The sequence below is a fragment of the Rattus norvegicus genome, chromosome 13 (assembly GCF_036323735.1).
Source record: "Rattus norvegicus strain BN/NHsdMcwi chromosome 13, GRCr8, whole genome shotgun sequence".
In the NCBI taxonomy this organism is placed as follows: domain Eukaryota; kingdom Metazoa; phylum Chordata; class Mammalia; order Rodentia; family Muridae; genus Rattus; species Rattus norvegicus.
The window spans coordinates 91,938,965-92,011,053 of record NC_086031.1 but is presented as its reverse complement, the minus strand read 5'-3'; the positions used below and the strand labels follow the sequence as shown (position 1 = coordinate 92,011,053).

Sequence of the window (72,089 nt, the reverse complement as noted above, 5' to 3'; positions counted from 1 at the left end):
TCACATTTGGGGAGAGGGGTTGCCTAGCAAACAGCAATAAGTATGAATAGAAAGACTTGGGAGAGTAGGGATTCCAGGGGAAGGGCGTGGAAATCTTCAGGGACCAGGAGACGGGAAACAGCGAGTGTACAGAGATGTAAAGAACTCTCACGGGTGAGAATGCAGAGTGTGGAGGTAAAATAGAAGAGGAGCAGAGAGAGAACTGACGGTAAAGGAGTAGGTAAGCCAAGACACAGTGGCGATCCACTGGACATCTCTCAGTGGGAGATCACAGAGCTTAGAACTGCAGTCAGGAAAACAAAAGCATCAGAGTGCTAAGGAAGGCAGGGGTATTCGAGGCTTAACCATGAGGAGGCTGAGCCACTGAGGGCAACCGGGAGGAAAGGTGGCCGTCTTCAATCACTGTTGGGAACACTGGTTCTGTGGTCTCAGGGAGGAGTTTCCAAGACTGTGTTTGGGGCACAGTGGGTGGGAGGTGGAGGTGTGCGCTGAGTGAGGTAGAGGGGAGGATTTGGCGTGCTGTGCTTAAGATGCTGGGAGCAATTGAAAGTTGGCAGAGTCTCCCCGTGACTTCATCCGAATTGCATCTCGGATATTAACTCACCAACTGCTCCCACTTTGTTTCTTTGTTACCTACCAGTATTTCCTGAAAAGAGTGTGTACAGGCCTGATTCCTCAGGCCAGGGCTGTCCAAGTGGAGTTTAGTCTATCACCCACAAGTTACTTGTTAGGGAAAGTGCTCTCAACAAAGGTTGCTGAGGGGTGGAGCCTTAGACCCTGGGCTGCCTTATGCTAGTTGTAAAATCTAGGTCTGATCTTTTTTCTTTCTTTTGCCCTGTCCTTCCTTCAGTCTCACTTCCATAAAAACATACAAACCTTCATACATGCATACATACATACATACATACATACATACATACATACATACATACACACACACACACACACACCCCACACACACACTATTATTCTAAGCCAGCTGTGAAGGATTGATACACATGTGAGCAACCCTGTGTCTTTAAAAGAGTTCACAGATCCATTGAGGACTCAGTAATTGGCTGTGTTTTTGATTCCTGAGCACCCACTATGCTTGAACAGTGAGTTAAGCACTGTTGAGATAACACGCTCTTAACTGCTGAGCTGTCCCTCCAGCCCCGGATTAGCCTTTCTTCCCTTTTGTAACCAAGAATCTGACAGAAACAATTGAAACAAGAAAAGATTTAATTTGAACCCATGGTTTCAGAGGCTTCAGCCATCGCAGGCCATCCTTGCTTGGTCCTATTCTCTTGGGTGAAAACTCAGGGTTGCGGAAGTGTGTGATTGAGATTCTTCACCAGGAAGCAGAGAGAGGGAGACAGGAAGGGAATAGGACCCTTGCTTCAAGGAGCAAGACCAGTGAGCCACTTCCTCTGTCTAAGCACCACCTCCTAAACCTTCCAGAGTATCCCCAAAGAGCGCCAATGATAACAAACCAGACAGTGGAATTTGAATATTTGTTGTACTGCTTATTAATAATAGGAACTTTGATTAAATTAGTAAAGGTCCTGATACCTTCTTACCTGTAAAACTGTAATAAAAATCTTGCTCCATAGGGCCTTATAAAAATTAAATGATAAATATAGCATACCTTAAACAGTGCTAGGAACTCACTTATGTTCCTAGTCTATGTTAAGTAGCTAACCTGTCTCAGCTTTTATTTATTTTATTTTGTCTGTCTGTCTGTCTATCTATCTCTCTCTATCTATCTATCTATCTATCTATCTATCTATCTATCTATCTATCTATCTATCTAATTTTTGAGACAGGCTCTCTCTGTGTAGCCCTGGCTGTCCTGAACTAACTCACTCTGTAGACCAGGCTTCCCTCAAACTCAGAGACCAGCTTGCCTCCGCCTCTCAGTGCCGGGATTAAAGGTGTAGGCCACCACTGCCCAGCGTCTTGGCAGTGCAGTCAAACGTGCTGTGCCATTTAATCCTTGTAGTAGTTCCACAAAACCCGCAGTATTTTCTCCACTCATGTACGAGGACAAGACCCAGAGGAGAGAACCAATCTCCCCCAAGTGTTTGACAAGGCCATATATGAGTCTTGTTTCAGGGCAGACTGAGTTAGGGACGTATGCTCTGATTCTTGAATTGACCTATAACCCCAAAACTGGAGATAAATTGAAACTGGCCAATCAGTTTTTTAAAAAAAAAAACCAGTAAGGATGAGATCTGCTAGCAGCATCCTCTGATTTAAGCTTATCCCACAGATAGCCAGTTAGCATTATTTGATTGTGATAATAAATTAGATTGGCCAGGTATTTTCCTCTTTGATTTTGTGAACTATCCTGGGAGACGAGGCTTATTGAAAAATTAGCTTCTAATTTCCCATGACTGAAACTAGTTTGCTATAATTAATAAGTGAATTGATGGGGTTTTAGACAATGCGAGCTTATCGTCAGAAGGCTCTGTGAAAATGTTAACAAGAAGTGAGTCTTACAGAGAGACTCACTTCTTGAGTGAGGCGGGGGCCAGCTTGAAGGCTGCGGATAGCAGCTCTGGGCTGCACAGAAATGGATGGCCTCATGGGGCCTACTGCTTCCCACCCACCAAGCCTCTCTGAAGATTCCTACTCCAGGCTGGCTCTCCTTAGGCACTTTCTTATTCCTTCTCAAAGAGTCTTTCCCCTTCTCTTACTTTCCTCTTTCCTTTTTTAGACAGGTCTCACTACCACATAGTTCTGGCTGGCCTGGAACTTGAACTCACAAAGGTCCTCCTGCCTCTGCCTCCTGAACGCTGAGATTAAAGGTGTGCACCATCTTGGTAAATAAATCTTAATAAATAAAATAAATTAAATAAAATAAATTAAGATTTATTTACTTTTACTTGATGTATATGAGTGTTTGGCCTGCAGTATCTGTAGAAGCTGGAAGAGGGTCTTGGATCCCTTGGAACTGGAGTTAGAGATGACTGTGGACTGCCATGTAGGTGCTGGGAACCAAACTTGGGTCATCTGAAAGCACAGCCAGTGATCTTAACCACTGAGCCTTCATGCCGGCCTCCCAAAGATCGTTTAAATCTCTAGCTTCTGTGTCTCTAGTGAGATGTCAGAATGAATTTGGGGTCAGATTCCGTCTCAGTGGTCTCAGATCAAATGATTAACTGAGACTCAAAGTCAAAGCCAGTGAATATAGAAAGAGTTGCTTCAGGCACCAAGACAAAGAAACAAAAGTAAGGCAGCAGATGTAAAGGGAAAATGCATGTGAAGGAAAAAGGATAACAGGGCTCAAAAGATTGCATGCTGGGTAAGATCACTTACTGTTTTTGCAGAGAATTAACTACCTGTGTCTCTGGATCCAGGAGCTCTAACACCTTCATCTGCTCTCCAAAGGCCCTGCACACATGTGGTCCACAAAACTCACACACACACACACACACACACACACACAAATACACACACTATACATACACAATCATGTACACGTACATACACCATTCATACACACGCACATACATACACCACACACACTCACACACACATACACTATACACAGACACACACACATACACACACATATACACACACTCACACACACATACACACACATACACACACACAAATACACACAAATACACACACTACACATACACACTCATGTACACACACACACCATTCATACACACACACATACACACTCACATACACACACACACCATTCATACACACACATATACATACACCACACACACTCACACACACATACACTACACACACACACATACACAAATACACACACTGCACATACATATGTATACGCACACACACCATCTATACACACACACACATACATACACCACACACACTCACACACACACACTACACACACCCCACACATACACAAATACACACACTACACATACATACTCATGTACATGCACACATACCATTCATACACACACACATACATACATCACACACACTCACACACACACACAGATGTGATTAGGGGCGGGGACAGTGTCTCAGTGGGTAAAATGCCTGTTGGGTAAACATGAGGAACTGAGTTTAAATTCTCAGTACACTCATCAAAAGCCAAGAGTGGCTGTAGAGGCCTGGCACACTAGAGCTGGAGGATCAGAGACAGACAGATCCTTGGAGCTAATTGTCCAGCAAGCCTCACTCCATCAGAGAGCTCTAGATTCAGCGAGAACCTTACCTCAAAAATGAGGTAGAGAGCAATGAGAAAGACACCCAGGTCCAGGAGGGAGACCACTGAGCATGAGCCAGCATATTTCTCATGGCACATGCAGGAGCTTCCAAGGCCTGTTTCTATGGGAGCCCCCTGGATCTGAACAGGGGCAGAACAATTGATCTGTGTGTCCTCTCTACACTCAACTACAGCCTTTGTTGTAGCTTGTCATTTTGTGCTCCCCATAGAGTTGACAGAGGGCCAACACTCAGCAAAAAACTGTCAAATGAGTGAACTAGTAAGGAGTATTACTGGAGGTTCACCTGCTGGTATCGCTCTAACCTCATCCTGTAGTAACCACCTGTCAAGCGTCAAGACACTTACTATGGGCCCAGCATTGTGTCAAGCATAATGCACAAGTATGTCTATTAGTTAACTGATCCTTGCAGAAGTTTTATAAGGGAGATTCTTTTAGTTCACTTTTACCAAAGAGTAAATTAAGACTTAGAGACATTTTCTATTCTAAAGACTTAGTCACTACCAAGTATTAGAAATGGCAGTCTGTCTGTGTTCCCCTCAGTCCATGAATTTGACCACTCAACTAATTGTGCTGTTCTAGAACATGATTTTCTTTGAGTCAGAATTGGACTCCAAAACCTGCGTCAAGAGACTTCTTGTTCTCTAGGATCCTCTATCAAGCTGAGGTCATTGCACTTTTGGCAAGGAGCAGAGAGAGACTGAGGCAGGGTCTCACATATCCCAGGCTACTAGCCTTGAACTTGTGTAGCTGAGGATAACCTTGGCTTCTTTGTCTTCCCATCTTTACCTCCCACATCTTAGGTGCTAGGATTACAGATGTGTATCATCACGCCCAGCCTCGTTGCCCTTGCTGTGTACTCTGTGGGCATGACTCTACCAGCATACTCAATACATTGTCAAATAATTAATTATCTGGTTAGTTGGGCATCCTGACAACAGGGACTCTTGTTCACTTATGTTCCCCCATTGTGACCAGTGCAACGCCTGGAATACTGTAAGCGCTAAATAAATGTTTGTGGAGTTGATTAATTATCAAACTCTGAATAAACAACGGTTATTTAGAAGTCATGTTGGCTAGAGTCAATTTTGACTCTGATCCAGGGACTTCTTCATGCGAGACCTGAATGGTCCAGGTGATAAGATAACACAATGGTCTCTGCACTTCTCCGTAGCTCATGTGGGGCTGGATTTATGGCCCTCTGGAGTGCAAAGCTGGCCCTCAACTTTGCTGCTCGGTCAACCGGTGACGTTAAGTATTGGACTGTTGACTGCCACACAAGCTGACCGTGGAAGCCAAATGCTCTGCCTGGTGCTGGGATGGGGAATTTATTATGAGGTGTTAACAGGACCTCTGGGTCCCCGAGGAGGGTGAGCAGAAGAGGCTAGCACAGGGACTATGGCTCTACTTTAAAAGTTTTACTGGCAAAATAAAGGTCGCCACTCTAAAAAACACAAAAGATTTTAGTGAAACACAAACTATAACATTTTAGAGTTGTAAGTGGCAGCCCAGGCTTGGGAGTTCAACAAATTCATTTCAGTTCTGACCTCCATCCTCTCTTTCTACGTCTATCACAGAGGGGGAGTTACCCTCCATTTTCTTGATAATTTCTACTGATAAATTCTACTTGATAATTTCGCTTTTCGTTATTATAACAAATATCTAAAATGAATCCATTTTGAAAGACAAAAGGTTTATTTTGGCTCATGGGTTTGGGGGGGTTCGGTCTGTAGTTTAGGCATTAGCTCCCCTGCTTTGGGGCTTGTCTTGAATTATCACACCTCATGGCTAGGACACAAAAGACAGACAAACACAGACAGAAACAAACAAACAAACAAACAAACAAGCAATTGTTCCACAATCCCCTTCAGGACTCACTCTCAATGACCTAGTAGGCCCGGTTTCTTAGAGGTCCCACCCTGTCCCAGTAGTATCATAGTGCGGTCCTAGCCTTTATGGCATGGGTGTTTGAGGGGCTTTTCTGAAACATACAACACACAGCAAGCATTAGACACTGCATGTGAAGTTGTTGAGGCAGGCTAACCATGTACTAAAGGCTCAGGCAAAGATGCTTACACTCAAGCAATTAAAGACATAGTTGGGACTGGAGAGATAATGACTCGGCTGTTAAAAGCAAGTCCAGGTTTTCTTCCTAGAACTCACACTGCCAGTTTACAACTCCTGTAGTGACTCCAGGGAGTCTGAGGTCTTATTCTGGCCTCTGCAAGCGCCTGTACTCATGTGCACCCCCCCACACACATATACATAATTAAAAGTAATAAAATAAATCCTTTTTAAAATACGGGGGCTAGAGAAATGGCTCGGCAGTTGAAAGCAGGCACTATTCTTGCAGAGGATCTGGTTTCAGCTCTCTGCGCTCACAACCTCCTGTAAGTCCAGCTACAGAGGGATCCAATGCCCCTGGACCAGGCGCCGTGCTTCTCCCTTCTCCATAGAAAGGTGGACAAGCATACATAGGTTCTGTGCTCTCGCTGAACTAGGAGAGTGAGCCACAAGCCTTTCTCCCTGCATCCTCATCCCTGAGTTCTCAGCCGATGCCTTCCCACTTGAGGAGGAGCTCAGCCACCACTCTGACTCTGAGCAGTGGATACAGACTTGAAGCGCGCTGCATGCTGTCCCGTCTGAATGCTCACAAAGCCACGTGAGGAAGCCAAGCTAGTCCCGTGGCCTGATTGCCACGGTCTCATTGGCCAGTAGCCATCAACTTCAAAAAATATGAGCAGGAACAATTTTAATTAAGACCACTGCCAAGCATGGTGGCACATGTCTTTAATGCCAGCTCTCTGGAGGCGGAGGTAGACGGATCTCTGGGAGTTTAAGGACAGCCTGGTCTACATAGTAAGTTCCAGGACAACCAAGGATACATAGAGAGACCCTGTCTCAAAACAAAAAAGTGTGTGTGTGTGTGTGTGTGTGTGTGTGTGTGTGTGTCTGTGTCTGTGTGTGTGTTTGAGAGAGAGAAGGAGGAGGAGGAGGAGGAAGAGGAGGAGGAAGAGGAGGAGGAGGAGGAGGAGGAGGAGGAGGAGGAGAAGAAGAAGAAGAAGAAGAAGAAGAAGAAGAAGAAGAAGAAGAAGAAGAAGAAGAAGAAGAAGATCACTACCAGTTGACCACAGATACATTGGAGATTCTACAGAAACTGGCTGAGTAGGCCTAGATCTGAAAAATGAATCAAACTTATAGCGTGTAAGCTCAAAAAAATGTGTTTGCTCCAAACAATTAAGTACCGGGGGCAGTTTCTTATGCAGTTGAAGCTAATATACGCTTTCAGCCTAGACTAGGACCAATAAGCTTTTTCTGTAAAAGGCCAGATAATAACTAACTATTTTAGCTCTATAAGCCATAAGGCCTTTCTTGAAACCATTCAACTCTGCTGCTGTCACCAAAGGGCCATAGACAATATGGAGAAAACCAGTCATGGCTGAGTTTGACTAGAAAGTTGTTTGCGGATCCTCTTCTAACACCACAGTTAGTAATCACACAGGAGCATGCACCAGCATATGACCAGCCAAATCTCACGTTCTATTAGAAGGAATCATCAGGAAGCCCACTACAGACTGGGCTTGATGAGATGAGGTATTTAAATCCACCCTTCCCCAAACAGACCCCAAGATGAGGACATGGATACAAGCAAACGCTTGGCAGGTGACCTTGACTTGCGAGCGTGGTAAGAGCGAGGGCATGTGAAGAAGGAAGGAAATCAATATGGCATTGAGTGAGCAGGGAAGCAGAGGCAAGTGAGGTCTGGGCCACTGGAACCTCCAGGAGATGGCTAAGACCAGAGGAGGGACAAGGAAGCCGGGTCATATGTCCCCCAGCTCCAGTGTCATGACAGAGCTCTCCCCGCTGCATCAGCTTTACAGCATTTGGGCCTGACCCCAACCTACTACAGCTTCCAGAGAACATTCCGGAACAAGGGCAGCAGCTTACAGAAGAGGCTGGCCTAGGAGGGAGGGGGCAGACAGGGAGGGATGGCGGCATCATCTCATACAGAAGCCTTCCCTATGGGGAAGGTATGAGTGGGAATAAAATGAGCTTTTACAGGTGAGAGAACCTACCACTGAAGGGAAGGCGGAGGTCACTAGAGAGGAAGCAGAGAGCACTAGAGTCTAGCGCTAGATGAGGCTGTTTGCCTGTGAATTGTCCCCAACAGCTTCAAGGGCTAAAGCCTTGGTCCCATTAAGTGGCACCATATCATGAGGTGCTGGGAAATTGGCGGGGGGGGGGTAGTTGGAGAAGATAGGTTACTCAGGGCATGCCCTTGGCTCCTCTCCCCCCCCCTCTTTCCCTCTCCTCCCTCTCCTCTCTCTGCCCTCTGCCCCTCCCTCTCTCTCCCTCTCCTCCTTCTTCCTCTCCCTCCCCCTCCTCTCTCTCTCTCTCTTTCTCCCTCACTCCTCCTTCCCCCTCTCCCCTCCCTCTCTTACGTTCCTGAGCACCATGAAATGAGCAGGTCTGCTCTGTGATGCAGTCCCTCACCGTAGTATAGAAACTGAGCTCTCTGATGCTGAAACTCAAAATAAATCCACAATCTTATGAAAATCCACATCCAATGCCAGCTGGTCCTGGGAGAGTATATCCAAGGCTGCTTTAACAAGTTGTTGCAAACTTGGGGGCTTACACAATGGATGTGTATTATTCTCCTGTAGTCCCGGGGGAAGGAGTCTGAAATGAACGTGTGACCAGGGCTGTGCTTTCCCTAAACACTCTGGACAGGACATTCCTTTGCCTCTGTCTAGTTTCTGGTGCCTCTGGCCACTGCTGGCATTCCTTGTCCTGTGGGTGCCTCACTGGCTTCTTCCTCCATCACCACGGTCCCCAAATAGCCCTCTTCTTACAGGCATTGGACTAAGACTGCTTCCCTCACCTGCTGTGACCCCATGTTCACTGGGTTGTATCTGCAAAACTTCCACTTCCAAACAAGTTGGTATCGTTAGGTAGCAGGAGTTAGGACTCAAATCTGTTGTTGTAGGAATGCAGCCCAGACCACAGAAGGAAGGAGGAGGCACAAATGAAAAGGCAAGCAACCGTGTTGTCATATGTACCCCAAGGACGCATCCACTGACACATTTTGAGAAGGTAAGTGTGATTGTCATAAGAGGAAGGTGGAAATAGGCCTGTGGTATTTAGGAGAGGGGACAACATGGCTCATTAAGAGATGAAACAGTAGATAGATAGATAGATAGATAGATAGATAGATAGATAGATAGATAGATAGATGGATGGATGGATGGATGGATGGATGGATGGATGGATGGATAGATAGATAGATAGATAGATAGATAGATAGATAGATAGATAGATAGATAGATAGATGCATGGATGGATAGGTGGATGGATGGATAGATAGATAGATAGATAGATAGATAGATAGATAGATAGATAGATAGATAGATGATAGAAGATTAGGGGTGACTGTGGTAGGGATGAAGATGAGCAAGAGATAGACCTGAGGATCCAAACCCATCCCTCAGAAATCCAACCGCAGCCTAAAGCTACTTCCTTTGTCTTGTGACAGTCACGATACTTTGGAAGCTACATAAAAACAGGGATATTTTTTCTTCAAAGGGACATCAGCAGGAAACGGGTCACTCCTTTCAAGAGTTATGGGGTAACGAGACATACACATGGCCTTGTGGTCCTAGAAGATGTATACATATAGGCTTGCTGTCCTAGAAGGACTAGCCGGTGGTAGTTAGTAGCGTAGGACTACCTGTGCCTCCCTTAAGCTGGCCATACACCTGAAGAACTCAAGAGAAACTGAAGCTAGAACCATGTCTCCATCATACACGAGCATCCACTGCTCAGCAAATGTTGTCCTAAGCATCACAGTATAGCAGGGATTGTTCTCAAGACTGCAGAGTGAAATAAGTCAGTTAGAACTTAAGTATTTTAATTGGGCACGGCTACACATTATTTTGTTCCCAAAGATCTCAGTGCAATCATTTGTACCCAAACCTTCCCCAGTGGCTAATGTGCTAAGGGATTGTTCCCTCTCTAGGTTCTACTGAGATGTGGAGTTTTAAGAGGTGTGGAGTCTGGTTAGAGGTGATGTCTGAAAGGATCTCTTTCCTCCTCCTGCAGTGACCGGAACAGGAACGGGCTTGCTTCTCCAAAGGTAATGAGCCTAGTTGATAATGAACAGAAGCCTCCAGGACCGAGAGCTCAAGAAAACCACCTCCCTTTTTAAGGAACCTCTGGTTTATTGTTATCAGCAGAAAGTTGACCAGTATACCCAGGATCTGAAGACGAGGCTGATACCATGGGGTACGGGTCATTCTGATCACACTGGTGGCTGGGGCCAAGAAGCACATAGGCTTGAGGAGTAATGAGATGACAGGTAAGCTGAGTTGGGGCAGGGATACAGGGTCTATAAGAACACAGGGGTGGGGAATGGAACGGAGTGGATTCTAGAAGGGAAAGAAGAGGAATGAATTCAGAACAGTGATAATAGTAACAATAACCACAGTCTCAATGTGGGATTTATGGCTTACAACGAGTTTTTACATAATTCCTTTGCATTTAGTCCTTATAATAGCCCTTGGAGAAGCGAGCAGAAAGCCCCTTCCCCAGGAGATTATGGCTGTGAAATGACTGCTGTCAAAAAGAATACAGTGAGAACCCCATTGTTGTTACATCGTCGTCATCAGACATATCTTTCTGATTGCACCAGACAGCTCTTTTTCTAGTTTAGGTTCCTGCTGACTCATCAGGCCAGGCAGGAATTCTCTGGTCACTTGTCTTAAGGTTTTCCGCCATGCCAGCTGGTCTCTGATTCCCCAGCCAGATGTGCATCCTTCCTGCCTTTCTGTCGATTGGCACCAGTGAAGGGCTAACAATGAACAGCCTCCCCTGGAAAACTCGGGTAGAGTCCCAAGCCATCTCCCAAGGATGAACTTCCTTCTTTACAAAATGACTCATCCACCTGCCCCGTCATTCAGCAAACCAGGGAATGCCCAGTGTGTACAAGACTCCAGGATAGCAACCTCCAGACCCCACGTGATCAGGGTACACCTCTGCGCTTGAAGGAACAAAGTCACACATGAGACAGAGGTCGGGGCACATGCAGAAAGATGGACACGCACTGGGGGGTCCTTTTAGCTTTCTGACCTTGCAACAAGAACCCCGGGGTAGGCAGCTTCTATGAAGGGAAGGGGTTTTATTGTTGTTGTTTGTTTATTTGTTTGTTTGTCTCACAGTCTTGGAATCTCCAGTCTATGGTCCCATTGCCTTGGGGCCTGTGGTAGGGGACGGCACACAAAAAAGGGAGAGCTTGGTAGAGCAAATAACTGAAACAATTTGAGAGCTAGAAAAGGAGCTAGGGTCCCACGATCCCCTTCAAGGTTGCATCCACAATGACCTAACTTCTTCCTACTAAGTCTCACTCCTAAGGATTCCATGGAACCCAGTACAGGCATAGACTGCTAAAGCAAACCTTTCTGCACTTGAGCCTTCTCTGTCTCTTCTTGTTGCCTGATAAACTCTACTGAGGAAGGAAGGGCAGTTCAAGGGAATACATTCTAGTGTGGTGGACAAAGAATGGTGGCATGGGCAAGAAGCTGCCTGGCCACCTTTCCTCAGCAGTCAGGAAGCAGAGAGAACAGGAAATGGGGCTGGATTATTAAATCAGAGGCAGGAGGAAGTCATGAGTTCTAGGCCAACCAGGGCTATGTAGCAATATCCTGTCTCAAAAAGAATAAACAAAATAAATGGAGGGGAATGAGAGAGAGGAGGGGGAGGGGGAAGGAAAAACAGAGAGGAGGAAAAACAAAGGTTGCACAAGGTATAGATGAGGTGATGTAGAGCCTGTGCACAGTTAGCGACCACCAATGCTATTTTGACTTACACAAGAACTGCAGGCTCCTTTGGAGAGTATTTGGAGAGCCCAGAATCTAAGAATTGCAAAGAAAAATCACCTGCCCCTCCTAACGATGACCAAGTGTTGGTGTACGTGTCTGGTGACAGGCAGCAGGGGTTCCAAAGACAGCAGCGGCAGTGCCAGCTTTAGAGATGGGCAGGGCTCAGCCCATCACTCTGTAGTGACCTTGGGCACATCACTTCATCCTTGGGATCTTGGTTCTTCTGTATCCCAGTGGACGGGAAACACCAGCTTCCTGAGGCTGGGGTGAGAACGTTAGAGTCACAATTCAATGCCAAATTCACAGCAGGTCTCAGTGGTCTCGATGGGGATGAGAACAGACACTCAGGTTACAGGCAGTGAATGCCATGGCATATAGGAATGACTATACGGAGGGAGCACTGGAGGGTGGGCAGGGCAGCAGGGTGTCTCTCCAGGCCAAGTCTGGGAAGGCACTGACCTCCGCACTCTATGGTTCCTATCTTCCATCTCTCTCCCTGCCCTCCAGGTCGAGATGCTGGCAGGAAGCAGCCTGTGGGTGGTGTAGAAGGTGTGGAAGCTGTGGCAGTAATACCAACAGTAGCTGTAGTAATAGCTGGCACCTTCCCGGAGGATTGCTGTGTGCCAGGCATGGAGCCAAGCCCCTTCTCACCTCCCCCTCAACTCCAAGAAAGGGGGATGGAGAGATGGGAGGGTTCTGCTACGGAAGCTAGGTCTATGAGCGGCCTCCTGGAGATTGGGAGCCTACATGGACGATGCCTGAGCCCTATCACCAGACCTTCTCAAACCCACCTCCCTGAGACCTGTGTAAGTTCGTGCTTCTGAGAACAACCAAGTCAATGGGAAATACATAGTGCCTGACACACAGACCAGAAAGACTCCAGCAAGTAAGAGGCTGCTTCCTTCTTAGATTGGAACCTGCCCCATGAACCTCAAATCTACATTCCCACAGAGAGCAGGCGTCCTACCCACCCTAGCTCACAGTGTGTTGAACATAGATTAAAGTAAACTGAGTCCTAAACACAAAAACGAGAGTAGTAGGGCTCAGTTTGCTGGCCAGGATTTGTCTACATGGGAGTCTAACTCCTGTCAGAAGGCACAGACAGGCTTTAGGTAGCCCAGGGCACATGCACAGTCAGAATAACTAACAGTAGTTTTCTCCATCAAACATAGGATGGTCTCAGTGGTCTCAATGGACCCCTGGTCCATGGATGACGTGGGGTATAGCCATCTCCTTTACCACTCTGAGAAGCACCAAAGAGGCAGGAAGTACATTGGGAAAACAAAACAAAACAACAACAACAACCACAAAAACCAAGTCTCACATCCGTACTACAACCCAACGGTGTGAGTGTAGTCTAGTCACCCCTCATGCCCTATCTAAGCCAGAGACTTGACTTAGTGAGTTGACACCCTGCTTTGTGGCTTTCAAGACCACATTTGGTCACATGTCAAGACCCAATTTGGTCATTCCAATCTGAATTTCTGGGTCATCAAATTGAGGCAAAAGAAATTGGTTCCAGGCTTCTCCTAGATTCAGCATCAGTCATCACAGCGAAGACTCATATGATGGGTTAGGATATTTGTGAGACTATGGGGGAAAGTCAGGCAGTTAAGAGCTGTATGGTGGGGACATTAAATCAGGCTAGGGGGATATCTGTTACCAAGGAGAAGTGAGCTACAAAGCAGAGTGAGTGAAACACACGGAGAGGGAAGGACAGTTCAGCTTGCGTTTTCTAGAGCCAGGCGATGCCAGCTTGCTCGGAATGTTTGCTGGGTTAAGTGATGTAAGAAAGAAAGAGTGTGGGGTTGGGGATTTAGCTCAGTGGTAGAGCGCTTGCCTAGGAAGCGCAAGGCCCTGGGTTCGATCCCCAGCTCCGAAAAAAAGAACCAAAAAAAAAAAAGAAAGAGAGAGAGAGAGAGAAAGAGAGAGAGAAAGAAAGAAAGAAAGAAAGAAAGAAAGAAAGAAAGAAAGAAAGAAAGAGTGTGAAGGAAGCCACCACCACAGAGATGAACTAAGCAAGCACTCGAGGTTCAGGCACTCAGACCACCCACCTCACAGCTCATTGTCTTTATAGCAGCCATGTTGGTTCCTAGGTACTAGGAAAAGACATTGACTGAACGTTCCAGGTCAGTGGAGAGAGTCCCTCTAAGGACAGGTCCCAGGGGACAGAAGCTGCAGGTGGAATGGCAAAGAGAAGTAAAAGCTGAGCACAGCTGAGCCCGGGGGAAATACCAGCCGGAAGGGGACAGGCCAAGTAAGAGGAAGGGCATCCAGCTAGCACATCTGGGTGCCCACAAGGTGCCAGACCCTTAGAACTGCATATCCTACTCACGTTATCTTTAATTCTTTCAAGAGATCTGTGAAGTCCGTATTACAAGTTCCATTTTTTTTAACAGAAAACCACAGCTCAGGCACTGGAAAACATCACAAACATCAAGGAGCTGGGAAACAGAAGAAAGGTTTGGGATTTGAACCCAGATTCTGCTAACATTCTTCCCACCTTCCAGGGCTGTCTCCTGGGGAAGAGCAGTGTGGAGACTCGGATAAGAATGGTGTAGGATTCCTGCGCTTCCACCCTGCCAGCCACCCTACTGCCTCACCACTCCAAGTATATCGACTGACTAGATCTATTTATGATCCAAACGCTTTTGTCCATCCCTTGCTCTGGTGAGACCTTAGCCAGTCCCCAGCAGTGATGTCCAACACTGTAGACGCCCTGTTGCTACCTATCTGTTTCTACAAGATAATGAGGATTTCTTCTGGAATATACAGGGAAATGACTACACTTGCCCCAGAGACCCGAAAAGAACTAGCCCCATTCAACACCCAGAACACACTCAACTGCTCAGCCCTCTGTCATGGCTGGATGGTGGCTTTACTAAAAGATACATCTTCATCCAGCACCTACCCCGTGAGTGCAGCCTTACTTAGAAAAGGGGTCTTTACAGATATAACAAACTCTAAGATGCTGTCACATCGGCCTTGTGTCCAATGGCCAGTGTCCTCAGAAGAAGCAAAAGGAGGGACCGTATAGGATAGAGGTCACATAACAACGAAGGTAGAGATTAAACTGCAGCCACAGGAATACCCAGCACCATCAGAAGCTGGAAATGAAGAGTCAGGAAGTTTCCTCAATGGAGCCTCTACCATTGACTGTACCAACCTCTCTCTCTCTCTCTCTCTCTCTCTCTCTCTCTCTCTCTCTCTCTCTCTCTCCTTCCTTCCTTCTTTCCTTATTTATTTTGCACTCTAGCACTACAAGACAGTGTGTTTTCGTCACCAAGTTTGTGGACATTTGTTCTAGTGGTTCTGAGATGATAAAACACTCTCTTCACGGTGCTCCAACCAAGCTGATTAGGCTGAACAAGGCCTCAAGGTGCCTGGGTCTCCAGGTTCCTCACATACACACAACCATCCCTGACTCCAGTGTGCTCTTCCTCCTGCTCACTGCTGGTTAATCTTTGTCCTCCCGTCCCTTCCTTAGAAAAGTCTCTGGCACGTCCTCCGGGCTGGCCTCACATGCTGTGTGCTCCTCTTTGCTTCTTATTTTGCAGAACACCCTTGAAGGCTGATGACAGTTTTTTGCTTGTTTGTTTATTTCAATATCCAGTAAATGACGCCATGACGGTAAGAACAGAGACAAGTGTACAGCACCGACTTTGAGACATCTGTAAGATGTTGGGGATGGAGCTCAGTCATTGGAGAACTTTCCTGCCCCATACAAAGCCCTGGGCTCCATGCCAGCTTAGTCAGGGCTTTATTGCTGTGACAAAATACCATGACCAAAAAACAAGTTGGAGAGGAAAGGGTTTATTTGGCTTATATGTTTATATCTTTGTTCATCACCCTTGAGTCAGGACAGGAACTCAAACAGTGCAGGAACCTGGAGGCAGGAGCTGATGGAGAGGCCATGGAGGGATGTTACTTACTGGCTTGCTCTCCTATGCCTTGCTCAGCCTGCTTTCCTATAGAACCCAGGACCACCAGCCTAGGATGGCACCACCCACAATGGGCTGGGCCCTCTGCCATTGATCACTAATTGAGAAAATGCCTTACTGGATATTATGAAAATATTTTCTCAATTGAGGCTCCTCCTGACAACTCTAATTTATGCCAAGTTGACACACAAAACCAGACAGTATAGCAGCCCTTCATCAAATAAACTGTCCTGGTGACACAGGCCTGTAATTATAGCACCAGAGAGGTAGAGTAGGAGGATCAGAACCTTAAGGTCATCCTCAGCTACGTAATGAATTTGAGGCTAGCCTGGGGTACATGAGAACCTCTTTCAAAACAAAACAGCCATGTTATCCACTATACCCCCCTGCTTCCTATCCACCCAACTCAGAATGACGTCCTCATAGAAACTCCTTCTCTGGTCTGCCCTTCAGACCTTTCTATCTCTATTTCCATTCTAGAAAACCTGAACAAAGGCTTATGTATTATTCCCAAGCTGACCTAAGCATAGATCTCTTCCCAGGCTACTGAGGAGCATGCTGTCTAAGGGTAGCCCTAGATAGCTCCTCCCTTAGGAATAAAATACAGGCATTCACAGGATGCCATCCTCTTCCCATTGGGATCACTAGCTGGACATGATCATTTTGTCCATGTTTGATTACCTTATCATATAAAGGAAGCCTATCTTTAGCTGGAATTATGGGAATAAACCCAAGAAATGTGGGAAAGGAAAAGGGAGGACGTGAGAGTAATGCCACTGTCCAAGTCTTGGGGTCCCCCCTTAACCCGGTTACTGTGAAGGCCATCCTTGCCCTTGGGCTCCTCAGTTATATGAGTTAGATTCTCTTCTTTTCTGAATCTGGTCTGAGTCGATTTTCTGTCACCTGTGACTGTGTCTTGGCGGAGACAATGCTTCCACTATCTAGATGGTGTCAACATGATGAGCGTGTCTTTCAAAGAGAGTTGGTGAAAATTCTGTTTTAACACAGACGCCAGACTTGGAGATTTGCTATGCTCTGAGCCAATGCTATTCCCCTGTTGACCTTCAGGGCTCACCTGAAGGACAGGACCTTCAGAAGTCTCATATGCTCAAGCCAAGCCCAGTGTGACACTTTCTTCCTGGATGTAGAATCCTCACCTACCTCTCCTGTACCATGACTGCCTGCCTTCTGCCATGCTTCCTGCCACAACCTTAGATAACTGGCTAAACCTCTGAACTGTAAGCCAGTCCCAGTGAGATGTTTTCCTTTGTAAGAGTTGCAGTGGTCATGGTGTCTCTTCAGAGAAATAGAAATCCTAAGACAGGACCAAGAGAATCTAGGAACTATCTTCCATTAAACCTATTCGTGTGGCTCATTTTCCTGGGCACTAGACAGCAGGTCTCCCTGAGGCATGGTGTCTCTCTTTTCAGGAGGCTGGCAGCCATGAGAAGGGTACGCATAAGCACATAGCCCAGTAGGTAACACCCTGGCTGGTGGTCAGTGTGCAATCAGACTCTGAGGACTTCACGGACATTAATTCACATGAGCAACTCCTAGCCCCTCCGTGGGTTCCTGCATCCCTAGGTAGAAAACACACCTTTCTCACCTGTGCCAGGGAGCAGTCTTTTGTACACACAAAACCATTCTAGGTTCCAAACAAATAGAGCAGATGTGCTTTCTCTGTTCTCAGCTCCGACTGTCTGACTACCTGCTGCTGGGCTCACAAGGCACACGGGTCAGCATTCAGTAAAGGGGATCAATGTTTGCAGTTGGTATCTGTGGGCTCTGCAGAAGGAGCCAGGTAAGGACACCAGAAACATGCACGTGGAGATGCTCCAAGACTATGAGACGGTAAGCGAGGAAGTTGACACGAAAATTAATTTTTCACAGTGCTTTAACAAACATACATTATTTCACTTAGCGCTTGACCGTGGGTTAGAAATTAACTGCTGTTACACCACAAGGGAGAACATATTATTCTCACTTCCAAATAAATATCTTTTCATAGTTTTCCTTTAAATTCAGTCCAGAAACATGATGGGCCCCTATTGTTTTGTCAGCGTAGCTCCGGCCTCATTTCTGGGAACCGTGTCCCTGGCTCCTGGGAACTATTCCTCTGCCCCCGGCCCCCTGAACATGCAGGCCCCTCAACATGCATATGGCACCACAGGAGTCTGCCTGTTGGCACAATGGGACGCACTCTTGGCCCCAGCCATTGGTGGAGAGGTGGGCACCTGATCCAAGTTGACCAATCAGAGTCCTCCCCCAAGATTTGGGAACTGCAACTGACAAAAAGAAGTCAGTCTCCCTCTGAGTGTCTGAAAATGAAGACATGTAAATGCAGAAGCAGTTGGCAGCCCTGTTCCACCATGTGGACTGAGGGATGGAAAATGCCAATCAGCAGAAAGAGAAGCAGAGGCAAGAGAGGGAGAACGAATCCAGACAGCCTCTGAGCCGCACGGTCTAGCTACTCCCCAGGCCCAGCCATATTCCTCTTTTGGATCCCACTGAATCCACATAGCCTTGTGACAGGAAAAAAAAAATTGGCTTCAACTAACTAAAGTTGGATTTCTCTCCTTTACAACCCCAAGAGTTTTAGGAGAGCATAGCCCTATTTCAATCTGTGTCGAGCTTGAATTTCTCAATCATTTGTGACTTCAGAATGGAAAAGAGAAAAATCAAAATACCGTAATTAGACTCCCATATAAATTAACTTGGTACTCATTCATTCTCCTGGATGGTTTCTGCACAGAAAATTCTGGGAGAAATTTCTTCTGCCTGGAGTGGATTAAGAACACACTCGAAATATGGGTGTGCCGTGAGATTCTTCATTAAGAAGTTAGTCTTATGGTCTGGTTGGAGAGATGGCTCTGTGTGTGAAGTGCGTGCTGCAGAGGGACCCGAGTTTACCTCCCAGACTCCATATGAAAAATTCAGCACGGTAGCAAAGCTCTTTGAGTTCTGGGAAGGTCAAGACAGTCAGGCAGATTCCTGAAGGCAGCCTGGAAACAAACCCTAGCTCCTAGTAAGAGACTCTGCCTCAAAACAAAATAAGAGTGGGGGTGGTGGTTCATACTGTAATGCCAGCACTTGGAAGAGACTGAGATAGGTCAACCACTTTTAGGTTTGAGGGCAGCCAGCACGGGCTACATAGCCTGTCTCACAAAAACAAGGCGAATGGCTTCCGAGAAATAACACCAAAATGATCTGCCATCCACATGCATGCGCATACATATTGCACACACACACACACACACACACACACACACACACACACACACACACACACCGAGGGGGAGCACAAGAACTCCTCTCTAATTTTAAAGCCCATCTGCATGAACAGTATGGTCTCTTTTGATAATCTATCTAACCTATGCAGTCTCTGACCTATAGGATTCCTTTGGCCAAACAGAGCCCCACGAGCCATATCCGAGGAGCAGTCGTCTTTTGTGACCTTCCCTTTGACAGTTGCCTTTTCATACACAAGGACCTGTGGGGCAAGGTGGCTGAGAGCTGTCCAAAAAAAGTTCTGTGGAGGAACCGAGACAGAAAATCCCTTTACAGAACTAACAGGGCGCACGCTTAGCTAGGCAAACTCTATGTGATCCTTTGATCGTTAAAATAACCAATGGCGAAACGTATAAAGCGCGGCCAACTCTATCTCCATCCACTTAAGATCACCAACGAAACAAAACAAACAACGAAATAAGTTCTTAAAATCTCTAGGGATTTTGCCTGTTAAAAAAAATTAACCCTAAACTCACTGGGCTTGACCACAGACAAGAAGGCATATGCCAGGCACATGGCTGACATGTGTAAATGTGCGTGCAGTTAGATCTTAAAATCCCAGCGGCCAGAGACGCCCTCTCCAGCCCTACCCCTGCCCGCCCTGATCGAAGCAAGCAAGCCTTTGATCACAGGCACCGCAGAAGCCAACCGGTGTATTAGTCACCATTTTCACTCTAATTGGAAAATATTTCCCTGCTCAAGTTCAATCAGTGTCTCAGCTAAAAAGGTAAAAGATACCCAAGAACCGAGAGCTAGAAAGAACCTCAGAGGCATCTGACTCAAAATGTTTATTTTAAAGATGAACGGATAAAGTCTCTTGTTCAAGACAATCTGACTTAGCCGGCAGGGAACAAGAGTGCAGATTTTTTTCCTGTCACTGTCCTCCCTTCTGGTTTCCGGTTTTTAGATGCAAGACCTTTCCAGAAAGCTCCCAAGCCCTCTCTTTAGCTTCAGGTCAGCCCTGCCTGAGGCAAAACTGTGGATGTCCAGAGAAAGTTCCAGAGCCCTGGGGGCTGGTGTTGCTGGGTTGTGGGAGGGCACACCTCAGGGGCTCTGTTTTCAGGGATGAGGTCCACGTGTCCCCACATTGCCTTTGCACATGCAAGCCTCTCGCTGCTGCAGTCCCTGCCACGAGACTGCAGAGCTGCAGGAGGATTCCAGAAGCCCTGGGGGGGATACATTCAAAGGGTACCTAGAAAAGCAGAGCCGAGGATGTCACCCCCACTGTAAGGAAAGGGAGCCCGCTGGGGTTGTTGGGTGGGCGCGGATGCAGGGACCTACCAGCCTCCTCCCATAGCCCATCATTAATCGGGGTGGGGCACGGGGAAACAATCCAGTTGCGCGGCACACAGAAGTCACACTGACACAGCCACACGAGGAAGAGAGAGGGCCTAGTTGCTCTGCAGCTTGAGTGGGAATGTGAGAAAAATCACGGGGATTTCACAGCGCAGGTGGAGTTCGGCACAAACACCCTAGAGTGTCTTGCTAATCATTAGAGATGGCACCTCTGCTCAAAGTCAAGAAGTGGGGTTTCAGGGGCGTTTCCTCCTCTTTGGAAAAGACACTGTACGGGTAAGACAAAATTGTTTCAGCTCAAGGCGTGCAACGAACCATTGCTGGCTTCCCAGGTGAGAGGTCGAGATGGGAATTCAGCCCATCCTCCCATCCCACCCTCGCTCCTCCCAAGATCCGCTCACACAAAGAGCTAGGTACCCTCTCTGTGTTACATCTTCTTTTCAACAGTGGCCATGCCCAGGACATGCGGTTTTCAGAGCTGCTGCTGGACGAGCAGAAACACTTTCTCTGTCCCTGTCATCTCACTGTGACTGGCTTTCGCATTCCCTGTTACCTGAATAGAGGTGGCAATTCCATATAGGCTGGCCCGAGAAGAAAGCCGTTCTCAGGCAGCTCCTATAAATTACCCCCTTCTCACTTTAATATCAACTATGATATGTATTAGAGTGCAGGCTTTGGGCTAGACTCAAGTTGGAAGGCTGTCAAATAAAACACAAAATAGAAAAATAAATCCGAAGTGAAATTTATGACATGATTTTTTAACTCCCATTACATTCCACTTAACAAATGCATATGTTTTACAATATCTTTAATAATAATTATTAAACATAGTAAAATACTTCCAAACTTGGCTCATTGCATAATTGTACTTCGAGTGAAAAAAAAAATTATCTGAGGCCTTGTCAGAGTGCCACTTCCTCCTCCCCCAGCTTTTAACAGAAGCAGCCTCCAGTGGGATAATCCAAGCTGTGTTCAAGGAGTTGGCAAGTATGTCCAATTAAATGTGGTTTTACTGTATTCTGGCGTTTGCATATCTAGTTTGCCAAGAAGTAATCTTTCAAAAAAAAGAAAGAAAGAAAGAAAGAAAGGAAAAGAAAAAAGAAAGAAAGAAAAGGAAAGAAAAAAAAGACAGAAAGAAAGGTAGGGGGGAAAACTCTGCACTGGCCTAGAATCAGACTGGATGGTATCACATAACTTTACCCCATGGCTAAGACAATCTCTTCTTTCCTTAAATAGCTATGGAACATGTATCATCTATCCGTCATATTCCTGTGCGAACCACAAACACCAACCTGTGAGGAGCATCTTACATTTATACATAAAAAAAAAAAAAAAAAACCACCGGAATTCATCTCAATGGGTCTGTTTATTTTAATTATTAAACTCCAAGGGGTTAGCGCTTAGCCACCTGAGCGTGCTGTATTTATTCAGGTGTACTCCAGTCGGATTATTTGAATGAGGCTGTAAATGATCCTATTGACTATTAAATACCCACTTGTCAAAGCGGGAGTCGTACACATTCGCAAATCTGGGTACCTGGACCTGGGAGGGGCACCTCTCTGCTTTGCAGCTGAAATGCTGGGAGCTCCTTTGCTGGTGTTTTCCACCGCCCAGGGGCCCTTCATGGAGGAGCTGACTCGAGCAGAGCAGTCCTTTCCAGCTAACCCAGGCTCTCCGCAAACGGCCAGCCGTATCCAAAGTCCAGATGGAAAGCTGTCAACAAAGAGACTCCTTCCGCTCTGCCTACTGCATGATTCATCCCTGGCAAGAAGACAGGCCCGGAGATGGCCCCACCACCTTGACTCCCATAGGTGAGCCAGGCAAGGAGCACAGGTGCCCACTCTCCAGGTCAGCCGGAAGGGATCGGGTCCGAAAAAAAACAAAACAAAACAAAAAAAAGGCCGCAAACCCCACAACCTGGCCTTTGTTACGAATCATGAGCTCATTAAAAACACATGCAGAAATGGTTAAACAAAACCCTCCAAAATCTTTCACAAAATCGCCAGTCTATTAGGGAGACAGAGCCCGCAGCAAACTCTCCCTCCAATGTGTGCAACCGAGCAGCTAATGCCCTTTGGACTCTCGTCTATGGTATCAGGCGGAGGGAGGGTTGGGTGTTGTTGGTTTTGTTTTTTTTTTTTCCTAGGGGGAGGGGTGCTTGTTTGGTTTTGGTTGTTTTTGTTATTGTTTTGTTTTTTTTTTTAACCAAATGATTAAATATACCAACAAAGAACTGTTTTTACCAAACATGCATTGTGATGCCCATTGCCATTTACAAAAAAAAAAAAAACAAAAAAAAAAACAAAAAAAAAACCGATGAAAACGGAGAGATTAAAAAGTAAGATTGTATCCTAATAACAAGAAGGAAAAGAAAAGAGAGATGAGGTGGCCGGACTGCTTTTGTGAGGTGGCATGGCATCAAAGAGGAAACTGAACAGACTGAATAGGAACTCTGAAGCCATCCAGGACTCGGCCCTGCTACACACACACACACACACACACACACACACACACACACACACACACACACACACACACTGTTGGATCATCTCTTAGCATTTAAAAGTGTCCGACTAAGCACAACACACAGTCATACTCTCCTGATCTTCCGGCTGTCCTCGCAGTGATGGACTCACACTCATAGAGGGCACATTGGTGACACAAGGCCTGACAGAGAGATGCTCTGAGCTCTTCCCTGGCATGTGCCACCTTCTCCTGGCTACACGGGAATCGGACACTTGTCTGTTGTCATTCTGTATACTCATCACAGTGATTTTTATACTTAACCATACTCCAGTGATCATCACCACAGGTTTCTTTGTTCTGTTATTTTAATTTTGATTTCTTCAGCATTTGTAGAGGGGGTGGGGCACTTGATGTAACAGCTCTTCTCTGACGTCAATGAAATCTTCCTTTTATCCCCCCACCCAAAAAGAAGTGGTATGGGTGTGATACCCTAGGTCACTCAGGACAGGCACAGAGAAAGCTGTCAGAGAGGACCAGCAGTGTAACCCCGGTGAGGAAACTTGCACATGTGTGTTTGCACCCACGAACCCACTTGAACGTGTGTAAGCTTTTCACCACCATGACCCTTTAATTTTCACACGGCACGGAGAAATTGCTTTTCAGGAGGGCATACTGAAAACAAGACACAGTCGAAACGAATGGTGCCTTGCTGAGTTTAATGTTTTTTAAAAGAAAAATCCACACTGAAAACCAAAAGTAAAAAAATAAAAATTAAAAGATTCATATTGCTGCAAAGGTTTTGTGATAGGAAAAAGTTTCACCTTGGTGTAAAAACAGATTATTTTTATAGAAGTATTGTCCCCTAAAACTTTCATAGCAACTTTCCTCTGAGAATTTGGAAGTCTATATATACATATATGGCCGCATTGCGTCCAGGGAGAATTAATAGGGTATAGTCCTCCTGTTCTTAGAGATGAGGAAACGAATGTGGCAGTGAGACCCCACATTTGTGGCCTGGACATGTATGTCTCCCTGAGTTTCCTTTGAAGTTTCTTTCCAGTAGCTGACGGTGAGAGGAGGTGAGAAATAGTTTAAGAAAATGGGGCCAGTAAGGGGGAACCCTGAGACTCCTGTTGGGTAGCAGAGGAGTTTTGAGGTAGCTGGAGTCTGGCACCTCAACACAGGGCCATACTCCTCTGTCTCCCGGAGCCCAGCAGCACTGACAACTGTCGGCTCCCTGCCTGTCCCCGCCTGTACTGAGCACTGCCTCGTTGTGGCTGAACAAATAACTCACTTTATGGGAACCCAAGCAGTCGGTTCCTAGCTGGAATGTGTGAAGGGAGAGTGAGTTGGGAGGATGCTGTCGGGTTTCAGTTCTTGAGGTGAAGGAGAGGAAGCTGGCAGAGTTCAGAGGGCAACAGAGAGAGTACCCTGCTGTGTGGAGCTGATGACTGGGTCAAACTGGAAGGAAAAGCCACAATAGGAGCAGTGACTTTCCAATCTAGATCCCAGTAGTAACTGTTTGTAGCAGACAATGGGTATGGCAACCCCGGCAAATATTATAGTGAGAATTTCACCTCAGAGGTATAACCAGGATGGAGATTTCAGTCTTGATCAAAGATGAACCTAAAGCAAGGGATTTGACATTGCCAGTGTGGCCTCTAAAAAGAGAAGAGGACCATCTTTTTAAAATGCTACCTACCCAAGATCTGGGGGATGTTGTGAGATGTTTGCAATGAGCTCGAACCCTCTTCTCCCCAACACCTTGCTCTCAGGCTGTTTCTCGCTGTACCAGAGTGAATGACTTGGACGTCCCCTCTGTGCCAGACAGCTTCAAGTGTTCGTGATCCTAGGTTACTACCTGAGAGAACAGCCACGGCAGCAATCTGTGAGAAGAGGCTATCAGACAACCACCACAGGTCTTGACGTCACGGAGAATTTCTGAGCCATTCTAGTTAGACCTTAGATTTTCATAATTTGAAGAACAGAATTGATGTATTATTTTAAAGACTATCAGTCCAGAATCCAAATATTCAGATTTGAGATACAGTCTTGGTTTGGGGTTTTTTTTTCTTTTTCCTTTTCTCTCTCCTCTCTGTCTCTGTCTCTCTCTGTCTCTCTCTCTCTGCTTACAGGGCTTAGCTGTTTTCTTTGGAGAGATTAAAAAATATATGTATCAGTAAATAAAAACATGAAGATTGAGAGCCTCATTCTTTGAGGGTGTTATTTGACTGACTTCTAAACAACAACACATCAGTCATTTAAAACCCTCCCATACTGGTCAAGCCTCCGGAGCGCCTGTCGAGTTCTCACTGAAGAATTATTTTTACTGCAAGATAAGCACCTTTACATAGCACACTGGATACATGATGACAAGCTTCCCCTCCCTCCCTCTTTGCACAGAAGTGGTTCTAGCATCGCTTTGAGGCATCCCTCAAGTAAAATAACATATAAATAGAACATGAGAAACCACCACATTTTTCTAGACTTCACACTTACTATGAAAAGCAAAAGTTCTTTGTGCCCCAACACAGCCTCTAATTTCTTTGCCTCTCAACGAAGGTTTTCATCCAGTTTGATGTCATTTATTGTAAGGAGCCCCAGAAATGTCTCAGTTCCTTCATCTACGGGCTCAGCCCCTACCCCACCCCCGCCCCCGCCCCTGCCTGGGTATACAAACACACAGGTAGCTGGTACTCGGGGCAGTAAATAGGCTAATCTAAACTAGAGTTTTCATTTCAAATTTATCCCCCCCCTCCCGCCACCCCCGAATGGTAGAAAGGCATGGAGACAACTTGGCTAGAAGACTCAGTTGTGCCATGGTGTCGAGATCACTGGATATACAACCTTTACCTTCTTGTGGTAAATAAACGGACAGGAAGAAAGCTAGAAAGCAGGGCACGAGGTGAGAATTTCAGTTTGTGCCTCAGCGAGAATCAGACCTAAGGGAACACCCAGCAGCCAGCAGCTTCTTCTTCTTAGATCATTCACTTGCAAGATCTTGAGGATATGGTAGAGATCTTAAATTTTACCTAAGAGATGCCTGTCCTCTGATAGTGTAGGGGCTGTAAACCTGGGTCATTCTCCCCTCCCGTCACATACTGGGGCACCCTCTTTCTCATGGCCAGGTAGCTACAGAAATAACTTTGCCAATCTAATTTTCTTGAGATGTGGTATGATGGAGACCTGCTGTAAGTTAGAAAATGGGATTTCCTCCCACTCCCTATTAAATACACATAGATGTCACTACCTCCTCTGGTAGTTCCAGCTCACTAACATAGACGTTTCTTTTCAGTATTTAATTATTGTACTATTGTGCTTCCTGCACAGTTGTCCCCAGCGACCTGCTTCGGAGGCATTGCTGTCTAGTAAACGTGCAAATGAAGTTTCAGTATTACCAAGCCGAGGCTAGCGCTTCAAAGAAAAGGCTCGTATATATTTTCAATCTCCTAAAAAAATCTTTAAGAGATCCAAGAGAAAAATTTAAATACATTCACTTTGATCAAAGCTCATCTCAGATAATAATGATACACAAAATGTTAATCATTAATAATCCTCTCGGGGGTAAGGTGACCCGCATTAAGTATGTTTTTTTTTTCAGTGAAATGTCCATATTCTTTTTATAGGTTTGAGTAAATATATTCATGCATGATGGATACATTTCTTCTAAATTCTGTCACATACCAAAAGTTAGCTTTAGGCTGGCATGACAGGAGTAAAATCATGCTAGGCTTTCGGGTTCAGTACGATCTACACATTTTCTATATCAGAACAGATATAATCTATTTGCACATGCTTACCAATATTCAAGCATTCTTTCCTGCTCCAGTTTAAATGAACTACAAGCATACCTTTGACAAACTTGAATATTTGGGACAACTTTTAAAAAATTCCTATAGGGTCACATTAGGCATGCACACTGACACTTAACAAAAGCCACCTAATTTAATGATTAACTGCACAGATCATAAGAGGCTGCATGCCGCTAGTTTCAGTGAAGGGAATCTCTGTGTGTCTCGGAGACTCTGAAGGCTGTTCCGCGCACACTCTGTGTAACTGTTTCTAAGTGTGCTACATTTTAAACCCAAATGGGATTTTGTTTTGTTTTCCTCTTATTCCCCAAAGAGAAGCATCTTCCTTCAGTCTAAGGGTAAATCCATTCCTAAAGCTTAGAAAAGGATATACCTTATTTGGGGGTGGGAGGTGGAGGTGGGACTAAGTAACCACAAATTCAAGGCAGCCTTTGGTTTTTTTTTTTTTTTTTTTTTTTTTTTTTTTTTTTTATTAACTTCAGTATTTCTTATATACATTTCGAGTGTTATTCCCTTTCCCGGTTTCCGGGCAAACATCCCCCTCCCCCCTCCCCTTCCTTATGGGTGTTCCCCTCCCAACCCTCCCACCATTGCCGCCCTCCCCCCATAGACTAGTTCACTGGGGGTTCAGTCTTAGCAGGACCCAGGGCTTCCCCTTCCACTGGTGCTCTTACTAGGATATTCATTGCTACCTATGGGGTCAGAGTCCAGGGTCAGTCCATGTATAGTCTTTAGGTAGTGGCTTAGTCCCTGGAAGCTCTGGTTGCTTGGCATTGTTGTACTTTTGGGGTCTCGAGCCCCTTTTTTTTTTTTTTTTTTTTTAAATATTTTATTTATTTATTTATTATATATGAGTACACTGTAGCTGCCTTTAGACACACCAGACCAGGGCATCAGATCTCATTACAGATGGTTGTGAGCCACCATGTGGTTGCTGGGATTTGAACTCAGGACCTCAGGAAGAGCAGTCGGTGCTCTTAACCACTGAGCCATCTCTCCAGCCCGCAGCCTTTGGTTTTAAAGGATATCGTTAAAGCTACCCTTTCAACTAAAGAAAAGCATCAGCCCACATAAAGCTCGAAACTGAAGAGATTAGTAAATATCAGAATAGAATTAGAGAAGGTAACTGGGTACTTCATCCCTCCCCTCAACCCCCTTCCCAGTCCCCCTCCTCTTTCAAGGGCTTGAATATACAAGAAAGTAAAACTCTTCTATATGTCTGAATTGGAGAATTAATTGCAATGCATTTAGCATAAGCAGAGCATGATAAGGTACTTGGATTTTTAAAGAAATAAGAAAAAAGGAACTGCTCAAACTATTGGTGCTGGCCGGTCCATTTCTAAACAGCCACTCCGTCTCCTCGTAGCATTTCACATTTGGGGTTCAGTTTCTTCCATAAGTAATCATGAAAATAGGCGAGGGTTCCTAAAGGTATTGATTTGCAAGAATACTAAAAGCTTAATTTCTGAATGGCCTGTCAAAATGAATTTCTGAAGGCTCTCAATGCCATCCTAAGATGTAGCTGACCCCTCTGCTGTTAGTCGCTAAGACCGGAGCGAGGCTCTACAGCGTGGAGATGGCTAGGAGTCTGTTGGAGCGAAGTTGACTTAAGTCAGATAAGTGACTGCATGTCTAGACCAAGGAACGACGGATATTTTGCCAGAATTCCGCAGGCAAAAGGTAAAGATAAATAAATAAATAAATAAATACATAAATACATAAATACATAAATAAATACATAAATAAATACATAAATAAATACATAAATAAATAAATAAATATTCTAACATAAGGGACAAAATCCTGTCAGCGTAATAAAGTTGGACTCTGGCCAAAATTAAATTCCTAAAAGCCATTTATTTTCTCTTAAAAACTAAAGCCACTGCTTTATTTTTAAGATGACATTATGCTCAGTATTTCAATGGCAGAGGACTTTAATCAAAGTGACACAGCTTTTCTGTCCTGAACTTCAAAATTCACACTTACCTCACCCACTACACTCCATTAGCATTTTCAAACATTGCAATAAATAAATACAATCAAAATTTAGGTTGATGTCTACAATTAAATTTTTTCTACCCAGAGATATGCGAGGTTTTGTTAGGCTAGAACTCAGATTTTAAACGTTATAGGAATGAGAACATATAGGCAAACTGCGGGAAATTTTGAGATCTTAAGGGATTAAAAAGTTTTATCTGATTTTTAAAAATGGGGTTTCTCAAGGTTTTTTAAAAATGCATTTTATGAGTATTTGATCTGTAAAACTAGGAAATCCAAGGTTAAAGAGAATCCAGCAGTTTCTCTTACAGTAGTTCAAATAAAAATTTTACTTGGGGAGACAAGTTTTTTTTTTAATACTTAATGTGAGTAATATATAATTTTAAATAACGTTCACCTTTTTCTAACCTTCCAAAAACCTCTTTTTAGAGGCCCATGTGAAGTCCGTTAAGGGTAAACTCTACATGGTTCTCATATTAATCTGATAGCATAATTAACTAGGAAGGAAATCCCCAACCCGCATCCTTAGTGTCTTCTACTCGTCAGCTATTCCCCAGGGTACACCTAGCACACAATGCTGGGCCCACAGCAATCCAGGGAATAATTGATTACCTGAAACAGATGTTTTCAAAAGTAAGTGAAACCATATTTTTAGCATGTATTTAGGAATCAGCCAGATGTCAAAGGAGGGCCTGATTTTTACAGGTTTCCAACTGGATTGTGTGACAACTTTTTCCTCAGTTCAGTGGAGGAACAATGGGTTCTTGCGTGTCACATGCCAAATGGGACCCTTTGTGTAATAGCATTCTGTACCTGTTGTGCGGTATTGTAAGACATTGTTTCTAAATCATAGAATGCTTATGAGTCTAGCCTGTGAAGCCTGCTAAGGTAGTGCTCACTTAAAATGAAGAGTCGTGGGACTGAATGGTGCATAAGTCCTCAGCCTCTTCGGGAAGCTTTAACTCTCAGGAAAATGACAAGAGTCTCTCACTTGCTAGCTGCTCAGGGAATGGCTATGTGGAGGTCAAATAAAAGTTGCCCCGTCATGTGAAATGTTCAGTTGTTTAAAGCCAATTTTGAGTTGTGTTATATTACTTCCTCTGTTAAAAACTGAATGTAAAAAAAAAAAAAAAAAACAAAAAAAAAACAAACTGAATGTATCACTCCAAACTGGAAATTTTTATCTACTTTATGATAAAAATCTTTGCGTCTAGCCAAAGTCGTCAAAGACCTTCTAAATAAATGGTGTTTCACACTATGGATTCCCCCACAAAATTAACCTTGGGCTTTTTGGTGTAATGGAAAGTTATTATTACCATATTTATCTTTAGGAGTTATGGATAGCTTTAAGACTTTAGTATTTATACAACCTCAGGACTTGGGCCCCACTGCAACCTAGGGCCAGTGTGTCAAAGTCCTTCTACATGCATGTGTTCTGTCGATGCCAAGAGTCAACCAGCCCTTACCAGACACAAACCCAACCGCCAGGCAGGAAATGGAGGCAGGGGCAGTGACAAAGGGGACCGATAGTTCTAACGGTACGTTACTGAAATACATTTTAAAATTAGAACTCAAAACACTAGGATCTTTTGAATGCTGGTAAGGAAAACGGACATGCCCAGCTCATCTTGAACAACTGAATGCCTGCTAATTCAATTGCCTAGACTTCCACTCATTAACCAAGCAGTCTTCCAAATTAAGACATCCGGTCTCCTCCAATTTTCCACTTAAAGCCAGAACATGGGAGAATGGATTTGACCAATCAACTTAGGATAAAATCATGCATGGAAAGCAACTTGCACTGTGTATGGGTTAGTAGTTGTGCAGCTTATTACGAAAACCTACCTTTGCCACCTCAAGGTCTTTGCATTCACAATTTCTAGGGAATTATCTCAAGAGTCGTGATCTATACTGGAAAGACGGGTTGTATTTTTCAATGTGCATGTAGTGTCTTCTTCAATGGTGAGAAGGCGCACATTTCCACTTGGGTAACCCTAAAGCAGTCTGATAGCTCATAAACCGAATAAAACTTGATATTAAAATAGAGATGCCATGCACTACGCCAACCTCAAAGTCTGCTGTGCGGCTATGATACAAAAAGCACACGGGGAATTCTCAGTTCATATAATTTATTGCAGTTAGCACACAGTTTAAAAATTCACCAACACACCAATAGTACAAAACTAAACAGTATTGTAAGTTATTCCCCCTCAGGAAATAAAACATACTATGATTGTCAAAGCTAGATGTCAGTCTAAGATTTACAACAAAGGAAGAATGTGAAACTAAGGAAAAGAAAAAGCAATCACTCACAATGACCACAAAAAAAAAAAAAAAATCCAAAGAGTCCGTTCTTTCACAGACATTGATTGTCTTCTCTAAATTAATAAAGATTATTTTAACATAAACTGTATTAAAAAAAAACCCAGAAACTCTTCAAGTAACTAAAGATAATGCTCCAAGGCCATTTTCACAGCTTTTTTTGTTTGTTTGTTTGCTTGCTTTAAATGCCATTACAGCCAAATTAACATACATTTGACCAAATATTTCCAAAACAGTCCAGCAACACACAATGGAGTTTTCCATTCAGTATCTTAAGCACAAAAATAGGCTATGTTTACAGTAGTTAAGGCGATCAAATTTTAAACAAAAGCAATTAAAAAAGAAAAAGGGAAAAACAACAACCGTTTTCCATGCTACTCCCATAGACCTTATTTGTAAGTGCAAGACAGGAAAACAAACAGTGTGCAAAATGCTCTGCCCTGCACGCTGGCCATCAGACCCACACGTCGAGCTGCAGCCTGTGCTGCCGATACACAGTCTACTAACCCCCTTCCCCATGTCAATCAAGGCAGTTCAGTCCTTTCAGCCTGGGGCTTTTCAGTCCATAGAGTCTTTTCATGAGTTAGGGGGTAGGGGGAAGGAAAGGAAATAGGGGAGAAAAAGAAAAGGGAAGCAAAAGGGGGGGAGAGAGAGAGAATGACCTATGACCTATTGTCAATTTGTGCAGTAGTTACTCTAAAATCACTCGGCTGGGTACGTGTGTACACCTAAACTCTGAGCTGGCATGGGTTCTGTGCAATTACAAGTGTGGTGTGGATGGACCCTGCACATGCAATTCTGTAAGCCGTTTGTAAACATTTCTATGCTCCTTGTAATGTAGCGAAGTTATCGATTTGCAGCTTAAGTTTTTATTCAGCTTAACAGTTTCAAACTTAAAGACGTGGGAAAAGTCAATTTAAATTATATAAAATAAAAATAAAAATAAAAACAGTGCATTTATGTTCTTCGTAACACCAGTTTTTTTTCCCAAATGGTGCTATTTTTCTAAGGAAATTAAATAATTTTAAACTCACTCGTTAAAGTTATACAATGCAAACAAAGACAAAAAATATATTGAAACTCATGCATTTCTGTAGCGTTAATATTTACTTTTCAAGACTCAACTAAGAGCATCAACACAACCTGTCAAGTTCTTTGACCCCCCCAGCCCGCGTAATCAATTACAGTATACAAGAACAGTAATTCACATTTTAAACACACAGTTCAACACTGCTGAAGCTGCAATATCCTTTTCATCTCAAGCAAACCTTCACAGAGACAGTCCCAGTGACCCAGTGTACTGTCAGATTTCTCTCACTGGGGACCATCAGAAAACCAGAAGTTGCCACAGAAAGTTTTAAGTCAACTGCTTGTTTAAAAATAGATAATCCAGCATTTCAGAAATTTTCCATTTGGGTCTAAAAGCATTCAGGTTTCCAACAGCCAGAAAATATTCATGCAATTTGAGACATATAAAGAGGCTATAAACTGGAGGGGATTTCTACTCTGAAAACAAAACAAAACTAAACAGTGTGGAGCACAAGGAAAGTGCTCAAGACAATGCAGTGTGTACAAAAGTAAGCCGTGTGAGGCGTTCTGCGACAGACCCATTTGTTGAGAAGGTTTTATTGGCTAACTTGGCCTAACCCTCAAAAGAAAGACAGCTCTCTACTTGTGACTTCTCTAGTTTCTTTATCAGAATGCTAAATTAGTGAGATTCTCATGCTATTATTCTAAAGTGCAAAACAAGATTCCAACTTTTCAGTTCCAGGAAACAAGACTGCTTTTAGACCGTACCACAACTATATAGAGATCTATGTATATATATGTATATATATATATATAATTTATATATATATATATAAAATTATTTCCAAAGTTCTTGAGAGCTATCTTCTAAGGTCCAGTCTCTGACAGTGGGCAAGCTCAGTGCTTCACTTTTGACCGACAAGGAGTTCACCAACTCACAGTGGAACTTGCGGATGTGTCTGTACAGGTCTCCGGACTGCGTGAACCTGCGCTCGCACCACTTGCAGGCATGGGGCTTCTCACGGGTGTGCACCACGGCGTGGCGGCTCAGGTTGTGTGAGTACTGGAAACTCTTGCCGCACTGGGTGCACGTGTAGGGCTTCTCCCCTGAGTGAGTCCTCTCGTGGCGCTTGAGGGTGTACATGCAGGAGAAAGTCTTCCCACACAGAGAGCACGTGGGCACATTGACATCGGCGGCAGGCTTGCTGCGGATGCCATCCTGCTCGCGGAAGTGCGTGCTCAGGTGGATCTGCAGGATGTGGGGGCTGGGGAAGACTTTGTTGCACAGGGGGCACATGAAGATCTGGCCCGCGGGGCTCAGGATATTGGAGACATAGGGAAGCAGACTGCTCTCCATGCCTCCTTCCACCTGCACCCGCTCGCTCTCTGGGGTCATCATCTCATCGTCGCTGGCTTTGTCCTCCCGATCCAGCTCCCTTAAGACCGAGTCCTCCCTCAGAGGAGCCAGGTGGGCCGGCTCATACTGTACCCTGTTGTTAGCGCTCACACTCTCTTTCACAGTGCTATGTTCCATGTCATAGTCATTAGTGCCAACATCACTCTCATCACAGGATGCCTCTTTCTCCACCTTCACCTGCACCAGGTTGCTTCTCAGCACGTCCTGTGAAGAGAAATAAGAGCTGTTCAGATTTTCAACTCCTGAAAGGCTGGACTTGACAGACAGGTCCAGCACACAGTCAACATCTGCCGAATCCCTCACGGAGGTGACAGACCTCTGGGACAAAGACTCTGTTGAGCTGCAGGGGCTGGCTACTGTTTTTCCAGCTGCTGTGGCGTGTGGCTCGGCCTCTCCGCCAGCCTGGGGGATGCCTGCTGCGTCTGAGGGCAATCGCATCCACATGTTCCCAGGCTCAGCTGCCAAGTCCCTTTTGCTGGGTAGAATGTTCAATTTGTCATCTTCGCCTTCGTCTTCATCACTGGGCAGATCACCTGCCATGTGGCTGCTGCCGTCCGAGAGGCTCTCGACTTTATCCGAACAACTTGAAGCATCTTCTTCTTTTTTGGTGCTGTCTGCCTCTGTGGTAGCTTTCTCTTTCAGCTTCTTTTTGCAGACTTTGACAATGTCATACATGTGGAGATAACTGGCAGCTGCTAGCACGTCCTCAATGGGCAAGTCTTTGAACTGGAGTTTCCCTTCGTACATGAATTCAAGCAGGAGAGCGAAAGCGGGGGCTGTCACAATGTCGCTGTTCAGATGAACAATGTCTCTTTTGTCCAGCTGGTCCTTGTAAAAGAGGTGGAAATACATGCTGCATGAAGCCAGTACAGCTCGGTGTGCCCGGAACTGGGCATCTCCCACCAGAACAGTGCAGTCACAAAGAAAGCCCTGGTGCCTCTGCTCGCTCAGACACTGCAGCAAATGTCTGCTGTGGTCTGGGAACTCCATACTGTCTTCATAACCTGGAAAGAGGAGTTTCTGGTTAGAGACTGGTCAGGAATTTAGACTCTAGTCCCCACTTAAAAATATCCGCCTTAGTGGTGGAGAGTTACATGTCTGAATTTAAATCAGGCTCACGCCCCAAGGACACCCAAGTCACACGCTCAACCTAAATGCAGTCACCATGGACTCACTCACCCCTCTCAGAACTTCTGGTCAAGTTTAAAGCCTTCCATTAGCCTATTACTGAGAACAAGAACTCAGACCTCTTCCAGAAATTTAACCAACGACTCATCAAATGACATCCCACAAAACCTACAAGACAGCTTTAACTTCAAAGGGAGAGAATTTCTAATACCAGGCAAAGTCCCACACAAATTGTGAAGAGTCAAGAAAACATGTCCAGCCAGTCTTTGTATCACTTTTGATACCCGACTACCTGGAAAGCCCAGACTGAACACACACACACACACACACACACACACACACACACACACACACACACACACATTTGGTTGAGTTGTGGGGAAAAAAAATGAAATTGCATAATTAGTCCAGAATAGGCAAACAACTTACTTTAAAGTCAGAGTGTTACAACAACAAAAGCCCTGCATACAAGAACAGATGTTGGTGCTGTAAGATTTGCAGGTACTGCACACCCTGAAGATCAGACAGAACTGCACCGACAGATGGGAAAGATCATCTTTACTATGAACAAATCCAAACATTTTAAAAATGAATGGGGGGGGGGGTCTGTTTCTTTGTAGATCCTTTCCTTCAACAACATTAGCAACCAGAGAGGCTGTTAACTATGAAAAATTTCATCTAAACTTTGATCTGCTATAGGGCAAAAGAAACTTCATATTAAAATTAATCAAACTTTTACCACTATAAAATGAAGTGCAAAAACTGTGTGAGTTAAATATTTAGTATTTTTAAAAGCCTTCCTAGGAAAAAAAAACAAAATAAATAAACTTTTTTTCTGGCTCTGCCTTAGGTATCCAACAGAAAATACTTTGTTTCAAAAATAATTGACATATTTTGTTTCCCCAGTACCTTCTATTCTTCCAATTATGCATCTTTCCCATGTTTTCTGGCAAGAGAGAATGAAAGAAGGGAAGGGAAAACTGGTCAAAATTCAACTGTGGTAGCTAAAACTCAGATGAGCTTAGCACACTTCCCCATCCTGGGACCAAAGGCAGGGCTCCCCTCATCTATCTCAGCAAGTGCATCTGATGGAGAGCAAGCCAGTTAATACCCAGAGACGGCTTCTCTCCTCCACACTATGCTGAGACACAGCGAAACTCTCATCCTGACCCGCACCTTCGGAAAGACACCACCAACAGAATAAACCAAGACTTACAATACAATCAGTTTAAGTGCCCCACAGCTAACATCAATCCTAATCCTTGAGAGGGCTAAAAATAAAGATTGGAGGGCAGCTCACAAGGTAGCCGTGATCAAATTAGGAGGCTGAGAGGACAGAGAGGGACGGAGAAGGAAGCTTATAAACATCTGATCCAGCTGACTGTAGCCATATGGCAGCTGCTGCCCAGATAAAGAGATTAAGAATAGAGGGGTGCGATTACAGCTGTCTGGCCAATTCAGGCAGCTCACATCTACAAGTTCTAAATTAGTCACTAACACAAAAACTCCTGCAAATAATTATTGTTAGGTTGAAATAAAAGATCTCTTAAATATAGATTTGAAAGAGAAATGAGGAAACTGGTCAAACTATTCTCCTAGGAACAAAAGTTCTCTTTCTTTCTTCCTTCTTAAAAAACAAAACAAAAAAAACAAAAAAAAAAACAAAACAACAACAAAAAAACCCAACTACAAAAACCCTCCGGTTTCAAAAGCACTACAGCTGTATGCTGCTTCCAGTCATGCTTGCCGAGTGTTTTGAAGAATAAGGTTTCACAGTGGAATTAATTACACAACCTAGCTTCTTAACCAGAATAATCTTTTCGTGTAAGTTTGAAAGCTGGATTCCAGACAGTTTACTATTTCTGCCCCCCTCAAGCAAAAGGAATCCAAACAGCAGTGAACAAAAGACATCTTAATCCACAGTGATCTCCAAAAGCCATATTCCAAAGCCTTCTTACCATCTGAAAACTTGAAATATTTCTGTGTATTAAAAGTTATTTACTCGCCCAAACAGAAGAAATAACCAAGCAAGCCCAAGACTCCAACTCCAGTAAGACCATCACTTGAGGCTCAATTTCACATTATTCATAAAGTAGATTAGAAAAGTAATGTGATTTTAAAAAAATTAGATAAAACACCCAAACACAAAGATGCTCGACCTAATCTCCTGCTACTCCTACCTTTAGGACACATAAACTTGATTAAGTCCTTCCCTCGGAGTCTTGCTGGCTGCAGGTCTGTTACATCGGTGGAAAAAAAGCAGACTAAGAGAGACAGATGCAAAGTGGAGATGATGTTGGAGAGGAACGAGATACCTTCCCCACCACAGATCCGCACACACTAACTCCCTGTCTGTGTGTTAGAATAAAAGGCTGAGGGATGGCAGGCTGTCAGCTGCTCTGACATCATGTTCAGATGGAAATGCTACCTCCAGCTGTGCTCCTTTAATGCCATATGCTACTCCTCTACACTCCTGCCACCAGCTTTTTCTTAGGAGAACTTTTCTCTTCTGTTAGTATAAACAAAATACTTCAAAGTCTTCCTTTTTCCCCCCAAACTTTCTAACAGAAGAAATTGAAAAATTCAGCATATGGAGTCCTACTGTATTTATGGAATCGCAACACTTCTGCCTCAAGTTGGTGGACTGGCTTACATATGACAGCACACTCGAGCTCGGTGCTATTCAGGAAACCCACATTCACTTTTATTCAACTCCAACGTCTAGTTTCAAAGGCAGCTTAGGGATATTTTTAAACCAACCCATTTGACATCTCTAGTCCCATTTCAACATTATTACAGCATGTTTTTCCCCCCTTCCCCTGCGGAGATAATGGCAGACATCTCCGAAATGTTGGCAGTCTTATTAAGAACTATTACTTCAGCGTGGTTCGCCTTATTGTTTCTTTCTTACCTAAGCAACTTATCTGCAACTACCTCCCAGGAAAACAGTTCACACCGCCGCCGTTAGTGCAAATTTCCACTCTCAGCATTAACAAACTGAAACTGCACTTCTGAAATCCTGGAAAGTATTTCAGTTCAATGAGGCAAATGAATAAACTGACGAAACCTGCTACAGTCACTTAGAATGGCTGTTTGACCACACATTCGTCTTCCTGCTCAGAAAAGTCGTCACTTTTGTCTTGTCCTTGGACTCTATCACTTTGGGGGGAAGGGGGTTGTGATCACCAGAAGGGGTGGGAAGCCAAGTGTAGACTTTGGGAACTTTTTTTGGCTACAGTTTGTGGATCTTTTCTAATGGCTGATGAAATGTTAATGTAACCGGGGCTGGGTCGCTGGGTGCCCTGTAAGGTGCTGCGACATCTATGAATATCAGACACATCTCCACGGACTCTTGGGAGGTTGAGGAGTAGAAAAAAGAAGTTGGGGCCTGAGGCACAAGCGTCCCAACCCAGGCGACAACCACTTAGGCTCGCCTTAGAAAACAGAGGCAGGGAGCTAGAGAACAAAACCCCAACTGTGTCCTGCTCTTGCTCACGAGTCACAAACCTAACTTTCTGTAACTTCGCGGTGAATGACATAATTCTGAACTCGTTCGGGAGGCACTCTGTGCAGATAGATATATTACTTCCCTGCCACACACACACCCTCCTTTCCACAGATGCCCTCGCCCTATTCCACTATATCCGACATTAATCACCCCGTTTACCCAGTGGGGTGGTGGTGGGGGTGAGTGACAGTTTAAAGAGTCCCAAGCACCGCAATGGCCCGAAGACATCCACTCCACGGATCAACCCGTCCACTGCTACCGCAGACCCTCGGAGGTTCTGGGTTTGTTTTTCAGAGGTGGGGGCAGGGTGCCCCGGGTGTGTGTGTGAGGTTCCGGGGTGGGAGAAGAGATGCAAATCTTCACGCAGTTCGCGGTGCATAAAGCACTCAGGGAAAGAGGAAGGGTGAAACCACGGGGAAGGAGGTGCAGGGCAGAGAGCCGGTGCAGCAGGAAAGCACCTTCCACAACGGCCGAGAAAACAGACCCGGGTCGCGGCAACAACAAAAGAAAAGTCGCAAGAAGCGGCGCGGCGACCGCTCCCCCGCCGCCGCCGCGCGCCAGCCCCCGGGGCCTCCCGGCAACCGCAACCCCGGCACCGCGCCCTCCCCCTCCCCCGGCCCTGCAGCTGCACCGGCCCCGGAGCCGCGGCCGTCCCGGGCGCTGCAGCTGCGGCGGCCCGGCCCCCTCCCCCGCCCGCCCGCCCGCCCTCCGCACCGGGAGGCGCCGCCGCAGCTGCACCGAGTCCGCCCCGCGCCGCAGCTGCACCGGCCGGGGAGCGCGGCCAGGCGAGGCGAGGCGAGGCGAGCCCGCACCGCCCGCCCTCCGCCGCACTAACTAACTCCGCCCGGCGGGAGCCCACGGTCGGCAGCGGGGCAGGGCGGGCGCGGGGACTCACACGGAGCGGCCCGAGTCGCCGCGTCCCCGCCGCGTCCTCCTCCTCCTCCTCCTCTGCCGCCGCCGCCGCCGCTGGACTTGTGGGCGTCCTCCGCCGGCCCCCGCCCGCCCGCCGGCCCCGGCCCGGGCCCCGCGCGCCCCCGCCGCCCCCCGCCCGCGCTGGCAGCCTGAGGCGCGCGGCCGAGCCACAGGGCCCCACTCTTTCAACGGCTCCCCATGGCAGCAGCCCAGCGGCGGCCGCAGCCTGCCAGACGCACGGGCGGGAGCGGGCGGGCGGGCGAGCGCGGCGCCGGGCCGGGGGGCGGGGCGGGCGGGGCGCGGGCGGGGGGCGGACGACGCACACGCACGCACGCGGCGGCGCGGCCCAGATGTGGCCCCGCCCGGCCGGGCCGCCCCGCGCCGGCCGCTCAGCGATTGAGCGAAAGCGGCGGGCCCGGGTCCCTGGCCCGCCCCTGGCCTCGGTGGCGCCCAGTAGGAGAGCGGTGTTCCGGGAGGGCGGAGAAGCAGCGGGACTGACGGGGCAGCCCAACCAATAGGAGTGGCGGTCAGGAGCTGCCGCCTGCGCGCGCCAATCGCAGGCGGCGACTGTTGGGTGGGCGTGTTTTTTCCGGGGAGGGGCGGAGCTCGTGGACCGCGGCGGCGGCGGCGGTGGCGGCGGCGGCAGTGGCTCCCCTCTGGGTGACTTGGCCGTGAGAAAGTGAAAGGAGCCCGCAGGCGGCGGCGACAGCTGCGCGGGGAGGGGCCTGCTTCCAGGCTGGAGACTAGCGAGCTCTGGGGGTGTGGAGCGAGCGAGTCCGCGTGCACCGCGACGGCCATAAGTATACTTTTACTCGGGGCAGGTGTCCCGGGGAGGCCGAGCGCGCGGGGCCGCAGCTGGCCAGGGCCAGCCTGGGGCCGCTGAGTCTGGCCCTCCTGCGGTGCACGCCGGCCCGGGCCGCGTCCTCGGGGACGCGCCGCCTCCGGCCTGCCGTGTCGGTCGCCAGGTGCATGCGAGCTGCAAACTCCTAGGCGGCTGTGAGAGGCGCCTTTTCCCGGCGTCCTCAGTTAAGTTGCAGCTGCGTTTCTCTTCAGGATCCCCGCGTCCCGTCTGTACCGTGAAAAGCAAAGACATTGCCCCGAGACCGGTCTTAGACCTTTCCAGTGAGATTGATACTTGTAGACGCTTTAGCCTGTTCCTTAGTTGGTGCGTAAGGAGCCACGGCTTTGTAAGGAAGGCAGAGACATGTGGCACCTCTCTCCCTTCAGATAAACTTCCTCCCTACCTGTTCTTTGTGGCTAACCAGCAAAGAGGAAATGTAGAAAATTTCTGCTCTGGATATAATGGAAGGCAAGAATAACACACAAGTAAAAAGTTGAGTAACAAGCGGGGGAGAAAATAATTGAAGACAATAAAACAGAAAACTGCATAGCGAGGAACTCAACACACTAGTAATTGTCTAAATGAAATGTGTTTACTCTTTGCTATGTGAACCCTGACTGGCAAGCCTTGTTGCTAACCAACTCACCAGGAAACCGTGCAGCTGAGCAAAATCTGCTTTCTCTTTCTTCCAAGTCAAAGGAGTAAAGAAGTTGAAAGTAATTGTGTGGGCAAATCAGACATTGAATTGCTAATGCGCGCGCGCGCGCGCGCGCGCGCGCACACACACACACACACACACACACACACACACACACACACACACACACACACACACACAAACACAAAAACACAGTATCCCAATTGCTAAAACTGATATTGATATTCTGTTGGAAACAATAATGGTTTCTACTCTTATCTCTTAAATCCTCATGATGGATTGGGGGCGGGAGGTGCTCAGGGCAGTCTTCAGATTCAACCCGAATCCCTTACCTCATGCTTCCCAGAAGAAAGACCAATTCTCAATGTTACACCCTAGGGGCGTTTACAAGTGGTTTTTGTTGCTGTTTGGTTTGGCTTTTTGAGACAGGGTTTCTCCATAGATAGTCTGGCTGTTCTGGAACTCACTATGTAGACTAAGCTGGCCTTGAACTTACAGAACTCACAGAGATCTGCTAGTCTCTGTCTCTCAAGGGCTGAGATTAGCCACCACACCGGGCTACCAGTATTTAGATGAATGAAACACACGCACACACACACACACACACACACACACACACACACACACACACACACGGGGGGGGGAGAGAGAGAGAGAGAGAGAGAGAGAGAGAGAGCGTGCACAAAAAGGAATCTATGTTTTTTCATGGAGAATTCAAGAGGATAAAAGGAAAAAGATGTTTGTATTCATAAAGCCAAGCTTTACCAATTAAAAGCTAACAATAGGGAACTTACAAGGCTCTTGATTAATAGATGTAAAGTAGCTGTTAATGTCAGGATATCAAATCGTAAATTTGAAACAAAACTGGACATTCAGATTATCCACCAAAACTTAGACTCCGTTTTATGGCATCCAGAACAAAAATCACAGCTCTGACAACGGTTTTACACAGTGTACCTGCAAGTGGGGCTAACAGTTCCAGAGACAGCCAGAAGACACTGGTGGGTCGAAAGTCATAAATATGGCTTGCTTTATTTCAGGGCTGTTTTTCTTGTGAGCCGTAACTAGTATCCATTTTGAGAACAGAAAAAGTATGTCCAGGAAATACAAATTAAGTGAATATTTAAGGAAGCCAGTCTGTCACCCCTTACTGCTATGACAGTCATATCCAAGGTCCTTGGTACAATGTATTTTTTCTCCTCCCTCCTCCACCCCCTTCATTTAAACTGTACCTATACTTCTGGTTGGAAAATCAACATAGAAAAACAAATAATAAAGTATGATTGGTGTCAGAGGTGCTGTATACAGAAGGGCTACTGTTTGTAGTCTCCATCCATTGTACCCATGGGAGATAAAATGTCGGAGTCCAAATAACTCCCCTTAAGTGTGTTTCTGGGTAGAGGTCCACCCACTCCTATACAATAGTTTAAACAAACTAACCATGAAACGAAGAGACTTGACAGAGTCCATTGTTGTTTTAAAGCTAACAGACTACCCTCCATGCCCACCTCACACAGTGAAAACCAATGTGAAGAAAAATACCCACACTAACCTAATTGGAGCAAATACTCCATTGTTTTCTCTCTGAAGGAGTGAGGTTGGTCCACAATTCTGATCCACTCACGCTTTTCCGGGAGTCCGAAAATAAAATGATACAAGAGATTTCTTGCTAGAGAACAAGTTTTCCATTTCCATAACATAAGAGTCAAAAAATAACAGTTTTAACAGAATAAATGTTGGTTTGATGATTAGTTCCATAAATGAGTGACTGGTGGATCACAAGTCAGAGCATTGAAAAACCATTACTGATTTTATTACAGGCAACGTGATTATGATGAGAGTAAATCTTAAATATTGGGTTTATAAACTTACCAATTTCATGTATAGTTGTAACTTTTTACTAAAAAGGTAGAATTAGAAGCACAATGAACGATTAGATAATCCAAGGTGTGTGGTGTGTAGCAATTATTAATAGGTATGGAAGTGTGACTAGAATTTAATCTGATTAATTACTTTTAGGTAAGAGCTTCCCATATTGCCTAGGCTGTATTCGAAGTTGTAGAGTCAAGTAACCAATCTGCTTCTGCACCCCAGGCAGCTACCATGTTTGGTTCTGATTTTTAATCTATAGATCTGTAGAGAAAAGGCACACTAAAATAGAAAAGGTTGTTCAAGCTTCTATTAAACTCACTGCCTTCCATACATCACAGGAATAGGATTCTATTCACTTTCTGCTATTTGAGACAGGTACCACTGTGGACAGCTCGAAATTTGGAATCCTCCTGCCTCAGCTTCCCAGCATCCCCCAACCCCTTCTATGGCTCCAAGAAAAGAGCAGGTTGAAGTGGTCTGAAGGAAGGAATGGGCACGGAAACACAGCTGCAACGGTGAGTTTTTAAAGTAAACAAACTGGGACTCACACCACAATGGTGAACAAAAAGTGTATTCCTTGAGGGCCTGTCTGTCTGTCATCTGCTGTCTGTCTGTCTGTCTCTCTCTCTCTCTCTCTGTGTGTGTGTGTGTGTGTGTGTGTGAGAGAGAGAGAGAGAAAGAGAGAGAGAGAGAGAGAGAGAGAGAGAGAGAGAGAGAGAGAGAGAGAGAGAGAGAATACACATAGGTACATTTGAGGCCAGTGAAACCACTCAGCAGATATAAGTATTGGTCTGAGGCCCCTCAGTTTTAAAAAGCCTGATTCATGCATAGGGCAGGGGGCACCTAGAACTCTAGACCTCCTGACAGCTGGCTCATCTGGATTAAGCTCTGCAGCAGCAATAGTAAGGTTTCCCTCAACAATGTGGGAGACGAGAACTCACTCCTGAAAGTTGTCCTCTAAGTTCTACACATACGCTCACCTGCATTCACACACTTACAAAATAATAAAAAGATTTCTTCTTAAAGGCAGGCTCTCACAATGTAGCCCTTACCAGACAGGAACTTGCTGTCTAGACCAAGCCAGTCTTGAACTCACAGAGAATGCCTGTCCCTTCCTCCCAACAGCTGACACTAAAGGCTGCACTACCATATCCAGCCAATAATTTTTTTAAAATGTGCACGCATTTATAATTCTGCAGAGCACACTATATATCAAGTCATTCCCGGGCTACAGATTGTGTGGTATAGGAGTCTATCTATACATTAAATCTCTGAACTGTGATTGCCCGGCATTGTAGGTGATTACATTAGATTGTCAGCCCCTAAGCCAGAAACAGTGTTAGAAACTCTTAAGGGAAGGCCCTTGCATGGGGCTGCGGGGGCAGTGGGGTCACTCCTGTGCTGAGAACAGAGTGAGCTACACCAGTAATTCAAAATAGCTGAGGGTGAAGGGCAAGAGAGGAAATAATGCCGTGTCCTCAGAACGGTTTTTCCTGTGTAGCAAGTTCTCAGCTGCCTACTCTTAAGTTGGAGCTCTGACAGTGTAGGGGCTGAAGGAGGCCAAGAGAGTTCAGGCTTGCTTGGAACCAGGGCTGTTGACTTCCAAGGCTTTAGGGGGAAAGTACAGATGATATTCAGTAGCTTTTTAACCCGTGGCCCCCTTTCTTAGTGTCTTTTCTCTCTTATAAAATATGTTGTTTCATAAGGCATATGGAAGTTTAAGAACACACAGTGGTGCTTTTATAGTCACTCCTGTGCTTGCTTTGTGTGTATCCATCATTTGCTTCATACATAATACTAGACCACTCCCTCCCCCCACCCCCTAATGCTTACAGTGAACTCAAGGCCTTGTGTATGTTAGACAAGCACTGTACTACCCATCCACAGCCCCAACTCCACCCCAAGCTGGGTAAACAAAAAGCCTGGCTACCATCTCTTAATGGGAGTTCAAACAGCTAGCATGTACTGAAATGTCAACCTAATATACAGGCACAGGCAACACTACCGTCCTTGACGATCACACACGGTCCCCTGAAACCAAATGCTGAAACAAACCTATCTGTTATGTTAGAAGGCACATTAATTTATATCACTAAAAAATGCCTTTATTTCATCCGTTGGGTTTTTCTACAATAATCTCACATACGTGACTTTTCCAAATGAGTAAGTTCTAGCAAGAAAGATTATAACATTATCATCCCCCATTCCCATTCCCTCTCTCTCTCTCTCTCTCTCTCTCTCTCTCTCTCTCCCTCCCTCCCTCCCTCCCTCCCTCCCTCCTTCCCTCCCTCCCTCCCTCCTCCTTGCCTCCCTCTCTACCTACTGTAAGTCTTCTAAGGGTATGAATTTCTCTAGAATCCCATGAAATTCATGATAAATAAAAGTAATTTGTTTTGCTTTGAAAAAAGAATAAAAGTTCTATAGTTGTGAATGCTATCATTCATGGTGGCAGTTGGCCACTCCCATTGGGTTGTGTTGAAATACAGGGTGCAAATGAGCATAGAAGAAGCCAATGAGGTATTTTCTTCACTGTAGAGAGAAAGCAGCTTGGGGGCAGTCAGGGGTTGGGTGGGGCTTAGACTACACACTTGATCTACTCCAGGTACTAAGCAAAAGACAGAAACAGCGTCGTCAACCCATCTGCTTTCCAAACAGGGAAGGAAGGCTCGCTCTGGTCTGCTTCTTTCCACCCTTCATGGACTTGAAGGGGCAGAGGGGAGAGAGGATAAAGAGATGCTCCAAAGTTATCAGTTGAGCACTTGCATCTTGTCAGAAAAGCAAATACAGACCGACATTCTCAGGGTTCCTGAAGAATTTCTGCCGTGCACTAGGCGCCAGTGACTCATGGATCAATCTCTCTCCCTTTATTTGTTCTATTCTGTATGGATGTCATTGTGATTCTCACTCCAGTGGCTAATATACTGATGATGTCTGGTAGATGTGTAGCAATCCCAACCATTATTTTAAAAAAGACTTTTAGTTAAAACCCTTGGTGATAAAGAAATTCTAAACACTTACCACAGAAGTCTTGATACATACCAAATTCAAACTAGTCTGTGTAAAAAGAGCAGACAGAAGGTTAAATCTCACTCCAAAATTTACTTTGCCCTTAGCGATCACATGCAATTCAGGAAGTTACTTCCTTTACAAAGAACTAGCATTTATGCTTAAGACTAAAATGATTATTTTTAAAGTACCCATTTTACAATGCAAATGTGTATCTAAATTAAACTCGGTAAAAAAAATAAGCATCTCAAATTGAATCTACAGTAATGACTTTATGGGAGACAATAGGGAAAGTGGTTCTTCAGTATGAATTCAGAGCAAACAGGTTTTTAAATCCCTCTTTAGGGACTTTTTTTCTGTCTCTGCAAGTTAATAATGTCTGGCACCTGTACTGAGAACCCATTGCTCAGAAAGTTACTTTGTAGCACTGAGGCTATTCAACCAGATCCCATCCAAAGGAAACATTGGGTTAGAAGAAAAATTAAAAAAAAATAATAGCAAGCATTCTGTTTCGGTGGTGCATGCCTGTACTCCCAACACTCAGCAGACAAAGGCAAGAGACCTAAAGAAAGTTCAAGGCGAGCAAAGTCTACATAGTGAGTTCCAGGCCAGCCAGGAGTAAGCAGAACTCATCTCAAACAACAACAACAACCCTAACTGTCAGTCAGTCTTCAGTGCTACCTTAGCACTTGGGGTAGGGGACAGCTGCAGAGACACCAGCTCCCTAAGACAGACAGGGCCGCCACAGGACACCGGGGAACAACATATTCACAATAGGACTTTTTAGATGCAGCCTTGCAGAAGGAAGGGACGGCTTTAAAGAAGAGCAAGAAGAGGTAACTGTAGAGTAAGGGAAGACATGGAGAGAAGGCAAGGCCGCCAGGGGAGATGAATGGTGGTCCTTGCATGGGGAAGGAGCACGGAGGAGCAGGATAAGTAAAGCGGTGCCAACACTCCATACAGGGCTCACCACTGCCGCCGGTTTTTCTGAACCTTTGTCTTGCTAACCGCCTTGGTGTGTGCATCCGCTCACGCTTGTACCACTCGCTCCTTGGTTAGGCTGGTTTCTCTGTGAGACCTGCTTAGTGCAATAATCCAGGTTTTCCTAAGATAGGCTGCGAGTTTTCATAGCACGCCGAAGTTGCTTTACATTGCCCCTACTGGAGGGCTCTATTGTCCTCTCAGGGAGGCATGTGGACGTTGTGGACATCACTGATCATATTTTAGGATAAATGGATTTATCCAACAGTCACTGGACCCCTATGATCCAGGGCCTGGGCCTGGGGACGAGGATGCAATTGTTCCACGGCAGCTGCTGAGCAAAGGACAGGAACAGTGTCCACCCGTCTGCTTTCCAAACAGGGAAGGAAGGCTCTCTCTGGTCTGCTCTATTCCCATCCTTCAGGGACTTGAACAGGCAGAGAGGAAAGAGGACAAAGTTAAAGATAAAGACTGGGCACTTGCAATGAGTGCATCAAAGAAACAAATATGGACGCCACTCTCAGTGGGTACTGTGGGATTTCTGCCCTGTGCTAGGCTAAACGTTTGACACAGTGGCTCTCTTACCAGGTCCGTAAATTAGCATTGGGAAGAAATAAGGTTGCAGAGGCTGGAGAGGCTTAGCAGCTACAACCTCTCCTGTTCTTCCAGAAGATGCCATAGCCTCTGGTGTTCTCCTCTTCCCTGTGAGGTCTCCGGGTCTCACAGCCTCTTCCACATACATGCATACGCGTAATTGAAAGATCAAATAAACCTTAACTTTTTTAAAATAAAAAAGGTTGAGCTACTTCGAAAACATAATCCAGGAAAATGTGCGCAATCTAGGATACTTTCCCAGTTTTTATTTTCATTTGTTTTGTTTTAGTGCTGGGGCTTGTTCAAGTTAAGCCGTGCTTTACCACGGAGCCACACTCCACGCCCAGTGACTTGTTGTCGTCCCTATCTTCTTTGTAGGATTCTTCTGTCCTTAGCATGTAGGATGCTACTTGACACAAAATATTTTCAAAAAGAAGGGATAAGAAGAACTGATAGAAAAGTAAGACTTTTTCATTTATGTGGGGGTTTTAGGGAAAAGCAGTGTTTTACATAACCTGAATGTCCTTCAAACTGCAGAACTTGATATAGAACTTACTTTGTAAAATATATGTCCAACTTCTTTTTCTCTGTCTTCCTTCCTTCCTTCCTTCCTTCCTTTCTTTCTTTCTTTCTTTCTTTCTTTCTTTCTTTCTTTCTTTCTTTCTTCCAAGTCTGTATCCAAGTACCCCCTCCCCCTGCTGCCTTCCAAGAGCTAAAATTACGGGCATTTATGACCTCACCCAGCCAATTTGCATTCTTAAAAAAAAAAAAACACCTGAATTTTAGAAGAGGTGGTTGGGAGCAGGAAGAGTTGGAGAGGGAGGGAGGAGTGTACTTATTCGTGTATAAAATTCTAAATTAACAACAACAGCAAAAAACCCTTCATGTGTTATTGTGTGTGTGATGCGTGTGCACGGTATATGGGAGACTGCATTCCACAGAGCACATGCAGAGGCCAGACAACAGCTTCATGAAGTTGGTTCTCCCAGTTTTATAAATGTTCTGAAGACCGAACTCAGGTAGTCGGGCTACACAGCGAGCACCTTATAACCCCCGGAGCCAGCTTGCTGAGCCTCCAGTTTACTTTCATGGGTGTGCTGCTCTAACCGAGAAACTCCCTGTGTGTATGGTGAGACATGTAGGATCATAGCATCTCTGTCCTCCGTGTTATGGTGCTGAACTCCAGGGTCTCAGGAGACTCAGGCAGGAAGACCGCTTAAACACAAGTGTCCGAGGTCAGCCTAGGCAGACCAGTAAGAGTACCAAGGGGGAAAGCCCTTCATCTTTATAGATGAGTTAGCTCTCAGAACCTAGAGGTGGAAGGGGTGTTACTTTCATCGCCTGGAGGAGCTTGTCCAGAGGGAAGGATTAAGTGACTTTGCAAGATCCTAAATCAAGACTGGTGGGTCCGAGAGCTAACTCGTCACAGTCATCCAGTCGTTATGTGTGGGGATACATGATGGCCCACACCTGTAGTGCTAGTCATCTCAGGGGAGGACAATACAAAAGCCCTTTCCTGGCCAATAGAGTAAGACTCTGCTTCTTATAAAACAACAAATCCAACAAGCAAATAAAAACCTTTACCTAAAACAAACAGACCCCCAAAACCCCAAAGTAGAATTTGTTGTAGTTTGTAAAGAAATCATCTATTTGTTTCCTGCATTTAAGGGAAAAGTCCGTATTCTCTATTGAACCAGACAGACAAGCTCAAAATATAACAGAATAAGTGATCTCCAGCATCTCTGGTGAGAACATACACTGTTGTTGGATATAAATGAAGATGCCTTCCTCTCTATAGATGCTGATGAGAAGAGAGGCTTCTGAGAGCAGAGAAAACCACACCGCAGAGGACCGAACTAACAAAAAAAAAAAAATGCTATCTGGGTGCATCCTGCGACTGTGAGAGATAAAAGATTATATTTTCATTTGCATGGTTTGCTGGCTTTTATTTGGCAGATATAATAACACAGGCTACTCGGAGGCCCATAAAACAAAGTGAGAACAGCAGCTCATTCGGTGGCAGAATGGAACGCTTATGGCTAAAGGGCTTACATAATTCATTTCAAACCCTTATGCCTGTATTTATTGTTGTTTAAATGAAAATTAAACTCTCACAGCCATAAGGAGGGATACGGTCAGAAATGTGATTGAGACGCTCTCTCCTTGCGTGGCTGCTGAGATTATCTGTCTGTGGTACTTAAAGACAGCCTTGGAGCTAGAAGGAATACACTCGGGGCAAGGGCTCTGTTTACCCGCTGCCCCCTTTCTGTCTTCCTAGTCAACTCTATGACTACAGCCCCAGTAAAGTAAGGCAGGAGAGAGGTCCTGGGCACTCACTGGCTGTTGTGGAATTTCTGGTTATCGGAGCCACTGGAAGTTGTGGCTAAGACAAAAGCAATGTTTAACATCCACACGGAGTGTGGCATAGGGTAATATTTTTGGGAATGGAGAAGTAATGTCAAAGAAAGGCTGGAGCAAAAGATGCTGGCCGAAATATTTAAAAAATGTGGAGTGTCTTTAAATATTATTAAAAGCATTCCTATTATATCAGCCCCAAAATATTTTTAAATCCGTGAGTTTGAGTCACTTGTGTTTTCATAAAAGACTAAGTATTTTGGCCTTTGAGTACGAGTGCTTACGCCCATGGATTTGCTGTTAAGGAAGAATTGGGAGCTTTGAAGAAACAAACATGAAACAGTAAATGTTAAATGAAAATCTAGCCTTTTCCACTCCTCAGCTGTAGGCATTGAACTCAGGGCCTCACACACACGACACAGGAATTCCGGGTAACATTGGGAAATATCAATAGCTTCAATACCAATTTACCCAGGTTCTCACAGTACTGCACAAGGGCTCTGGATATGATCTTAAAATACCAATGACTTCAATATCAATTTAATAGAAATTCAACTGCAAACTCTACAACCAGCGTCGAAAGTATAGTTTTACTTTCTTCATATCTCAGTGAGGTAATCTATAATGCTAGCACACAGGATATAATTTATAATGCCAGTTAAAAACTGTGTGCCAGTCAGTGTGCTAAAATGTTTACTACTGCTAGACCACTAGAACATCTATAATCAAAGCAGTCTTAAGGATGTTACTCTCTTATCTCTAAATTTTATTTATCTTTCTTTTTGAGAAACGGTCTCACTATGGAGCTCTCACTTGCTTGAAACTAGCTACGTAGACCAGACTAGCCTTGAACTCACAGAGACCCAACTGCCTCTGCTCCCAAGCAGATGTAATTCTCCCAAGCAGAATATAATAAAATTATATCCCATCACATCTAGGTGAACTGTTAATCATTTTTAATGGCAGTACTCTTTATCTATGCAAGTTGAGCTAAACCCATAATAGTTTATCGACTTATGGAACTCGATAAACTAATATGGCCTAAGTTTTACTCAATGTGAACCGGCGTGCACAGGCTGTTTTGGAAGTGAAGCTGTCTTGATTTGAGAGCTGCTGCATTCTTTTTAGGTGAATCGGTATGGATGTGAAAGCCATTAGCTTGAACTTTCCAAATTTGGAGAGTTTATGCCATGTAGGCTGTTACTATCTACATAATAAACCAATTTAGAAAGAGAGAAATACAGAAGAGAAGTTCTTTTAAGCCACTATTAAGCATAAGTAAATAATTCATTTTCTACATCATGAGATAATTGATAGATTTCATCTTCCTTTAGTACTAAGGCAAGCAGTGTGTGTGTGTGTGTGTGTGTGTGTGTGTGTGTGTGTGTGTGTAGCTTTAATTGTATATTCCTCTAATAGGACTCAATAAGAGAAAACACTACAAGATATACTAAAAGCATGGAGAATATTTGCCTTTGCATCTGAGACTAAAATATTACTGTTATACATATAATGTAGTCCCATATCTTTACTTCTTCCCAGGAATATGTGTCTTTGGTAATTCACTTCCATTTTTCAATCAGCTAACTTTGATAGGCTCCCAGTGGCTGCAAGAAAATCTGAGAAGTAGACAGAAAAGGTAGTCTAACCCTGATAAGAGGAGAATTTCAGAAAGAAAAGGTCAAAAGGAGGCAAGGCAGATGGAGAGAACCAAATAAAATCAGGCAGCGTTCAGAAGCAGAAGTTCTACCAGTTTTCAGTCCATTCATCTTTCACCAGTACACATACACACATACAGGTATCCCTGTACCCACATACATAAACATAGGTATTAAAATACCTACATACATACATACACACGTATACATGCATGCATACATACATACATACATACTTACAGGTATCCCCATACCCACATACATACATCATACAGATATACACATACACACATACATAAAAACAGGTATTGACATACATACATACATATACCTACATACACATACATACATAATTCTTATAGGTATACGCATATACACATATATACAGGTATACACATATACACACACATATATACATTCAGGTATACACATACCCACATAATACATACATATATACATACATACATACAGGGATACACATAAACACATACATACATACAGGTATGCACATACCCACATAATACCTATACAAATATACATACACATGCATACATACATACAGGTATGGACATACATGCATACATACATTACACAGGTATACTCATACACACATGCATGTATACATATCTGTTTCAGGGGATAAAGCCCAAGGCCTTCTGAATACACAGGAAGCAAGTGCTTTACCTAATACTAAGTTATAGTTACAATCCCCACAATCTTTTTTAATGGAAAATACTGTTCTAATTTTTTTTTTTTATTTTTAGAAAATCGTCATTCACTGAACTAAAAACAAGGGACCCGGTATGGGCAAACAGGAGCATTCAAGACCTAACACCTTCATCATCGGCTAAAGAGCACTGTGCTAGAATTTGGGGCCACCACTCCATTAGGAGGTCTACAAACTTTCGAAACAGGAGGATCTTCTGAAACAAGAGGATCTCGTGAGAAAACAGATTTTTGTTTTCCTTGAAGGACACCAGAGCCTGAAGAAGCACCCGTTCAGCAGGGCCTCTCAGCAGTGGGAGTAGATGTTGGTTTGCTCAGAACGAACGTCCAGATCCCATTTCCCAAAACAGTTTACATGCTTCCTACCTCCGTGCCATGTGCCTCCAAACCTCACCTCCATCCCAAGTGCTTTCCCTCGTGCTTTTTTTTTTTCCTTCTTTTTAATTCGAGTTCTCACAGCTAGTATTATTATTTTTAGGGCTGCAATCTCCCATAGTCCTTATTTTCACTCAAAATTACAATACAGGGGACTATGGCCAATGCTATGCAGATGGCCAAATAGATAATAAAGACTCGGTTCATGAATAATACCCACTCAGAAAGAGGACAAAAGCAACAGGAAAAAAGACCCAAATTGGACAAAATGTGCATGCTATATTTAAAAAAAACCGCACACGCGATCATTGTCAGAGATCATTAAGGGTGCCCTGTAGTTTTAATTATGTGCCAGTGCACCAATTTGATGGGAGTGTTTGCTCCTATAGTCAATAAAAAAAGTCATAACTGCCATCAAATTTAAATTTAATTTATTTTCTACACAGCCCTTTCTGTTTTCCTTGTTTTTTTTCCTTTTATAACATTAACACTTTTTTTGTTGGAAAATGTGTGAAAGATTAATTTGTGGAATGAGGGAGCCGTGGGTGCACAGCAAAGGACAGATGGAGTGGGTGGGACAGTTTTTGTCTGTGGCATCATTTTGTTGTCGCTATTGCAAGGGGAAGAGAACTACTGCTACCACCATCCTTTCTTTGGGGTGTGTGTGGGGTTGGTCGTGCCCAGAGAAGGTATGCTGCTCTCACCTCATGCTGGCCACTGTCAGCTCAGGGCACAGGCGCCTGCCCCCTACCCCGGGTATTACCAAGTCATGATCACTTTCATTTCTACAACTGAGATTTACATGGAATCCCACCCTACTTTTGTAAAAGGCAGAGTGAGGCAGAGTTGTGAGATGAGTATGCTGAAATAAAGTCACGATTTACCTCCTCCAAACGCTGTACCGTAAACTCAAGTGCACACAGGTCTGGTGAGGGTTATCATTTAAATTTAAATGTTTGGGGCAGCAGTCAAGATTCTACTCGTGTCGAAGAGAGTCTTTCTCTTTTTTTTATGTCAAAAATCACCATGTTTAATTTTCTACTTGATTTTTTTTTTTTGCCTTAAAGCAGCCCTGATTTATACATAAGTGTTGTGGGGTTCGCTGTTGTAAAGTTTCTTATTGAAGAAGGCAATTACCAGGGAAAATCACTGTCATGCGGCAGGCACGCAGACATTCTGAGAAAAAGTAAGACTTGGAGGAGGAAGAGGGGAATTCAGGACAGCGTGTGGGAGGGGAGATGGGAGTTCTTTTTATGCACAAAGAGACCCATTAACAAAATCCTTATCTGTTTCCTTCCCCTTGTGAACTGAACCAACGTGCAATGCCCAGAATATGCGAACGTGATTGCAAATAAAAGACTCGTGTGGTGAGGAGGAAATGAGCGGGCGCGTACAGAAACAGACTGGTGTTTGATTCCGCAGCAAGATAAAATTTGCATGGAGGAAAATTTCCCCAACACCTTTGCCTCGAAGGTTCCCATCTGTCTTCCTGAGGCAAAGCAAGGCAAAGGGTCCCACCAAGGAAGTCAGCAGCGCCAACTGAACCTTCCAGTACTGATTCTATACCTCCCTAGCCACTTCAGCTGATGTTGGGCACTCCTAAGGATAGGGATTTCGAGAGTCAGGTCATTGTATATCCTTATGCTATTTTTCTAACTAGACAGTAGGCAGGCCTGGGGAGGGATGTGTCTGGAAGCAGAGTACAATATAAGTGGCAGTGTTCTGCGGTTGTGCCTGGTTCACATGGTGCCTCTGCTGGGATTATGGGAGGGTGATGTGAGGCCATAGAAAAGCAGTCTGTCTCTGGGGCAGACCACCTGCATCTGACACAGGGCTAGCTGCCTCACTGCACCCTGGGGACCAGTACACCCACTTAGTTTCTGTTTCTATAAGAACTGTCATGACACAAACTGCATCTACCTCCAGTGGGAATCTAGATCCTGTGTGGCAGGGAGTCCATTGGCTCTAACTTGTTAAGAGTCGTTTTTTGGATGTTCCCACCATCAGATCGCTGAGGACACTCGAGCCCCCAGATATTCTGTGTCATTAGGGAAAATATGGTGTTAAGAATAGATACAATTTAAAAACACACTGCAGTGTGACACAAATTATAACTAATATTATAGGAAATGGGAGGGGGTGAGTCTAGTGTATGCTACCAGCCAGTAAATGATCGTCCACGGAAAGAAAACATAGAGGTGTCTACCATTTAAGTAATCTGAAGAGTTATCTATGCTATGTTCTCCCAGACTTTCTCCATGGTCCCGTATGGTAGTCAGCCTTCCAGAGATGGCAAATGTAGCACTTCTTGTTCCTGTGAACACATCACAGGCGTAAAGGGGCACGGAAGAGATTGTCTGTCAATCCACAGCTCAGTGCAGCAGTCTCAGTGCTGTTGCAGGTATTGAACAAGTGCGGCCTGATGTTACGTGCCTGCATATGCGTGTAATTTTCTCTCCGCACGGCCAGGACCGCAGTGCAGAGGGGACTTCTTCCTTTCCTGTAGGATGCGTGTAAGCGATGCCACACATCAGAGGACGCCTAATTCACTGACTACACGGGAATTCCGATGGGCTAAGAATGGGCTCGATATGGTAACCATCTGCATCCCATCTTACTTCTTTTATGGTCCTGAGGATGGAAGTGAGATCCTCATTCACACTACACCAAGAGCTCTGCCCCTGAGCTACACCCTCATCCTGCTTATTTATTTTTAATTATAAACAAGAAAATGTCCATATGTATCTGTATGTGGATGCATATCTAAAACCGCACTTTGTGCAAGCTGACTTTCCCGAACGGGAGTACGTTTTCAGTGATTAACTTGAGTGGTTTTTCTTTGTTTCCTGGTCATTACTCCCACGGCAGTTCGCTTTCTTCCTTAGTGATAAAACTCAAGTACATGATGTCTTCAAATAAACCGTTTCCCGGCTTCCTTTGCAGCTAGATATCCATATGTTGAGCTCGAGGCATGTAAGTGGAAGCATTTTGGTCCTCATTAAGAGATAGTCCACATGCCTTTGGTGTCTTTTTGTTTCATTGCTATCTAATGTCTGAAATGTACATGTAATGGGTGGAGCCTGGGCCGCTGTAATAGACCCCAGTGGTGAGAAGTATTTACCTGTGGTGATTTCTATTGACTAACTAGACGGGATATAGACTCACTTAGGAGAGGGCTTCTAGGCATGCCCGAGAGGGGTCATCCAGATTAGAGTAACGAGGTAGGAAGACACTCACCGTGGATAGCAGCATTTCATTGACCGAGGTTCTGCACTTGATCTTAGCCAAAAGGCTGAGAAGTGATGGCTGAGGTTCTGGGTTGGGTAAAAAGAAGAAACCAAGCTGACTTTAAGGATTCATTACTCTCCTTCTACTATGGGTGCAGTGCAAGCGGCTGCCTCAAGGTCCCACTGTCTCAAGCTCCCTCTGTGGCGCCTTCTCTACCATGACGACAGCGCCCTCACACAGAGACCCTGAATAAACTCTTCTTTCCTTAACTATCCTCAGACACACCATCCATCTCTGGAACTAAGCCTCTGGCTGGCCTGGAGCTCGCTAGACCATCTGGGCAGCCAGCCCCAAGGATCCCCAGTTGCCTCCCCAGTGCTCAGTTTACAAGCACATGCCACCATTGTCACATACTTGTATGGGTTCTGGGGATCGAAAGTAACTCCCTAGGATTGTGCAGCAAACTCTTTACCAACTGAGCTAACTGCCCAGACTCCCTGTCTCGTTACATACATAGAATTTGCTTGGAGAGTAGATCTTAAGTGCTTTTGGCACACACACACAGGCACACGCACACACTTATATACACATAATACATATATACATACTCATATACACACATGCACATACATATACACACATACATGCACACACTTATATACACACATATATATATACATATACATACACATATATATACACATATACATACACAGATATAAACACCTACTCACATACATACACATACACACACATATATATACATATACACATGCTCATATATAGTGCACACATACATATATATACTTGTAACTATAAGAAGAGATAAATGTGCTAATTAGCTTGACTATGGTAATCATATCACTATAGATCATACATAAACTTCACCTTGTACTCCTTAAATATATATCATTTTTACTTTAAAATTAAATAACAAAATTTAAAAAACAAAACAAAGCAAATGTGTCAACTTAGCTCTAAGTGGGCAGGATATGGCGTGCTTAGTTTTGTTTGTACTTTTATGTATTTTAAAATAAAAATAAGACCTGTTGACTTGAGAAAAGAAGAATTTGTGTCTCTTGCTGACGGTCTCGCTATTTGGCATTTCTTCCCTTGCAGCCCCAAGTAGTGCAGCTTTGTGCACACCGCCTAAAGTGGAGGGGAGGCGGGGCATTTATAACCAGAAGGTGCATCTTTTTAAAAAGATTTATTTATTTCACGCATGTGAGTTCACTGTCGCTGTCCTCAGACACACCAGAAGAGGGCATCAGATCCCATTACAGATGGTTGTGAGCCACGATGTGGTTGCTGGGATTTGAACTCAGGACCTCTGGAAGAGCAGACAGGGCTTTTGGGTTTTTTTTTTTTTTTTTTTTTTTTGGCAGTCATGGTTCTTAACCGCCAAGCCCTCTCTCCAGCCCAGAAGGTTGCATCTTTTAATGGCATGTATGTAAGTATGTCAGCATAATAAAAGGGACATTTTAATAGAAAAGTCCAGTGTTCTTTTGAAAACATGTATGTGCAACATGTTAAAAAAAAATCAGGGGTTGGGGATTTAGCTCAGTGGTTAGAGCGCTTGCCTAGGAAGTGCAAGGCCCTGGGTTCAGTCCCCAGCTCCGGAAAAAAGAAAAAAGAGAAAAAAAAAAATCAGCTACTAGGGTAAGCATGTTAATGAACTTACCATTGCCGTGACAAAATACCTGACACGACCAACTTAAAAGGAGCAAAGGTTTACTCTGCCTTCAGTCTAAGCTGCACCTCTTACCTTTTGGACAAAGCGTTCCATCATGACCGGGATGAGAGCAGAAGGGGAGGCTGCTCAGCCCCTGAAGGTGAGCAGCTAGAACCCACTATCCCTTCAAGGACATCCCCAAGGACGTACCTCCTCCCACAGCCCCGCTTCTCAAAGGCTCTGTCCTAACAGTGGCTTCAGCTGGGTGACCTCCTCTTCAACACATGTTGTTCTGGAGGACAGTTAAGACTCAAACTCTGACAGTAAATAAGGATACCTGCTGGAAATACCAACGGCCTGACTCACTGCTGAAAGGACAAGGATCGTTTCTGAAATAGCTGTCTGATGTGAGGGTCTCTGCTCTGTGCAGACATTTGGGGACCAAGACTTTCTATCTCAGCGTTCAGATAGTTTTCCACCCATGGGCTCCCCAGAGCTCACAAAGTAAAACGACTGAGTGTGTAAGGTCATACCTGGGAGCCTGGTTGGGAGGCAAGAGAAAACAAACTATGCCTTACCCAGCAAAGAAGCAGGAAATGTTTTCCAAAAGCCCTGTTTTTAACTGTCTGTGTCTGTGTCTGTGTCTGTGTCTGTGTCTGTGTCTGTGTCTGTGTCTGTGTCTGTGTCTGTGTCTGTGTCTGTGTCTGTGTCTGCCCCTCTGCCTCTCTCTCTCTCTCTCTCTCCCTCTCTCTCTCTCCCTCCCTCCCTCCCTCTCTCTCTCTCCCCCTCCCTCCCTCTCTCTCTCTTTCTCTCTCTCTCCCCCTCCCTCCCCTCTCTCTCTCTGTCTCTCGTGTGTGTGTGTGTGTGTGTGTGTGTGTGTGTGTGTCTGTGTCTGTGTCTGTGTCTGCCTCTCTGCCTCTCTGCCCCTCTGCCTCTCTCTCTCTCTCTCTCTCTCTCTCCCTCTCTCTCTCCCTCTCCCTCCCTCCCTCCCTCCCTCTCTCTCTCTCTCTCCCCCTTCCTCCCTCTCTCTCTCTCTCTCCCCCCCTCTCTCTCTCGTGTGTGTGTGTGTGTGTGTGTGTGTGTCTGTGTCTGTGTCTGTGTCTGTGTCTGCCCCTCTGCCTCTCTCTCTCTCTCTCTCTCCCTCTCCCTCCCTCCCTCCCTCCCTCCCTCTCTCTCTCTCTCTCCCCCTTCCTCCCTCTCTCTCTCTCTCTCCCCCCCTCTCTCTCTCGTGTGTGTGTGTGTGTGTGTGTGTGTGTCTGTGTCTGTGTCTGTGTCTGTGTCTGCCTCTCTGCCTCTCTGCCCCTCTGCCTCTCTCTCTCTCTCTCTCTCTCTCTCTCTCTCTCTCTCTCTCTCCCCCTCCCTCTCTCTCTCTCTCTCTCTCTCTCTCGTGTGTGTGTGTGTGTGTGTGTGTGTGTGTGTGTCTGTGTCTGTGTCTGCCTCTCTGCCTCTCTGCCCCTCTGCCTCTCTCTCTCTCTCTCTCTCTCTCTCTCTCTCTCTCGTGTGTGTGTGTGTGTGTGTGTGTCTGTGTCTGTGTCTGTGTCTGCCTCTCTGCCTCTCTGCCCCTCTGCCTCTCTCTCTCTCTCTCTCTCTCTCTCTCTCTCCCTCTCCCTCCCTCCCTCCCTCCCTCTCTCTCTCTCTCCCCCTTCCTCCCTCTCTCTCTCCCCCCCTCTCTCTCTCGTGTGTGTGTGTGTGTGTGTGTGTGTGTGTCTGTGTCTGTGTCTGTGTCTGTGTCTGCCTCTCTGCCTCTCTGCCCCTCTGCCTCTCTCTCTCTCTCTCTCTCTCTCTCTCTCTCTCTCTCTCTCCCCCTCCCTCCCTCTCTCTCTCTCTCTCTCTCTCTCTTTCTCTCGTGTGTGTGTGTGTGTGTGTGTGTGTGTGTGTGTGTGTGTGTACATGTGCAGGTGCAGTCACCTGTGTGGAGGCCAATGACTGGCCCTGGGATATCTTCCACTTTATTTTGAGTTGGGTTCTCTCACTGAACTTGACCCTTGCTCTTTCTGCCATGGCCTAGCGAGCATGCAGGATCCACCTGTTGCTCTCTCACCGTCCAGCGCTGGGGTTGCAGGTACACACCGACACACTTGGCTTTTTAGGTGGGTTTTTGGAGATCTGAACTCAGCTCCCCACACTTGTACCGCAAGCTCTTTACCCGCCGAGCCATCTCCCCCGGCCCATCCGACTTCATTTCTAAAGGACCACTGTAAAAGACCGTGTAGTCAAAGACACGGAACATAATATTCTTTCAGGTTATCCCGATAAAGAACCGTCTCAGACTCAAACACTTCTCTCTTTTGAGGTAAAAAACTAATATTTCTCAAAATGAACTCCGCAGATAGGCGTGGTAGGTGGGCGTGGCTTCAGTCACTTGAGTGGCCACCGCTGTTCTCTCAGCCTCTGGTGCTGCTCCATCTCCTCTTTCACAGGCTTCTCCCACGTGAGGGAGAATTTTTTTAAATTATAGAAGACTTTAAGAAAGCTTCCAGGGGGACTTTAAGTGTGAAAGACAAGGCAGATAGGATGTTTAAATTTTCTTTCATCGTCAGTGTTCTATGCTTCACAGGCTATTTTGACTGGGAGGTTTTTGATGGATCAGTTAGGGTAATTTAGTCATACAGTCAGAAGTTCCAAAAATGGGAGGAAGGAGGAGAAGGGGGACGGAAGGAAGGTGGAGGAAGGGAGGAAGGGTGGAAGGGAGGAGAGAGGGAAGGAAAGAGGGAGGGAGGGAGGAAAACAGACAGGTGGGTGGGTAAATGGATGGTTGGACAGACAGACAGATGGATCGCTTTCTATAGTCCTTGAAAACCCAATCATGTTTTATTGAATCGCTGTTCCCATCTAACATAGGACAATTATCAGAGAGCCCATTTGAGAAAATATAATTGAGGAAAAAAATCACATATATACCATGGAAAAAAAGTTCAGTGGAAGTGAAACTCAAGCCCCTGTTTCAGCTCACTGCGTCTGTGGCCAGCTGAGGCCTGCCGTGTCAGAACGGCTGTGCTCCATCACTTGAGGAGAATTGCTTTATTCTGAGGTGAATTATAGTTTGGATATAGAACGTGTCCCCTACAGGTTAAGTGTTGCTGTCCTGGTCCCTAGCCGATGGCTCTATCAGAAGTGGTGGAGTCTTCAGGAGCAGGGCCCAGCTGGAAGGAACAGCCCTTCAGCAGGGTACAGGAATCCCAGCCAGCTCCTCTTTCTGCTTCTGGTTGCTGTAGGTGAGCAATGATCTTCCTTTGACCTCCCTGCTGTGATATATTATCTCAGCTAAAGCACTGATAACACATGAGCTCAGACTGAAGCCACGAGCCAGGGTTAATCCCTCCTTTTTAAGTTGATTGTCTCTGGTAGTCGGTCACACACTGGGGAGCAGACAAGACTCCTGAACGTTAATAAAAATGTAGTTCTATGTTCAGAACTATCCAGAAGATGTTATTTCCCTTAGCAGTGTGACTTTTTTTTTTTTTTAAGTTCAGCTCCTCTCTAGAGGGCTGGTGTTCATGAGATAATGGTATGTGATTGGTTTGTTGACTGCCTAAACAAAATTTAAAGCAACTTTTGATGCTTTGGTCCCCCCTGCCTCTGGAAGTACAAAATAGATTTAAAATATTTGTATTAAGTAGAGAAATCCGAGGTCTTAGTGTTTATATAAGGTACTTTTCATAAAACCAGAAAGAGTACCAGGCTAAAAAATGTTTTAAAAAGCCACTTTCGATATATTTGTTTCCATTTCAAGGGAACCCATTTTTGGATGATAGGGTTACCTGTGTTTCAGGGTTGGCATACAATGAAGACTAGATCATTTTGAATGATAAGTGTGACTGATTGGGACCCCAGGGCAGTGCAGGAGGAGCAGGGAAGAGTCTTGGTGGTCTTTGCTCCCAGTGAACAGTGGGAGGATGTTTGCACTCTCCTGGTCCTGCAGGCCACCTGGTTCAAAGGAACTCCTGCATCTCCAAGGGAATGGAGAAAATGCTTTCAGCGTGCTGTGATGGGATGGCTCCACTCCTTATGAGGAAATAACCCAGTACCGTGTCTGCTTTGTGGCTTAGAGGAGGAGGAGGAGAAGGGGAGGAGGAGGGGGAGGGAAAGAAGGAGGAAAAGGAGGAGGACTTTTATGACTGCCTGACCATATAGCTCACGAGCTACAGGAAAACCATAGTGAGTTCTTCAGCCTTCTCGTGTGCTGTGGTATGGCACTAGCCCAGACACTTCTTCAATGATACGTTCAGGCTTAGAGATATGACAACGGATCTAGTCCCCTTAGGTCACTAGTGCCTAGAATGTTTACCAGAGCTCTCCGGGTGCTGTCCACCTCACCCCAGGCTTAACTGAACCCAAGGATAGCATCTGGACATCTAAAGGTGTGTGCTATCGAATGCCTCTTTGTTGAGTCTATTACTCACTGACAATCAAGAACTGCTGCTCCCCTGACTGGTTTGCCCTAGTAGTAGAGCGAAATGCATTGTTTCTGAGGCACTGAATGCTACCTCAATATGCTATGATTTTGATCTTAAATGTCCCATAAAGACCACTGTTTGGCAGATGGTAGAAGCCTTAGTTGAAGGAGGCCAGTGGGAAAAGGCTTAGTCCCTGGGGAGGGGCCCTTGGAAAGGATTCTGGCATCCCAATGGCTTTCGTTCCTGTGTACCAGACACCCTCGCCATTAGGTACTATGCAATCACAGGCTCCAAGCAATGGGACCAAGTGGCCGCAGGCTGAAACCTTGGAAATAAGTCTAAGCCGATGACCTCAGCTATTTTGCCACAGCGTCAAAAACTGGATGATAGACCATGAGAGGACTCAGCCCCTGTTTTCACTTGCTGGTGGCCAAGCAATCTCAAGTAAAACATTACCTGACTGAAGTGGGTCCCCACCTTAAAATATGAGGGGATGGGGCTGGGGATTTAGCTCAGTGATAGAGCGCTTACCTAGGAAACGCAAGGCCCTGGGTTCGGTCCCCAGCTCCGAAAAAAAGAACCAAAAAAAAAAAAAATATGAGGGGCAGTGCTGGCATCTCTAAATGTCTCGTCACATTTAACAACGTACCCAACTCCTGAGCTCTGGGCCGGAGTTCCTGTGGATACATGAGCACCCAGACAAAGGAAGAACAGTTGCCGGTGGGTGATTAACAAACAAGAAATGGTGTCCAACGGCCAGGATACTTACTCAGCGCAATTAAAAGAATTAATGCTTTTTTGGGGGGGAGGGGTAACAAAGACATAGGGAGCGGATCATATTTGGTTAGGGACAGTCTGGTCTCTAACCAAAGATGTTTTCAAAGAAGAGACGTTCAAACCAAATGCTGGGTAACAATCAGGAGGCCATCAGGTGCAAAACGGAGTCGTCCTGTTTTAAGCCTCTTTCTCACAGACAGCGCTCTGAAATCTGCAGGTGGGAGTGCTACTTGAGGTTAATGTTCTGTGGTGGTTTTTTATTCGGCCTTCTGTCTTCCTATAATGCCGGCTTCCATCTACCGGCAGATACAACTTGGTTAGGCCAAAACGAATAGAGCCTTTCGGTCTACTTTGCTTTATCTTAATAACAAGAATGAAGCATGCTTTTTTTTTCCTGTCGGGAGTTTATAAATAGTCCATATAAAACCACCCACTACCTTTCCGTGCACACCCGGCTTGTTATTGAAAAATTATACTCCCTCACACCTCCAGGCCTTGCCACAGCTAAAAGTAAGTTTCTGCACTTCAATATTCATGGCAGGAGAGAAAAAAAAATCAGCAAATACTAATGTTCAAGCCCCAAGGGGGCAGCCTGCACACAGATGAAAATATGACCAAGCAAGCACCAAGCTTTACTGCATGGCACCGGGCCCAGAGGAGAAAGCCAGAGCTGAAAGACCCATCCTAAGAAGTAAAAAAAAAGAAAGAAAGAAAGAAAGAAAGAAAGAAAGAAAGAAAGAAAGAAAGAAGGGAACCGTCCTCCATATTCCAATTAGCAGTAGCTAACGACTAAAGAGTCTACAGAAATCCTTGACTTCATCTCAGGCCTCAGCAGAAGATTAACAGTGCAGCAACCACATGCATTTTTTTCCCTTGATCCCCATTTCCTTAATTATTGTATTTGTGTCAACCAGCTTGGCTGTCAGATGTCCTGGTAGCAGGCAAAACAAGTTATTTTGGGGTTGTTTGGTCAAACCATATTGAGTCTTTCATGACAGTGTAATCTGAAGAGCCCAAAACACCAAGACTGGCCATTACCAGGGCTGTGGTTGCAAGACCTTGGAAGGGAAGCACTGTCCCCGGGGATGCAGAAGAGGACTGACGTGTGGGTACCGCGGTTCTGTTAGTACGGAAGAAATACGCAGAGGCATGCACCCAGACAGCGGTCCGAGGATTTTACATCCAGAGGACGGTTTACCAATAGGTTCTGGCGGAAGGTTTGATAAGGGTCATAACAGGGAGAATTCATCGGAAGACGAATTTTCTTACCAAAAGGATTCGGGTTGGAAGACAGTAGTGATTCTGTTGACAGACAGAACCACTCGGCTCCCTACTTGATCCCTAGTGTTTCCCAACTGCTCGCAGAGAGCTGGGAGACTGCAGCTCCTGTTCTCATCAAAATGAACTGCGGCAGTGGCTCGCGGGGGTGGGGTGGGGGTGCGCGCTGCAGAATGCCTTCTGATGCGGCATGCCGGAGGAAGCTTGGCACCAGAGCGGCCTGGTGAACTTGTGGGCACGGGCGACTCCTCAGCTCGTTCCACTGTTTAACGAGGCTCTGTTGAGCTCCCTCCTGAGTGTTCTGTGCTGTGCCAGATACCAGAGACACCCGGGCATACGCCGCGCTGTCCCGAAGAGGTTACATTCCTGTCATTTGTAAATAATAAAAAAATGCCAACCAATCTGTCAGCTGGAGTATAATTCCTTGAGTTTACTAGAAGAGAAAGGGTAGGAATTGAGTCCCTGTGGATCAGTGATTTTCACTATAGTGTGACTGTGTTGCTCACTGCACTCTGTCCTTGGAAGAGGCCCGTGAGTGTCGTGGGTAGAAAGGGATGTGAGGTATTTCTACCCCTTCGGCTGTCTCCTCCCTCACCAAGGTAGCTAAAGACAGGACCTACAGCAAAGTAAGAAGACAAACAGCTGGTGGTGGAAGCAAGCTCACCCCAGACCTCACGAATGAGATATAGTCTACTGTGGTGTGAAATCACCCCCTTTTAAACCACAGTGTAATGTAGCCTGGGCTGGCTGAAACCTTTAATGAATGAATGTCTGTTTCATTTAAGACTTGTAGAGGAGACAAGAAATCACAGACTGTAGGGATGAAAGGCATTTTGCAGATTCATAATCCCTCACCCAGGCAGGTGCCGCTCTGAACAGGAAGAGATCAACTTCTCCCTGTTGTGTCTCTTCCTTTCAGTCACTGCCTCTCCCAAGATGTCGCCTACCATACATAGGTGCTGCTGCCTTCACACCTGGTTCACACAACACCCGCTACCTGGGAAGACGCTAAGCTGTTACCAAGTCGGTGCAGACAGCGGTGGGATTTTCCAAGCAAATTTTTGTTACTAAGAGGGGAAGATAAAAAAGATCTGTATGTAGGAGCTTGGAGAGATGGCACAGAAGTTAAAAACAAGTACTGTTTCCCCAGAGGATCTGAGTTTTGCTCCCAGCACCCACAGCGAGGGGCTCACTACTGTCTGTAAGTCAGCTGCAGGGTGGTGGTCTGTCTCCTCTGGCCTCCATGGTTCTGACTCTTGTACCCTCAATGCATTCCAGTAAAGTCTTCCAGGGACCAGCAGGGAGAGATTAGAAGTGGCTCATGACTTGGCCAGATGCCGGTTTTGCTTGCCCATCCAAAATGGCGCCAAGCAGGCTTACTCTTTTCTGTGGTGCAATCACGTTCCCCCCGTGAACAATATAACTCTTCAAGAGCAATATTCTCATTAGCAATTAATTTGTGATTTTAGAGTGTGTTGTGTGTTCCTTGTAAGCTGCAGTAGCGTGAACAATGCCACTCATCACCGTATTTTAAGTCTATTCATGCCCAGGAAGAGAGTGAGGAAGTTCTTTATAATGTAAATTATTCCTAAATTCTAGACATTCAGTTTACCCTGATAAACATCACTTAATTTCAAATTCTCCTATTAAAATATGGAACTGTTGGAGCAACAAGCTCCCTACGTAATTGTCGATTCTTAAAAGCAGAAAAACTCCGCTGAATCTTGCTTTGAGAGGGACGAGATCGCAGACAGGAAGTTCGTGCTTCCAGAGAGCATGGACGGATGCTCCGGAAGAAGCCAAGTCTATTTCAATCACTCTGTTTTATTTTACTTCTTGTTTTTAAAACTGAAAGTGATTTTCTTTCTTTCCTCTCCCCTTCTTTCTTTTTGGTGTGTGTGCGCGCACGCACGCGCCCCCTTGTGCATACATACATGCCTTCCTCTGTGTTTTGAGACGGGGGTCTCTCCCTGAACCCAGAGTTCATGGGTTGGCTAGGTCATCTGACCCGCAAGCTTCAGGAATCTTGCTGTCTCTTCCCCTCTGCTCTGGGATTACAGACCTTGCAGCTACACCCAGCTTTCCCATGAATACTGACTGGGTATCTGAACTCAGGTCCTCATGCTTGAGCCATCTCTCCAGCTCTAAAGAGCTTTTCTTGTGTGCACTGTGCCTTTACAATGCTACAGATGCACAGTTTAATCGAAAAGTGTGGTGCAAAGGTAAGACCACGGACTCAGAAGTTAGACTCCCGGGTTTTAATTCTCCCTCTGCCAGTGAACTAGCTTGTAAATCTGAACAAGTTCCTTACCTCTCCCAGGGGGTCTCATCTTGCCTGTAAAATAAAAGATTATGTTCCTATCCCAACTCAGTATCTGGCGTAGTATGTGCAATTACAGTGACTACTGAATTCATATCTAATTCTACTCTAGTTCTGAAGCAGAAGTCTGGCCATACCAATCCGAAATACTCCACAGTAGAATGAAAAGGTAAGCTTCCTTGGCTGACAATGGGTAGAGAGGCTGGCTATTTGGAGGGTTAAAGCTGAGCACAGCACCCCTTGCCCTTCTGCCTCTTGGATGACGCTACCACACAGACAGCTACCACTGGAGAAGCTGGGGGTTCTGTCCCTGATAGCATACAACATACATACACTACCCTATCTTAAGACTTCAGTGTCTCCGTAGGTCTCTGCCTTTGAATGTGACCAGTGTCTTTCTTAGAGAACTTCGTTTTAATGACACTGCAATGTTCCCAGCAGGAGACTGAAGGGGGCGTAAGTTCAGGAGGCCCAGCGAGTAAGTCTCCTCCAACATCTCAACTGCTCTGAGACTAGGCAGACACCGTCTCTGTATTATAATTCACTCAAAGCCTGTCTTCCTTGAGGGCGATTCAGGGCCACCATCTTCATCGACAAAACTCTGCTTTTGATGACCATGAGAGGGAGGCTCACCTCAGAGAGAAGACTGGCTCACAGTGTGATTGGCTTAGAGGCAAAAAAGGTAGTTAAGCCTTTAACCCACACTTCTTTTTTTGTTTCTGTTTGTTTCAAACCAATCACAATTAGGAGGCAAAATAGAAGATTAATCTATCAGCTCAGCTTTGAGCTGTCATCTTTAGTCATACAAACACACACTCCTCGCACTAGGATAACAGCCGGACTCAAGAACCAGGACGAGAATGAATTGCTGGAATACTGGACAGAATTGGCTTTTCCTCTCTCTAAATCAAACATAGGTTCTTACTTGACTGACAAAATCATCAGCATTGTGGGTAAGGATTTTATTGAGTGAAAATATACGGACTATACATTTAAAATTGAATTTCTGATAAATAATACGTTTTTGGGGGGCTATACATATATTCCAAACATTGCCCACGATACTTGAAATGCTAGGGAAATGTTTGGGAAATGCTTACGTAAAATAATTATTAGACATTCTTTCATTATGTTAAATTCAGATTTTAAATGGGTGTCTGACATTTGATCTGGCAGCTTAAATTGCACAGCACTTTTACTTAAGGATGCTAATCTATATTTTTTTCCTAAAGTAGCATAGTGGAAGAGGAAAAATAAGCATGTAACATAAATACAGTCTTCTTATTATCTCAGACTTGTAGTTTGGGTCTTAGAGAACAGAGCCCAGGAGAACCTGGCCTAGGTATGGCGCCAAATGTGCAGGAGACTGCAGCCCAGGTCCTGGGGAGAGCAATTGGCAGCTCTTTCTCCCCACCCTGTTGACAGGGTCTTACACATACAAGCAACCATTGCTTTTCTTTTAAAAAGTGTGATAAGATGCATTTAATATTAACGTTACCGTGTTAGCTGTGCTCCTCTGTGTCTGCTCAGCCCCTGGCAAAGCTCGTTCTGTTTACCGCCTGCAAATTTGGACACTTTGGATACTTCATAAAGGTGGCGTCGTGCAGTTTCTGACCGTCTGTGTCTGCTTTATTTCACTTAACTTAGTCTCTCAAGGGTCAGGTCTTGTCTACGCTGTGGCATGAGCCTCATCTCCTTTCTTTCCAAGGCCAAATTGCATAATATATATAGCTATTCCCACTTTTGCTTTTTCGCTTACCTATCGATGGGTACTGCAGCCGCGTTCAACCTTTGTCTATTATGAGTAATGCTGCTTGAACTAATATCTGCTCAAGATCTCATTTTCAATCCTTCTGGGTTCATACCTACAGGAACTGCTGGATCATACAACGATTACAGTTTTTAAAAGGTTTGCGATTTTAGGGCTTCATAGCAACTTCCTCGCGCATGCTAGGCAAATGCCTGAGCTGTTCCTCCAGCTACAGACTGTGTTTTTAAGTTTTTGGAAAGACTACCAACACTGGTTTTTCAGAACGAACACAATGCTTTATCTTCCTACCGAGATTATGCATCCTTGACAACGTTTGTACGTTCTGTTTTTCTATAGTACCCATCCTAAAGGATGCAAAGGCAGATTGCTTGCTATTTCCAAGGCAAAATCAAAAGAAACAGTTCAGCTCATTCTTAAAAAAAAATGATCTGGCTGTTTTGTTCGAGTCTTAAGAGCTAACTTTATGGATCTGTATATACCTTTAAAAAAACGATATATTTCTATTTATATGTGTGTGTCACCTGTGTACAGGCCTAGAGAGGCCAAAAGCATCAGATACCCTGGGACTGGTGTTACAGGGGGTTGTGAACTACAAGCAGTGGGTTCTGAGAACAGAACCAGAGTCCTCGGGAAAACTAGCAAGCACTCTTAACTGCTGAGCTATCTCTCCAACCCCCGGACCTATATATTTAAAATCCCTTCCAGATTGCTAACTATATAGTTATTTTAGTACTTTAGAGAAAAAAGAACGACAAGAAAAAAATTATACAGACCCAAGTTTTAAAATACTTTCCATTTTTGGTTGGTGTAATCTTTGGATATGGGAAAAACAGAGTGCCAAAAAAATCTTCATTTTTTTAATGACAAATAAAATTATTTTATATGGGTATACTGTAGTTTATCTATTCAGCCATGGGCATTTGGATTGTGTCCATCTTTGGCTGTTATATATGTTCATGGACAACTTCTATGTGGTCACGTATTTCCGTGTCTCTTGGAATACTTAGTCTCCTGGGCTTCTGTTACAGCTGGGTGGCTAAGGACAAGTGAGATTCATTTCCCAAAGTCCTAGAGGCTGGAAAGTCCAAGATCAAGGTGCTAGCTTATTGAATATCCAATGGGGACTCATTCTTCACAGAGGGAAAGGAAAAGGGAGTTCTCTGAGGTATCCTTCAAGAGTGTACCAACCCCATCTACAATGATGGTGCTTTCGTGACCTAATAACTTGCCAAAGACATCACCTCCAAGTCACATGGAGCTTTTGGGTTTAATGCACGGGTTTTAATATATAAATCGTCAGTCGGAGGTACACATCTGGGAGTGGAATAAGTGGATCACAGGCTAACTCTGGGCTGAGTGAGTCAGGGGCAGACAGACTGCTTTTCAATGTCCCTGAACCACTCACCGTACATTTTTTTTTTTTTTGGTATGTGATGTTTTTATTTTCTTGAAAGTTTTTGATATTACTTTTTTTTTTATTAACTTGAGTATTTCTTATATACATTTCGAGTGTTATTCCCTTTCCCGGTATCCGGGCAAACATCCCCCTCCCCCCTCCCCTTCCTTAAAGGTGTTCCCCTCCCAACCCTCCCCCCATTGCCCCCCTCCCCCCAACAGTCTAGTTCACTGGGGGTTCAGTCTTAGCAGGACCCAGGGCTTCCCCTTCCACTGGTGCTCTTACTAGGATATTCATTGCTACCTATGAGGTCAGAGTCCAGGGTCAGTCCATGTATAGTCTTTAGGTAGTGGCTTAGTCCCTGGAAGCTCTGGTCACCGTACATTTTAATCAGAAACATATAAGTAAAATCCAAGGACTTCATTGTGGCTCATAAGACACAATTCTTGGGACTGGAGAGATGGCTCAGCAGTTAAGAGCACTGACTGCTGTTCCAGAGGTCCCGAGTTCAATTCCCAGCAACCACATGGTGGCTTACAGCCATCTATAATGGGATCTGAAGAGATTAACAGTGTGCTAACATACATAAAGTAAATAATTTTTTAAAGGACATAATTGTGATTTGTACCATTTACATTTTCTGTCCTCAATGAGCATCCAGCTTTATCGATACCTCACCTTGTTGTACCATGGAGAATTAAGCAACTACTGAACTGGAAGCTTCATCCCAACAGGCTAGGTTTTTTTTCCCTTTGAAACATACCATACGCACTCTCTAGTTGAAAAGAGCAGTGATAATCAAATTTTCTCAGTTTCAAACCCTTGAGCTACAATAATGACCACCCCAGCAAGGCATGCCCATGAGTGTACATGAATGGCATGAATGTTATTGAGTAACCAACTACTTTCTGGTTGGCTGAAAGGTCCACACCGCAGGAGGAAATGCATACTCAGTACTATGGATCTGGTCAAAAATCCATGGTTGAAAAATCTCATGAGTCCTAAGGATGAACCTTTTACTATTGTTTTGCTAAATGGACACAGTATACAACCACTGTCAAAATTCCTATCTCTGACCTCATCAGAGAAGTCTCTTTGTGCAATGGACACCAGTTAATGTAGAAACTCACAGTTGACCAAAGTGCAGAGAATAAGTTTCTGTGGAATGCCCGGCCATCCACAAATGGGACATCTAGATTCTACTCCCTACCCAAGTTTCAAGGACCATTACAGAAGAGGGAGTAGACAGGTAAAATCCAGGGCTCAGGAAGGATTGGTATGAAACAATGACTCTGGACATGACAGGACCAATGCACTCATGCACTCACAGCAGCGCTGGTTGTCTGCACAATCCTGTACAAGATCAAGCCAGTCGACATTCCAGTGTGGAATGGGGAGGGTTCCATGGGCCCTCACCCTTAGCTGAAGAACTATTGATAGCTGATAGAGTTTTGGTTAGATGTGATGGCACACACCCATGTCAATACTCCTGAGGGTGGAGACAGTATGTTGAAAGTCTACTTGGTATGTATAGTACAGAGAGAGGGAAAGCGAGAGTGAGAGCGAGAGCGAGAGAGAAAAGAGAGAGGAGAGAGAGAAGAGAGAGAGAAAGAAGAGAGAGGAGAGAGAGAAAGAAAAGAGAGAGAAGAGAGAGAAGAGGGAGAGAAGAGAGAGAGAAGAGGGAGAGAAGAGAGAGAGAAAGAAAAGAAAGAGAGGAGAGAGAGAGAGAAAGAGAGAGAGAGAATAAATAATAATCAACAAACACTGCTTTCCTCCACAGGGGCAATATAACATACTTTACCTTTAAACTGTAAAACCCCAGTGCTAAATTATTCTCTCCTTCAAGGAAGATGTAATCTCATATTTAACCAGCACCGCGTTTGCAGGCTTACAATTAAGTCTGCAGAAGCAATTATTATCATCCTTATGGTTGCACTCTCCCCCACCTAGCAACAACCCAAGGACGGAACACAAAGCCCCACCTAAGAAAGAAGGGAAGCAGGCGGATAGGGTGAGCCAGGCTGCATTCTGACTTTGGAGAGCCCCATGTGCACTTGCTGTGCTCCCAATAAATAATCAAGCATCACACACACAGAGAGAGACATTTCCACGTATCTTGGAGTTGGGCTTTTGCATTTGATTGCACTCAGAGTTCAGTTTTGCCTCATAATCTCTGTTGGCGTTCACACTGAACTCGGCTTTTTCCTGGCTGGCTCCATCAAACAATAGAAGTAACCATTTGAAAAGTCCAGCCATGGGAGCGGGGTTTAGAACCGCAGCAGCCAAGCGTTGGCCTCCTTCCCGGGGAGGGAGATGCTGCTGGTTGGAGCAGAAGCAGTTCTGGGTGTGAGCAGAATGGAGAGTCTGGTACGGAATGTCTACGAGAGTGGTGACTTCTGGGCTGGAGTGAGCTTTGAATTAGGTTGGTAATTCAAATTTGCCATAGAAACCCTGTAGGAATGCCCTAACTTTGTACAGAGTGGATTTCATGCTTAAATGTTAGTGTTTTTTTTTTTTTTTTAACTTTTAATGGCATATGGAATAGAGGATAAAAATTAGAGAAAGAAAACACACCCCGAGGTCTGAATCACTTAAGATACCGAGGTCTCCCGATATTGCTTCTGTCCAGCTGATGCGGGAAGATGTGGGTTGCTGCCCCTGGGAGCTGTCCAGGAGACTCCGCATGCCTTTGCGTCGGTGCTGCATTCTGAAAGGCCCCCACTGTAATTCAGCAAACCCAGCTTGCACTTGAAGCCAAATGAAATGCAAAGATCTTTTCAACAGCAAACCTCAACCTCACGGAGGAAAAAAGCCGGCTAGAGACTGTGAGACGTTCCAACTACTGTAACCACCCCTCCCCCCCAACCCCGGACCCTCATTGGATTTTACCGCTCGGCTCGACGCCCCGTGGTCGACGCCCGTGAGAAAAAACATCGGGGAGGCTCTTTTAAAAATGGCTACGTTATCAATTAATCTATAGCATGT

The 72,089-nt window shown here is 45.2% G+C and overlaps 1 protein-coding gene and 1 long non-coding RNA gene across 12 annotated transcripts; one reads left to right on the top strand and one right to left on the bottom strand.

Moving 5' to 3' along the window:
• Nucleotides 1–30,995: 30,995 nt before the first annotated feature.
• On the bottom strand, nt 30,996–39,452 carry Zbtb18 (zinc finger and BTB domain containing 18). 8 transcript variants are annotated; one of them, XM_039091072.1, is made up of 4 exons: nt 39,183–39,320; nt 37,691–37,798; nt 36,960–37,043; nt 30,996–34,655 (listed from the first exon to the last, which is right to left on the bottom strand). In XM_039091072.1, the coding sequence occupies exons 3-4, from the start codon at nt 36,970–36,972 to the stop codon at nt 33,073–33,075; spliced, it is 1,596 nt and encodes a 531-aa protein (XP_038947000.1). In that variant the 5' UTR covers nt 36,973–37,043; nt 37,691–37,798; nt 39,183–39,320; the 3' UTR covers nt 30,996–33,072. The 8 variants fall into 8 exon arrangements, with proteins under 8 accessions (XP_038947000.1, XP_038947002.1, XP_038947001.1 ...); XM_039091074.1 differs by lacking the exon at nt 39,183–39,320 and adding an exon at nt 39,002–39,136; XM_039091073.2 differs by lacking the exon at nt 39,183–39,320 and adding an exon at nt 38,447–38,565.
• A 353-nt stretch (nt 39,453–39,805) lies between these two features.
• On the top strand, nt 39,806–53,646 carry LOC102549740 (uncharacterized). 4 transcript variants are annotated; one of them, XR_005492660.2, is made up of 4 exons: nt 39,806–43,085; nt 47,530–47,611; nt 48,950–49,050; nt 51,929–53,646. It is a non-coding gene; the product is annotated as an uncharacterized LOC102549740 (long non-coding RNA). The 4 variants fall into 4 exon arrangements; XR_005492662.2 differs by lacking the exons at nt 47,530–47,611; nt 48,950–49,050 and having other exon boundaries at nt 39,806–41,699; nt 42,946–43,085; XR_005492661.2 differs by lacking the exon at nt 47,530–47,611.
• Nucleotides 53,647–72,089: the final 18,443 nt, after the last annotated feature.